Genomic DNA, 71,785 nt, shown 5'->3' with positions numbered 1-71,785 from the left:
CGCGTGGTCCAGTTTGGTGCGCGCGTGGGGTTCAGTTTGGTGCGCGCGCGGGGTTCAGTTTGGTGCGCGCGCGGTCCATTTTGGTGCGCGCGTGGGGTTCAGTTTGGTGCGCGCGAGCGGTCCAGTTTGGTGCGCGCACGTGGGGTCCAGTTTGGTGCGCGCACGTGGTTCAGTTTGGTACGCGCGCGGTCCAGTTTGGTGCGCGCGCGCGGTCCAGTTTGGTGCGCGCGCAGGTTTCAGTTTGGTGCGCGCGTGCGGTCCTGTTTGGTGCGCGCACGTGGGGTCCAGTTTGGTAAATAAATACCAAATGAATAAATATTTGTGCTAAAATGACCAACAACTAAAAAAAAAAAAATCGTGATTATTCATTAAATAAAACCTTGTTTTATCTTTAGTTCTTTATTTATTTTATTGTTTATTTTTCAATATGCCACTTATTCTGCCTATATGAGTTAAAATACAAGTTTTCTCTAAACAAAGGTGGTTTTTCTGCTACATAATGATTCCTGGGATTGCTAGTGTTTCTCAGTAAATGCCTGCATTTGCAAAATACACTGTGTACTATTCAGACATAACAATTATCCCAGCCTATTGTTTTGTACTAGATTACATTTCAATTAGCATAAGATGGCAAAATGATTGGTGATTCAGATAAGAGTTGATATTATACAAAATATTCATAAATATTAACAGAAAAGGAACCAACAATACAATCACAACATATTGTGAAAGGGACTTGATAATAATAAATACTATAACTGTTTTATCCCTAATGCTAATCGATATGTATAAACAATTTAAAAAAAAAAAAAAACATGTAATAACATTAACTGATAACTGACATTTATGAAGCAGACATATTGTTTCAAGTATTACTATTATATGATTATTTTTTTCACATTAGATACATGTAACTGGACATTTATATTCAACACTTTTCAGCTAATTTTAGGGCTATCTGCTAACCTTGATTTTAATATAATCATTACAGATCATGACCACACCCTTAGATATTTTTTATAGTTCTTCACGTGATTGCAGTGACTTTTACAGTCGGCCTATTGAAAATGGAGTATGTAAATACTCATCAAGAGCTAAAGTAACAATCAATCTAAAGGCTTTATATAAATATAAGTGATAAAAATAGTGAAAGATATTCATTAACAGATTTCAGGATGACTCAAACATTTCATAAAACTCCAGAGCTAAATGCTTGCCTTCATACATGTTTTACATCTTGCTTTGATAGTCACATAATTGTGTTATTATCTCATATCTATCAGTAGATTTGTGTTATTGGATGATTTACCTCTGCTTGATGTTCCTTATAAAATCCTCTAGATGGCAGTTTCTACCTTTTTATTGCCTGTCATTTCAAACTACTCTTTCACAAAAAGTCTGCAGAAATAAATCAATGAGTTCCTTTAATGTGGTTTCAGTTGTTTGTAACATTTCTACGAGATTTCAAACAAAAATATTTGTTGCTTCTAAAGTGGTCAAAGTGAGCCAAACGTCAGTCCATAATTAAAAACGTCCCACTGTCTTTTACAGTAGATTAAAATGTATACACTTCATATTTGTACTCACTGTGAAACGTTGAAACAAACTCTCCAAACGAGGACAAATCACACATGGAAGCAAAGATACAGAGTTTCTTTCGTATAAAGTTAGTTCTTTAAAATCGAACATGTTGTTAAACTGAATTTATTTCAACCTTTAATTAATTATTGACCAAGTTTTCTATTTTAAAACCTTTTTCTTTCAACACATAGACAGATTCTAGGATTCCTTTACAATGATATGTACCCAAACATAGCTATGGAAATGGCAAAACATATAAATCTACAACAGGGGTGTCAAACTCATTTTAGTTCAGGGGCCAAAAGGGGACCAGTTCAATCACAAGTGGGCCGCAGCTTTAATTCCAACATTAATGTGCCCAAGTTTGCACTTCCAGTTATAAATTAGACAAAGTGACAGATACTTAAATGTCCAGTGATTTATTTATTTTTTGACGAATTTTTATTTTTTTTTTTTATTTAATTGGGGGAGATTTTGTGGAAGAATTTGAGAAGAATTTAGAGTTCTTTCAATAACAAATTTACAATTGAATTATTTGGTCATTTACACAATGATACATGTTTTCTCTTTCCCATGTGAGCCAAATCAGTTGCTCTGAAGAGCCAGATTTGGCTCCTGGGCCTTGAGTTTGACATGGGAGCGAAAATGTTCTGGTCCAGTTTGGTGCACGCGCGGGGTTCAGTTTGGTGCGCGCGCGGGGTTCAGTTTAGTGCGCGCGCGGTCCAGTTTGGTGCGCGCACGTGGGGTCCAGTTTGGTGCGCGCGGTCCCAGTTTGGTGCGCGCGCGCAGTCAGTTTGGTGAGCGCGCGGGATGCAGTTTGGTGCGCGCGCGCGGTCCAGTTTAGTGCGCGCGCTCAGTCCTGTTTGGTGCGCGCGCGGGGTTCAGTTTGGTGCGCGCGCGCGGTCCAGTTTGGTGCGCGCGCGGGTTTCAGTTTGGTGCGCGCGTGCGGTAATGTTTGGTGCGCGCACGTGGGGTCCAGTTTGGTGCGCGCGCATGCGTGTGTGTGTGTGTGTGGTCCAGTTTGGTGCGCTCGCGTGGTACAGTTTGGTGCGCTTGCGTGGTCCAGTTTGGTAAATAAATACCAAATAAATAAATATTTGTGCTAAAATGACCAACAACTAAAAAAAAAAATTGTGATTATTCATTAAATAAAACCTTGTTTTGTTTTTAGTTCTTTATTTATTTTATTGTTTATTTTTCAATATGCCACTTATTCTGCCTATATGAGTTAAAATACAAGTTTTCTCTAAACAGAGGTGGTTTTTCTGCTACATAATGATTCCTGGGATTGCTAGTGTTTCTCAGTAAATGCCTGCATTTGCAAAATACACTGTGTACTATTCAGACATAACAATTATCCCAGCCTATTGTTTTGTACTAGATTACATTTCAATTAGCATAAGATGGCAAAATGATTGGTGATTCAAATAAGAGTTGATATTATACAAAATATTAATAAATATTAACAGAAAAGGAACCAACAATACAATCACAACATATTGTGAAAGGGACTTGATAATAATAAATACTATAACTGTTTTATCCCTAATGCTAATCGATATGTATAAACAATTTTTTAAAAAATTAAAAAAAAAAAAACATGTAATAACATTAACTGATAACTGACATTTATGAAGCAGACATATTGTTTCAAGTATTACTATTATATGATTATTTTTTTCACATTAGATACATGTAACTGGACATTTATATTCAACACTTTTCAGCTAATTTTAGGGCCATCTGCTAACCTTGATTTTAATATAATCATTACAGATCATGACCACACCCTTAGATATTTTTTATACTTCTTCACGTGATTGCAGTGACTTTTACAGTCGGCCCATTGAAAATGGAGTATGTAAATACTCATCAAGAGCTAAAGTAACAATCAATCTAAAGGCTTTAAATAAATATAAGTGATAAAAATAGTGAAAGATATTCATTAACAGATTTCAGGATGACTCAAACATTTCATAAAACTCCAGTGCTAAATGCTTGCCTTCATACATGTTTTACATCTTGCTTTGATAGTCACATAATTGTGTTATTATCTCATATCTATCATTAGATTTGTGTTATTGGATGATTTACCTCTGCTTGATGTTCCTTATAAAATCCTCTAGATGGCAGTTTCTACCTTTTTATTGCCTGTCATTTCAAACTACTCTTTCACAAAAAGTCTGCAGAAATAAATCAATGAGTTCCTTTAATGTGGTTTCAGTTGTTTGTAACATTTCTACGAGATTTCAAACAAAAATATTTGTTGCTTCTAAAGGGGTCAAAGTGAACCAAACGTCAGTCCATTATTAAAAACGTCCCACTGTCTTTTACAGTAGATTAAAATGTATACACTTCATATTTGTACTCACTATGAAACGTTGAAACAAACTCTCCAAACGAGGACAAATCACACATGGAAGCAAAGATACAGAGTTTCTTTATAATAAAGTTAGTTCTTTAAAATCGAACATGTTGTTAAACTGAATTTATTTCAACCTTTAATTAATTATTGACCAAGTTTTCTATTTTAAAACATTTTTCTTTCAACACATAGACAGATTCTAGGATTCCTTTACAATGATATGTACCCAAACATAGCTATGGAAATGGCAAAACATATAAATCTACAACAGGGGTGTCAAACTCATTTTAGTTCAGGGGCCAAAAGGGGACCAGTTCAATCACAAGTGGGCCGCAGCTTTAATTCCAACATTAATGTGCCCAAGTTTGCACTTCCAGTTATAAATTAGACAAAGTGACAGATATTTAAATGTCCAGTGATTTATTTATTTTTTGACGAATTTTTATTTAATTTTTTTATTTAATTTGGGGAGACTTTGTGGAAGAATTTGAGAACAATTTAGAGTTCTTTCAACAACAAATTTACAATTGAATTATTTGGTCATTTACACAATGATACATGTTTTCTCTTTCCCATGTGAGCCAAATCAGTTGGTCTGAAGAGTCAGATTTGGCTCCTGGGCCTTGAGTTTGACATGAGAGTGAAAATGTTCTGGTCCAGTTTGGTGAGCACGCGGGGTTCAGTTTGGTGCGCGCGCGGTCCAGTTTGGTGTGCACGCGCGGGGTTCAGTTTGGTGCGCTCGCGTGGTCCAGCTTGGTGCGCGCGCGGGTTTCAGCTTGGTGCGCGCGCGCGGGTTTCAGCTTGGTGCGCGCGCGCGGGTTTCAGCTTGGTGCGCGCACATGGGGTCCAGTTTGGCACGCGCGGTCCAGTTTGGTGCACGCGCGGGGTTCAGTTTGGTGCGCGCGCGCGGTCCAGTTCGGTGCACGCGCGCGGCACAGTTTGGTGCGCGCGTGGGGTTCAGTTTGGTGCGCGCGCGGGGTTCAGTTTGGTGCGCGCGCGCGGTCCAGTTTGGTGCGCGTGCGGGGTTCAGTTTGGTGCGCGCACGCGGTCCAGTTTGGTGCGCGCACGTGGGGTCCAGTTTGGTGCGCGCAAGTTTCAGTTCGGTGCGCGTGCGGTCCTGTTTGGTGCGCGCACGTGGGGTTAAGTTTGGTGCGCGCGCGGTCCATTTTGGTGCGCGCGCGGGGTTCAGTTTGGTGCGCGCGCACGTGGGGCCCAGTTTGGTGCGCGCGCGGGGTTCAGTTTGGTGCGCGCACGCGGTCCAGTTTGGTGCTTGCACTTGGGGTCCAGTTTGGTGCTTGCACTTGGGGTCCAGTTTGGTGTGCGCGCGGTCCAGTTTGGTGCGCGCGCGGGGTTCAGTTTGGTGCGCGCGCGCGGTCCAGTTTGGTGCACGCAGGTTTCAGTTTGGTGTGCGCGTGCGGTCCTGTTTGGTGCGCGCTCGTGTGTGTGTGTGGTCCAGTTTGGTGCGCTCGCGTGGTCCAGTTTGGTGCGCTTGCGTGTTCCAGTTTGGTAAATAAATACCAAATAAATAAATATTTGTGCTAAAATGACCAACTAAAAAAAAAAAAAAAATCGTGATTATTCATTAAATAAAACCTTGTTTTATCTTTAGTTCTTTATTTATTTTATTGTTTATTTTTCAATATGCCACTTATTCTGCCTATATGAATTAAAATACAAGTTTTCTCCAAACAAAGGTGGTTTTTCTGCTACATAATGATTCCTGGGATTGCTAGTGTTTCTCAGTAAATTCCTACATTTGCAAAATACACTGTGTACTATTCAGACATAACAATTATCCCAGCCTATTGTTTTGTACTAGATTACATTTCAATTAGCATAAGATGGCAAAATGATTGGTGATTCAGATAAGAGTTGATATTATACAAAATATTCATAAATATTAACAGAAAAGGAACCAACAATACAATCACAGCATATTGTGAAAGGGACTTGATAATAATAAATACTATAACTGTTTTATCCCTAATGCTAATCGATATGTATAAACAATTTTTAAAAAAAAAAAAAAAAAAAAAAAAAATGTAATAACATTACTGATAACTGACATTTATGAAGCAGACATATTGTTTCAAGTATTACTATTATATGATTATTTTTTTCACATTAGATACATGTAACTGGACATTTATATTCAACACTTTTCAGCTAATTTTAGGGCCATCTGCTAACCTTGATTTTAATATAATCATTACAGATCATGACCACACCCTTAGATATTTTGTATACTTCTTCACGTGATTGCAGTGACTTTTACAGTCGGCCTATTGAAAATGGAGTATGTAAATACTCATCAAGAGCTAAAGTAACAATCAATCTAAAGGCTTTATATAAATATAAGTGATAAAAATAGTGAAAGATATTCATTAACAGATTTCAGGATGACTCAAACATTTCATAAAACTCCAGTGCTAAATGCTTGCCTTCATACATGTTTTACATCTTGCTTTGATAGTCACATAATTGTGTTATTATCTCATATCTATCAGTAGATTTGTGTTATTGGATGATTTACCTCTGCTTGATGTTCCTTATAAAATCCTCTAGATGGCAGTTTCTACCTTTTTATTGCCTGTCATTTCAAACTACTCTTTCACAAAAAGTCTGCAGAAATAAATCAATGAGTTCCTTTAATGTGGTTTCAGTTGTTTGTAACATTTCTACGAGATTTCAAATAAAAATATTTGTTGCTTCTAAAGGGGTCAAAGTGAGCCAAACGTTTATTACTGTTTATTAGTTTGTTTATTTCGGTCATTGTGAACATCCAGATCTTAGGTCATTCAAAGATTCCACACATTACACGACAGGAAAAAAAATAAATAAAAATAAAAATAAAAATAAATAAATAAATATGTATACATTAAGAATATCAACCGCTAAATGATGCCTGACCGAAAGGGGTTTAGGCTGAAGTCTAGACTTGTTTTGCCTAACCCCTTATACAACTGTAACACTACTGTATGTCCAAAGATGACATAATTATACAGTTTATCTCATACCAACAATGGTAACATGTAAGCACAAAACATAAACTTCAACGATCAAAATTATATTAAGCATCCTCGATCAACTTCTTTTCTAATGTTTCATTCAAGTGTTCTATACTTCTCTAAAATATTTAACTTGTACATTTTCTTAAACGCATGAATAGTTTTGGAGCCCTTAAGTTGTATAGGTAGACCGTTCCACAGATCAACTCCTTTGACTGATAAACACCTCCTCTTAGTGTTACTCTTCGCCATGGGTTTTTGTAGCAGATCAGTTCCTCTGAGGTTATATCTTGATTCTCTAGTTTGAAACATCTTTTGTAAATAGTGAGGAAGCATGAGATTGTGAGCCTTGTACATCACAACTGCTGTGTAGACATCAACAAGATCATGCAATTTTAAGATATTTAATCTAATAAAAAGTGGATTTGTTGGAGCAAGGTATTCTGAATGGCTGATCACTCTAATTGCTTTCTTTTGTAATAAGAAGATGGGTTGTATATTAGTTTTATAGGTATTCCCCCATATTTCCACACAATAGCTAAGGTATGGAAGGATGAGGGAATTGTACAGTATATATAATGCATTTTGATTCACAGAGGTTTTTATTTTATACAGTATGGCAATAAGTTTGGAAATTTTTGTCTTTAGTGTATTTATGTGTGCTTTCCAATTTAACTTATTATCAATATTGATTCCCAAAAACTTTGTAACATACACCCTTTCAATTTCTACCTCCCCAATTTTGATTCGACATGGTTTGTTTACTTCCTTGTTTCCGAATATAATATATTTAGTTTTTTGCAGTTTTATGGAAAGTTTATTTACATCAAACCAGTTTTTAAGTATCTTAAGTTCAGTTCCTACTGTGTTCAAAAGCAGCTCAAGATCTTTTCCCGAACAATACAAACTGGTATCATCGGCAAATAGAATACATTGTAATTTGTTGAGGACTTTGCTGATTTCATTAATGTACATAATAAATAGTTTAGGTCCCAAAACGGAGCCCTGAGGAACTCCGTGGGTTATTTTTGCCTCCATTGAGTTGATATTATCAATATGTACATACTGATTTCGGTCACTTAGATAACTTTTTAGCCAATCATGTGCTAAGCCCCTGACACCATACCTTTCTAATTTACTTAAAATCAATGAATGGTCTATTGTGTCAAAGGCCTTGCTAAGGTCAATAAAGACTCCAACAGCATACTCTCTGTTCTCAATAGATGTTGATATCTTTTCTACTAGTTCCGTAACTGCCATTGAAGTGGACCTATTGGATCTAAAACCATACTGATGTTCACTTAACAGGTTATGCTTGTCTACAAAGCTATCAAGTCGTTTCACAAATAGCTTTTCCAGTATTTTTGAAAACTGCGAGAGTATTGAGATCGGTCTGTAATTGGTAAACTGTTGCTTTTCTCCACTTTTAAAAATAGGTATTACTTTGGCAGTTTTCATTTTACTCGGAAAGACACCCATTGAGAAAGACTGATTACATATATACATGAAAGGAGTAACAATAAGATCAATGATATCTTTCACGAGGACCATATCTATATCAGATCCATCTGTTGATCTCTTAGTTTTGAAGGAATGTACAATTTCAATGATTTCGCTCTCACTAACACTTTTAATGAAAAGTGAGTTTAGATTATTTTTAATATTCATTTCTTTAAATTCATTGGCATTGCTTGGTAGCACAATTTCATTGGCTAACTTCGGCCCAACACTGACAAAAAAACTGTTAAATGCATTAGCAATTTCCTTTTTTTCACTGATGATTGAATTATTCATTGTGAAGTAATTTGGATATTCTTCCTTTTTTCTTCCATTCCTGATAATGCCATTCAATACCTTCCAGGTACCCTGGATATCACTCTTGTTCTGCTCCAGCAATTTGTGATAGTATGCTTTTTTATTGAATCTTATTATTTGAGTTAACTTATTTTTGTACATTTTATATCTTTCTTCAGTTTGTTTAGTCCTTTGCTCTAAATGTACTCTATAGAGTTGTTGTTTTCTTTTACAAGCCTTAGCTATGCCCTTGGTTATCCATGGTTTATCCTGGCTGCTTTTGTTTTTAGTATAATATTTCTTACACGGACAGTGCTGGTCATACAATTGGATTAGGGTAAGTAGGAAGGCATTGTATGCCTTATCAGGGTCAGGAGTTGCATACACTTCTTCCCAAGTTTGGGCACATAAGTCCCCCTTGAGAGCAGCAATAGCTTCAGGTGTTCGATGTCTTACATATTTGAAATCATTTATTTTGGTTGTAATATTTTGCAATTGTTTAAAAATACTAAAAATAGGAAGATGGTCAGTGATATCATTGATAAGTACTCCAGCTGTAATTTGACTTGCTAATTGATTAGTAAATATATTACTGTATCTATTAACGTTGATGCGTCCGTGGTAATTCTGGTTGGCTCAACAATAAGGGGAAAAAGAGAGTTGCTATACATAGTATTAATGAAGTCTGTTGTTCTTAAATTTTTCTGAGGGTTCAGTAGATTGATATTAAAGTCACCACACACAAAATGGACCTTGTTTAAATTACTAAAAAGGCAGTCCATTTTTTTATTGAAAATGTCTAGACATGATCCAGGTGTTCTGTACACACAACTAACAACAATATTTTTAGACTTTTCTACAATAATTTCACATGTTATACACTCCAGAACATCATCGATGGTGGTTGACTTGCTATCAATCTTTTTAAACCTCAGATCTGTATCTATGTATAGTGCAACGCCCCCACCTCTTTTATTTATCCGATTTGTAGTGAACAATTCATATCCATCTAATTGAACTTCACAGCACCTATCTGCATCCAACCAAGTCTCAGAAACAGCAATGACACTGAATTTATTAAACTGATTAAGATATTGTTTAATTTCGTTATAATTTTTGTTCAAACTCCTACTATTAAAGTGTATAATGCTAAAGGCTCCATTCATATTAATGCGTTTAAATTGCTCGTCAGTATAGTAATCACAATCATTAATTATATTATTAAACAAATGCTTATCCGGATCTATGTCACAGCCAAACTCATTTACTCTATAATTTGTATCATTTGTACCATTTATATATTCTGCGTCATTGTTATCAATATCCACTTTGCTCAATTCATCCTCACTGTCAGAATCAGAATCAGAATCAGAAATGTTTTATTTGCCATGTACAGTTTTAAGGACAGTACAAGGAATTTGACTTGGTGGTTGGTGCACAAAAACAAGCAACAAAAAGAAATAAAAGAAATAAAAACAAAACAACAAAGAACAACGAACAACCCAGCAACAATAATAATAATAATAATGATAAATATAAAGGATGAGGGATAAATAAAGAATAGATAGAGAATAAAGGATAAATAGGATAAATATAAATATATATATATACAGTGCAGCAGATATCAAGCTGGTGGAGGTGGTGATCGGGTGGGGGGGGTTCAGTGGGTGACTTGGGGTGTGTTCATGTGGATGGTGGCAGAGGGAAAGAAGCTGTTTTTGTGTCTGGAGGTTCTGGTCCTGATGGACCGAAACCTCCTACCAGAAGGGAGAGTTTGAAACAGTTTATGACCGGGGTGGGAGGGGTCGGCCACAATCTTTCCTGCACGCCTCAAAATCCTGGAGGCGTACAGGTCCTGGAGGGAGGGCAGATTGCAGCCGATGACCTTCTCTGCAGAGTGGATGATACGCTGCAGTCTGGCCTTGTCCTTGGCCGTAGCTGCAGCGTACCAAATGGTGATGGAGGAGCAGAGGATTTGTTTTTAGTTTTATCATACACACACATTCCCCCCGAAAGCGCATAGCGTTGGACACACCCAACCACAAGACCACTCAAGCTCATGGAGCACATACTCACGCACACGCACGAAGGACACGTACACACACACGCGCACAAACAGCATGCAATCAGACGCACGCAGAAAACTACTGTCTATTTGGAGATGTCCCGTACAGTTCCCAGTACTCCCAAGTCCAAAGTCCGAGTATTCGAAATATTCATATCCACTTGTCGACTCCACTGAGTATTATTAGAACTCACTGTCATTATATCTTTTGAGAAAAAAGTACCAAAACGCAAGCCTTCCATCCAACGCAAGACGAACACACTGTCCATTTGCAGAGTTACAGTATATCCTCAGTCTAACAGAAAAATATCCATCAATCCATCGCCTACTTCGTGTTAAATTATTCCTCCAGGAAACATCCGCTGCGTAACTAAAAATAATAATAAGGCTAGATGTGGCCTGTGAGCATCCATGTCCTCCCATCTGGGCACAATTGTCTTTCCCATAAATACTGTGACTTATCTTCTCACGAGTTGTAAGTATATTCAGAGGAATTTGCAACATTATTTGATTTGGTCAAGGTCTTTCATTTCTCTTACCAGTATGACTTTAGCTTGTTCCGGAGTGTGCCCATTTAGCTGGATGAATATCTTACAATTCCTCGTCCATGTCGCTTTGATCTTCCCATTTTTTTTCAGGATACGCGCTTCTCTGGCAATTCCAGCCGCTTTCTTTGTTAGATGATCATTCAGATACACAGACGTTCCTTTTAACTTCTTTCCTTGACGCATGAGTTCCGTTTTATGTTTGCGATTTGCAAAGCGCAAAATAATAGCTGGATTAGCCTTGTCCTTCCGCGGCAAAGTGTGGCATGCCGAGATGGCGGTCGGATCCAGGTAGATGTCCTTCTCTGCCAGAAAGTTCACAACTTGCTCTTCCAGCGTTTGCAAATCCTCGGCATGTGCATCCTCACTTATATTTCTGCCATCCATAGTTGCTCTGGCGTAAGAGCGCGGCTTGATTGTAAGACCTGTAATTATAACATCTTCCATTCTGGTGTACTGCTCGAGGTTGTCGATTCTTATCTCAAGCTCCTCGATGGTTTTGTCTCTTTCTCTTACGATATTTTTAAGTTGTTTCACTTCTTCAAAAAGTTCCGCCAGCTTAATCAGCTGTTGCGTCACTTTCGTTAGCTCCCCAGACATACGATTTAGAGATTCCCGGATTTCCTCCATATCATTCTCCATCTTTGCCTCTGCTGCTTTCTTCGGTCCCATCGCAAACTTTTCCTGTGCTACTTTTTGTTTCTTACTCACACTTTAGGCAGGAAAAAAACGTATCTTTGATGCTTAAGCCTGCAACACGTCGCAGGGCGCAGCCATAATTAAAAATGTCCCACTGTCTTTTACAGTAGATTCAAATGTATACACTTCATATTTGTACTCACTGTGAAACGTTGAAAGAAACTCTCCAAACGAGGACAAATCACACATGGAAGCAAAGATACAGAGTTTCTTTCGTATAAAGTTAGTTCTTTAAAATCGAACATGTTGTTAAACTGAATTTATTTTAACCTTTAATTAATTATTGACCAAGTTTTCTATTTTAAAACATTTTTCTTTCAACACATAGACAGATTCTAGGATTCCTTTACAATGATATGTACCCAAACATAGCTATGGAAATGGCAAAACATATAAATCTACAACAGGGGTGTCAAACTCATTTTAGTTCAGGGGCCAAAAGGGGACCAGTTCAATCACAAGTGCGCCGCAGCTTTAATTCCAACTTTAATGTGCCCAAGTTTGCACTTCCAGTTATAAATTAGACAAAGTGACAGATACTTAAATGTCCAGTGATTTATTTATTTTTTGACAAATTTTTATTTTATTTTTTTATTTAATTTGGGGAGATTTTGTGGAAAAATTTGAGAAGAATTTAGAGTTCTTTCAACAACAAATTTACAATTGAATTATTTGGTCATTTACACAATGATACATGTTTTCTCTTTCCCATGTGAGCCAAATCAGTTGCTCTGAAGAGCCAGATTTGGCTCCTGGGACTTGAGTTTGACATGGGAGCGAAAATGTTCTGGTCCAGTTTGGTGCGCGCGCGGGGTTCAGTTTGGTGCGCGCGCGGTCCAGTTTGGTGCGCGCGTGGGGTTCAGTTTGGTGCGCGCGCGGGGTTCAGTTTGGTGCGCGCGCGGTCCATTTTGGTGCGCGCGTGGGGTTCAGTTTGGTGCGCGCGAGCGGTCCAGTTTGGTGCGCGCACGTGGGGTCCAGTTTGGTGCGCGCACGTGGTTCAGTTTGGTACGCGCGCGATCCAGTTTGGTGCGCGCACGTGAGGTCCAGTTTGGTGCGCTCGCGTGGTCAAGTTTGGTGTGCACGCGGTCCAGTTTGGTGCGCGCGCGCGGTCCAGTTTGGTGCGCGCGCAGGTTTCAGTTTGGTGCGCGCGTGCGGTCCTGTTTGGTGTGCGCACGTGGGGTCCAGTTTGGTAAATAAATACCAAATGAATAAATATTTGTGCTAAAATGACCAACAACTAAAAAAAAAAAAATCGTGATTATTCATTAAATAAAACCTTGTTTTATCTTTAGTTCTTTATTTATTTTATTGTTTATTTTTCAATATGCCACTTATTCTGCCTATATGAGTTAAAATACAAGTTTTCTCTAAACAAAGGTGGTTTTTCTGCTACATAATGATTCCTGGGATTGCTAGTGTTTCTCAGTAAATGCCTGCATTTGCAAAATACACTGTGTACTATTCAGACATAACAATTATCCCAGCCTATTGTTTTGTACTAGATTACATTTCAATTAGCATAAGATGGCAAAATGATTGGTGATTCAGATAAGAGTTGATATTATACAAAATATTCATAAATATTAACAGAAAAGGAACCAACAATACAATCACAACATATTGTGAAAGGGACTTGATAATAATAAATACTATAACTGTTTTATCCCTAATGCTCATCGATATGTATAAACAATTTTTAAAAAATATAAAAAAAAAACATGTAATAACATTAACTGATAACTGACATTTATGAAGCAGACATATTGTTTCAAGTATTACTATTATATGATTATTTTTTTCACATTAGATACATGTAACTGGACATTTATATTCAACACTTTTCAGCTAATTTTAGGGCCATCTGCTAACCTTGATTTTAATATAATCATTACAGATCATGACCACACCCTTAGATATTTTTTATACTTCTTCACGTGATTGCAGTGACTTTTACAGTCAGCCTATTGAAAATGGAGTATGTAAATACTCATCAAGAGCTAAAGTAACAATCAATCTAAAGGCTTTATATAAATATAAGTGATAAAAATAGTGAAAAATATTCATTAACAGATCTCAGGATGACTCAAACATTTCATAAAACTCCAGTGCTAAATGCTTGCCTTCATACATGTTTTACATCTTGCTTTGATAGTCACATAATTGTGTTATTATCTCATATCTATCAGTAGATTTGTGTTATTGGATGATTTACCTCTGCTTGATGTTCCTTATAAAATCCTCTAGATGGCAGTTTCTACCTTTTTATTGCCTGTCATTTCAAACTTCTCTTTCACAAAAAGTCTGCAGAAATAAATCAATGAGTTCCTTTAATGTGGTTTCAGTTGTTTGTAGCATTTCTACGAGATTTCAAACAAAAATATTTGTTGCTTCTAAAGGGGTCAAAGTGAGCCAAACGTCAGTCCATTATTAAAAACGTCCCACTGTCTTTTACAATAGATTAAAATGTATACACTTCATATTTGTACTCACTGTGAAACGTTGAAACAAACTCTCCAAACGAGGACAAATCACACATGGAAGCAAAGATACAGAGTTTCTTTCGTATAAAGTTAGTTCTTTAAAATCGAACATGTTGTTAAACTGAATTTATTTCAACCTTTAATTAATTATTGACCAAGTTTTCTATTTTAAAACATTTTTCTTTCAACACAAAGACAGATTCTAGGATTCCTTTACAATGATATGTACCCAAACATAGCTATGGAAATGGCAAAACATATAAATCTACAACAGGGGTGTCAAACTCATTTTAGTTCAGGGGCCAAAAGGGGACCAGTTCAATCACAAGTGGGCCGCAGCTTTAATTCCAACATTAATGTGCCCAAGTTTGCACTTCCAGTTATAAATTAGACAAAGTGACAGATACTTAAATGTCCAGTGATTTATTTATTTTTTGACGAATTTTTATTTTATTTTTTTATTTAATTTGGGGAGATTTTGTGGAAGAATTTGAGAAGAATTTAGAGTTCTTTCAACAACAAATTTACAATTGAATTATTTGGTCATTTACACAATGATACATGTTTTCTCTTTCCCATGTGAGCCAAATCAGTTGCTCTGAAGAGCCAGATTTGGCTCCTGGGCCTTGAGTTTGACATGGGAGCGAAAATGTTCTGGTCCAGTTTGGTGCACGCGCGGGGTTCAGTTTGGTGCGCGCGCGGTCCAGTTTGGTGCGCACGCGCGGTCCATTTTGGTGCGCGCGCGCGGTCCAGTTTGGTGCGCGCACGTGGGGTCCAGTTTGGTGCGCGCGGTCCAGTTTGGTACGCGCGCGGGATGCAGTTTGGTGCGCGCGCGCGGTCCAGTTTGGTGCGCGCGCGCGGGGTTCAGTTTGGTGCGCGTGCGCGGTCCAGTTTGGTGCGCGCACGCGGTCCAGTTTGGTGCGCGCGCGGGGTTCAGTTTGGTGCGCGCGCGCGCGGTCCATTTTAGTGCGCGCGCGGGGTTGAGTTTGGTGCGCGCGCGCGGTCCAGTTTGGTGCGCGCACGTGGGGTCCAGTTTGGTGCGCGCGCGGGGTTCAGTTTGGTGCGCGCACGTGGGGTCCAGTTTGGTGCGCTCGCGTGGTCCAGTTTGGTGCGCGCGCGGTCCAGTTTGGTGTGCGCGCGCGGTCTAGTTTGGTGCTCGCGCGGGTTTCAGTTTGGTGCGCGCGTGCGGTCCTGTTTGGTGCGCGCACGTGGGGTCCAGTTTGGTGCGCGCGTGGTCCAGTTTGGTAAATAAATACCAAATAAATAAATATTTGTGCTAAAATGACCAACAACTAAAAAAGAAAAATCGTGATTATTCATTAAATAAAACCTTGTTTTATCTTTAGTTCTTTATTTATTTTATTGTTTATTTTTCAATATGCCACTTATTCTGCCTATATGAGTTAAAATACAAGTTTTCTCTAAACAAAGGTGGTTTTTCTGCTACATAATGATTCCTGGGATTGCTAGTGTTTCTCAGTAAATGCCTGCATTTGCAAAATACACTGTGTACTATTCAGACATAACAATTATCCCAGCCTATTGTTTTGTACTAGATTACATTTCAATTAGCATAAGATGGCAAAATGATTGGTGATTCAGATAAGAGTTGATATTATACAAATATTCATAAATATTAACAAAAAAGAATTATACAGAGTTAAAAAATGTGAAATTCAACAAGCAGACGTATCAGATCACTGTGCAGTTTACCTTGAAGTCCAATTAAAACCGCAGGAGAAAAATACATTATGGAGGTTAAATATTGGAATACTAAATAACAAATTAAGAGTGGAAGAACTAAGAAAAGATATCATAACTTATCAAAAGGAAAACGACAATGGAGAGGTCATACCCACTGTCTTGTGGGACGCCCTAAAAGCAGTTATCAGAGGAAAACTTATTGCAAGGACAGCAGCCATCAAAAAAAGTAGAGAGGAAATTTATAAGAAGGAAAATGACAAACTGCTTGAAATTGAAAAACAACATAAAACTACACAAGATTTTGCACTGCTTCCAGAAATTGAAAAAATCAGAGATAATATAGATAGACTACTAGTTACAGAAATTGAAAAGAAGACACGATTTCTGAAACAATCTTACTATGAAGTGGGGCCGAGGGCAACCAAACTATTGGCAAAAAGACTAAAAAAACAACAAGCAGACAGGACAATTCATAAGATAAGAGATATAAACACAAATCAGATTATCAATGAACCCAAGGACATTGAAACTACATTTATGAACTATTATAGAGACTTGTATAGCCAGCCCCCATCTGCTGATACAGACCAAATGAAAGCTTTTCTTGAGAAACTCGACTTACCAGCAATTGGGAAAAATCAGAATGACCTCTTGACATCACCCATTACAAGAGAAGAAATTCAAAAGGCAGTAAATAAACTAAAATTAGGTAAATCTCCCGGCAGTGATGGCCTACCATCTGAGTGGTACCGAACATTTAGCGAACAACTTATTCCACTACTTGAATTATCATTTAATTATACACTTGAATATGGTGAAATTCCACCATCCTGGAAGGAAGCAATAATAACAATGATCCCCAAGAAAAATTACAGCGAGACTTGTTCAGATTACAGACCTATATCACTACTCAACGTTGACTATAAATTGTATACTTCTATAATTTCAAAAAGATATGACCATTTTATTAGCGACATAATTGAGGAAGACCAGACAGGCTTTATTAAAGGACGCCAAACCCATGACAACATTAGGAGAACTTTGCACATTATTGATCATATCCAGAATCAAAATATCAATGCAGCCTTAGTAAGCCTGGATGCGGAAAAGGCATTTGATTGCGTTAATTGGAATTTTCTTTACCTGACTCTTAAACAATTTGGACTCAATGACAAAGCTGTTAAATGTATTAAAGCACTTTACCAAAGACCGACTGCAAGGATAAGAATAAACGGCAGCCTGACTGAGTGCATAACCTTAGAACGGTCCACCAGGCAGGGCTGTTGCATATCACTGACCTTGTTTGCAATCTTCATAGAGCCATTAGCTCAAGCAATCAGACAGAATACAGGTCTTAAAGGGATAAAGATTGGACGAGAAGTACACACTATTGGACTTTTTGCTGACGATGTGATCTGTTTTTTGGAGGAACCAGACACGTGTATTCCCATATTAATCAACCAGCTTGAAACATTTGGCTTCTGCTCAGGATATAAGTTAAATCTAACTAAAACGCAAATTTTAGCATTCAATTATCACCCCTCTGAACACATACAATTAAAATACAATTTGGATTGGAATGCAACAAAAATGGAATATCTCGGTGTCACTCTAACACGAAGAATCGACGAAATGTACGAAGCAAACTATAACGAAGTGGATAAACAAATTAGAAATGATATAGATAGGTGGGCTGTTCTTCCGTTAGACATTGGTTCACGAATAGAGACCATAAAAATGAATATTCTGCCTCGTTTCCTCTACCTATTTCAGTCGCTACCTATGGAGATACCTGAGAAACAATTCAGACTATGGGACAAAACATTTTCAAGGTATATATGGAATGGTCACAGACCAAGAATAAAATTCAAAACGCTACAGATAGGGAAAGATAAGGGAGGAATGTCGCTGCCAAACCTCAAAGAATATTTTTATGCAGCACAAATTAGACCTGTAATTTGTTGGTGTGATGAAGATTATGTAGCAAAATGGAAAAATTTAGAGAAATTTGTACAAGGAAGAGAAATCGGGGGCCTTATTGGAGACTGGGAAGAAGCACTAAGTATGATTAAACATGTGGACACTATCACCCAATTTACTCTAAAAATGTGGTTTAAGTTAGTTAAAAAATATAGATTGGAGAAAGAGCTGAGATTAATCCAATGGATAGCCTATGATAGGCGTTTCACCCCCAGTTCTCATGACCAGACATTTAAGCAATGGATTTCAAGTGGAATAACAGCCATGTGTATGCTAATTAAAAATGGGAATTTTATGAGTTTTCAGGAGATTAAAGAAAAATATAATTTAAACAATCAGGATCACTATAGGTATCTACAAATAAGGGACTACTTTGACAAAGAAATAAAGCATAATATAAATTTGGATAATAATTGAATAATCAGAACCATAATTGGAATATACAATACAAAGAAATATAGAATAATATCTACATTGTATCAAAATCTATTGGAGACAAGAGGGAATACAACTTCATATGTCAAACGTAAATGGGAGGGAGAGCTGGGGGTGAATATCTCTGAAGATGAATGGCTAGACATTTGGAGAACACAACAGTCAAGCACATCATCACGTACATGGAGGCTATTTTGTTGGAAGAATATAATTAGATTTTTTATCACACCTAAAATCCAACACAAATACCTGTCAGTACCACAACCATGTTGGAGAAAGTGCGGGGCAACAAATGTAGACCATTCTCATGTCTTTTGGCTTTGCCCTAAAATTGTAAAATTTTGGAAGAATGTTCATTTGTTTATTGTCAGAATTCTGAACTATGACATACCCAACTCATGTTTATTACTGTACTTTGGCAGAATGACAGGAAATGTGTTAAAAGAGGACAGATATTTGTTTAAAATTTTGTTAGTAGCTTGTAAAAAAGCAATTACGAGAAAATGGTATAAACCAGACCCACCAACACAAGATGACTGGCTCAAAATGGTGAAAGAGATTCACGTCATGGAGCTTTTGACCCATAAGTTAAGAACTCAAGAAGAAAAATGTCTGGAAAAATGGGAGAAATGGACTGTACACACATCGACAGGATAAAGACTATCACACTGACACCAACATCAGATCAAACTGTAGAGACATGGCAATGCAAGATGTTCTTTTTCTGTTTTTGTTTGTTTTTGCTTTTTTTGTGTCTTTTACTTTTGTATGTAAAAAAGGAAATAAAAAATAAAGTATAAAAAAAAAAAATATTAACAGAAAAGGAACCAACAATACAATCACAACATATTGTGAAAGGGACTTGATAATAATAAATACTATAACTATTTTATCCCTAATGCTAATCGATATGTATAAACAATTTTTAAAAAATTAAAAAAAAAAACATGTAATAACATTAACTGATAACTGACATTTATGAAGCAGACATTTTGTTTCAAGTATTACTATTATATGATTATTTTTTTACATTAGATACATGTAACTGGACATTTATGTTCAACACTTTTCAGCTAATTTTAGGGCCATCTGCTAACCTTGATTTTAATATAATCATTACAGATCATGACCACACCCTTAGATATTTTTTATACTTCTTCACGTGATTGCAGTGACTTTTACAGTCGGCCTATTGAAAATGGAGTATGTAAATACTCATCAAGAGCTAAAGTAACAAAAAATCTAAAGGCTTTATATAAATATAAGTGATAAAAATAGTGAAAGATATTCATTAACAGATTTCAGGATGACTCAAACATTTCATAAAACTCCAGTGCTAAATGCTTGTATAACCCATGTGAACTAGAGGCCAACTTCCTGCCATGGTTTTATTGTGACGAGCCCGCCCTACACCTTTAAAGTCCCTGGCTCCTCCCCCTTCACTCTTGTTTGCTCCACTGAATGCTGTGATGGCTGCTCTCACTGTGGCGTCTGCATGGTCGGCTTACTGATGGAAAATCACCACTGAAACACAGCCTTCATAAGAAATACCTGGATGAACATCTTCTCCTATAAACTAGATATCTCTCCACTCACCGGTGAGTCGTTTCACATTGTACTTCAATGTGTTTTATTAAGTATTAGGCGGATTTGTGGGGTACCAGACTCCATTGAAATTCCTGCAAAATTAAGCCACCATTAGCTGCGGAACACACAGGGTCAGTCTGACCATTTGCACTTTTATTTAAGTAATCCTTTTATTTTCTAATTTATAATCAAAGCCGAATTGTTAAATAAATAGTATTATAATAAATTAATACTTTGCTTTTTTTAGTTTTGATTGATTTTGACCATTTCTGTTACTTTTTGAAAGAAATGCCCATTCGGCTATGTGGTCTTGAATAGGCTTTGATCTACTGAATGAGATGATTTATTTGAAGAATCTATTTAAAACATGCATATTTAATTTATGATATGACTTAGCTATACAGCTAATGATGATTTAAAAGTGCACTTTATTCCTTTTGATCTCTGAAAATATAGAATGAAGCTTCAATTTGATTTACCTTGATATGGATTTTTCTGCTATGATTTATAGCATTTATTGATAACTGTTTATTTAATTAACAATGACAAATTGTTTAAATGTGCTAAGGTGAATGTATTTTCTGTTTTAAAAAAATACTTAAGTTAATTCCTGTTTGACTGATTGTTGTTGACCTTGTTTTATAGGTCAGGTTTTTATGTTAGTCCTGGATCACCTACCACTCTCGACCACTAGATGGCGAGCCACCACCCAACCACCACTGCATCGCGGTAGGAATATTTGATCTTTTTGTTTCCTCGGACACTCGGACCTAATACTTGGAATATACCCTGGGGACCTTTTCTGTTTTGTATTTTTTTCCCCCCAATGCGAAAGAACTTTGCGAAACCCTTCGCTTTTGAACTTGGCGAAATCAAACAAACTGAACTGAACTCACCAAAGGAAATGAACCTTGAACTGAACTTTGACTACAAGTTTTGAAAGAAGAAAATATTGTCTTTGTTTTGTAATTGTATTTTGGTTGTTTGTTTATTGCCTATACCTGATTATTAATAACTAAATAATATATATATATCAATATAAATTGACTCCAAATATCTTTAATATATATAATAGCTTTAATATACATGTACTAAAACGAAATCCTTGTGTCTGTGTCCAATTATTCACACACCTTGGCTCTACAGCGGAACCTATTTCTGTTGACCTTTTTCGCAGTCAGTTCCTGAGCCCTCGTGTGTTATTGATTTGTTACACCTGTCATTTCAAACTACTCTTTCACAAAAAGTCTGCAGAAATAAATCAATGAGTTCCTTTAATGTGGTTTTAGTTGTTTGTAACATTTCTACGAGATTTCAAACAAAAATATTTGTTGCTTCTAAAGGGGTCAAAGTGAGCCAAACGTCAGTCCATAATTAAAAACGTCCCACTGTCTTTTACAGTAGATTAAAATGTATACACTTCATATTTGTACTCACTGTGAAACGTTGAAACAAACTCTCCAAACGAGGACAAATCACACATGGAAGCAAAGATACAGAGTTTCTTTCTTATAAAGTTAGTTCTTTAAAATCGAACATGTTGTTGAACTGAATTTATTTCAACCTTTAATTATTGACCAAGTTTTCTATTTTAAAACATTTTTCTTTCAACACATAGACAGATTCTAGGATTCCTTTACAATGATATGTACCCAAACATAGCTATGGAAATGGCAAAACATATAAATCTACAACAGGGGTGTCAAACTCATTTTAGTTCAGGGGCCAAAAGGGGACCAGTTCAATCACAAGTGGGCCGCAGCTTTAATTCCATCATTAATGTGCCCAAGTTTGCACTTCAAGTTATAAATTAGACAAAGTGACAGATACTTAAATGTCCAGTGATTTATTTATCTTTTGACGAATTTTTATTTTATTTTTTTATTTAATTTGGGGAGATTTTGTGGAAGAATTTGAGAAGAATTTAGAGTTCTTTCAACAACAAATTTACAATTGAATTATTTGGTCATTTACACAATGATACATGTTTTCTCTTTCCCATGTGAGCCAAATCAGTTGCTCTGAAGAGTCAGATTTGGCTCCTGGGCCTTGAGTTTGACAAGCGAGTGAAAATGTTCTGGTCCAGTTTGGTGCGCGCGCGGGGTTCAGTTTGGTGCGCGCGCGCGGTCCAGTTCGCTGCGCGCACGTGGGGTCCAGTTTGGTGCGCGCGGTCCAGTTTGGTGCGAGCGCGCGGTTAAGTTTGGTGCGCACGCGCGGTCCAGTTTGGTGCGCGCGCGGTCCAGTTTGGTGCGCGCGCGCGGTCCAGTTTGGTGCGCACGTGGGGTCCAGTTTGGTGCGCTCGCGTGGTCAAGTTTGGTGTGCGCACGGTCCAGTTTGGTGCGCGCGCGTGGGGTCCAGTTTGGTGCGCTCGCGCGGTCCAGTTTGGTGCGCGCGCGCGGTCCAGTTTGGTGCGCGCGCGGAAAGCAGTTTGGTGCGCGCGCGGGAAGCAGTTTGGTGCGCGCGCGGGAAGCAGTTTGGTGCGCGCGCGCGGTCCAGTTTGGTGCGCGCGCGCGGTCCAGTTTGGTGCGCGCGCGGGGTTCAGTTTGGTGCGCGCGCGGGGTTCAGTTTGGTGCGCGCGCACGCGGTCCAGTTTGGTGCGCGCGCACGCGGTCCAGTTTGGTGCTCTCGCGGGTTTCAGTTTGGTGCTCTCGCGGGTTTCAGTTTGGTGCGCGCGCGGGTTTCAGTTTGGTGCGCGCGCGGTCCAGTTCGGTGCGCGCACGTGGGGTCCAGTTTGGTGCGTGCGCGGGGTTCAGTTTGGTGCGCGCATGCGGGGTCCAGTTTGGTGCGCTCGCGTGGTCAAGTTTGGTGCGCTCGCGTGGTCAAGTTTGGTGTGCGCGCGCGCGGTCCTGTTTGGTGCGCGCGCGGTCCAGTTTGGTGCGCGCACGTGGGGTCCAGTTTGCTGCGCGCGCGCGGTCCAGTTTGGTGCGCGCGCGGGTTTCAGTTTGGTGCGCGCGTGCCGTCCAGTGTGGTGCGCGCGCGTGCGTGTGTGTGTGGTCCAGTTTGGTGCGCTCGTGTGGTCCAGTTTGGTGCGCTTGCGTGGTCCAGTTTGGTAAATAAATACCAAATAAATAAATATTTGTGCTAAAATGACCAACAACTAAAAAAAAAAATCGTGATTATTCATTAAATAAAACCTTGTTTTATCTTTAGTTCTTTATTTATTTTATTGTTTATTTTTCAATATGCCACTTATTCTGCCTATATGAGTTAAAATACAAGATTTCTCTAAACAAAGGTGGTTTTTCTGCTACATAATGATTCCTGGGATTGCTAGTGTTTCTCAGTAAATGCCTGCATTTGCAAAATACACTGTGTACTATTCAGACATAACAATTATCCCAGCCTATTGTTTTGTACTAGATTACATTTCAATTAGCATAAGATGGCAAAATGATTGGTGATTCAGATAAGAGTTGATATTATACAAAATATTCATAAATATTAACAGAAAAGGAACCAACAATACAATCACAACATATTGTGAAAGGGACTTGATAATAATAAATACTATAACTGTTTTATCCCTAATGCTAATCGATATGTATAAACAATTTTTAAAAAATTTAAAAAAAAAAAACTTGTAATAACATTAACTGATAACTGACATTTATGAAGCAGACATATTGTTTCAAGTATTACTATTATATGATTATTTTTTTCACATTAGATACATGTAACTGGACATTTATATTCAACACTTTTCAGCTAATTTTAGGGCCATCTGCTAACCTTGATTTTAATATAATCATACAGATCATGACCACACCCTTAGATATTTTTTATACTTCTTCACGTGATTGCAGTGACTTTTACAGTCGGCCTATTGAAAATGGAGTATGTAAATACTCATCAAGAGCTAAAGTAACAATCAATCTAAAGGCTTTATATAAATATAAGTGATAAAAATAGTGAAAGATATTCATTAACAGATTTCAGGATGACTCAAACATTTCATAAAACTCCAGTGCTAAATGCTTGCCTTCATACATGTTTTACATCTTGCTTTGATAGTCACATAATTGTGTTATTATCTCATATCTATCAGTAGATTTGTGTTATTGGATGATTTACCTCTGCTTGATGTTCCTTATAAAATCCTCTAGATGGCAGTTTCTACCTTTTTATTGCCTGTCATTTCAAACTACTCTTTCACAAAAAGTCTGCAGAAATAAATCAATGAGTTCCTTTAATGTGGTTTCAGTTGTTTGTAACATTTCTACGAGATTTCAAACAAAAATATTTGTTGCTTCTAAAGGGGTCAAAGTGAGCCAAACGTCAGTCCATTATTAAAAACGTCCCACTGTCTTTTACAGTAGATTAAAATGTATACACTTCATATTTGTACTCACTGTGAAACGTTGAAACAAACTCTCCAAACGAGGACAAATCACACATGGAAGCAAAGATACAGAGTTTCTTTCGTATAAAGTTAGTTTTTTAAAATCGAACATGTTGTTAAACTGAATTTATTTCAACCTTTAATTAATTATTGACCAAGTTTTCTATTTTAAAACATTTTTCTTTCAACACATAGACAGATTCTAGGATTCCTTTACAATGATATGTACCCAAACATAGCTATGGAAATGGCAAAACATATAAAACAGGGGTGTCAAACTCATTTTAGTTCAGGGGCCAAAAGGGGACCAGTTCAATCACAAGTGGGCCGCAGCTTTAATTCCATCATTAATGTGCCCAAGTTTGCACTTCCAGTTATAAATTAGACAAAGTGACAGATACTTAAATGTCCAGTGATTTATTTATTTATTGACGAATTTTTATTTCATTTTTTTGTTTAATTTGGGGAGTGTAGGAGCCATAATTTATTTGTCAAAATACCTGTTTAATATGTTTTAGCATTTTACCTGACCTGTAGATGGGTGGAGCATGCAGGCTATTTAGGTTGCCCTGATGATCACACACGTGTGGTCAATCAGGGGAGCAAACAGTTTTGAACGGTATGCAAGATTAAAGAGTCAAACACCAACGGACTATGTTTTCGTATTCTTTGCCGGGAAGTACCTGTTGGAACAACCATCCCTGCACCACCAGAAGTGAATCCAGGTAAAAGGGACTTGGGCGCTTCATTTAAGTTCAAAACTCGCTTCGGTTGGAGGGAGGATTAAAGCGTGCACTGGTGAGAAAGCGCTGGAATAGGCCGGCGCTAAGCATTCTTGGTCAGCAACCCTGTCTCGGCCGGGCTATTGGAGCCACTCAAACGGCAAAGTGGGCTATTGGAGCTCACAGCAGGGAAGCGGCTGGGAGACGTAATCTCGCCGCAGCAATCGGGCTCACACACAGCGGCTGCAGAGGGGCGGTGCCTCGCTGTGAGGAGCGAGGCCAGCGCATCGAGGTTGCAGCGACGCGCATCGGGTGTGGAGCGGCGCCGGTGCCAGCTGAAGCTACTGCTGCATCGGGCTTCGGCTATTGGAGCCACGGAAGCGGCTGGCTGGAGCCACAGCTCCAGAAAAGGACTCTGAAGGCAGAGCATCAAAGCCCAGCCAACGCACCATTGTGGTATGTGGTTTGGATTGGAGGTACGTCAATGAAAATGTGTGTCAACTCACAGCAGTAAAGAAGTTCAATGTACTGATGGGAGATAGGCACCTGCTTTAGGAAACTGCGCGTCAAGACGTGCGCTCATTAACATTGGCGTAAAATATAAACTATTGTAAATAAAGCATCGACTAAGAGCCGACACGGCTGAAGATGAACAGTGTGTGGATGAGATGCTGCAAGTTGAGAAAAGGAACAAGCGCGAAGTGAAATTAACACCCAAAGCTTTACTAGAAAAAATAAGCAATTTAGAAAAAGAAAGAAAGGCTAAAATAAATAAACTCTCCAAAGAGAAACAAGCTAATAATGTACTAATGGGCGACAAAGACAATATAAATGAGGTAAAAAGTGAATTTAACAAATGTGGGTTTGTTTGAAGAAATAAGTAAAGTTCATAACATTTTGTTGGGTTTGCTGCCTCAAGAGGAAGCAGAAAAGCATTACATTTGGTTCCAAGCTAAAATGTTGAATGTCAATAATTTTATTGCTGTTACAACAAAGTGGATCAATGAAGTGCAAAGTTGCCCAGCTGTTGTGTTAAGTTATGTTGTGCAGAATATAAATGAACAAAATACAGCAAAGGTGGCTCAACTAGAAGAGATCAACATTGAACCACATGATAGCATTTCAAATGTTGCTTCAAAATCCTCGAGGAAGGATTCATGCTGTAAGGGTTCCGCAAGGACCTGTTCATCCTACACCAGTATTCGCTCAACAGCTCATGAACATTTAAGAGCAGAGGCAGAAAGGGCTGCACTCTTAGCACGTGCCGCTGCTTTAAAGAGTATGCATGCCTTAGAAGAGCAGGAACAGATTTTAAAAAGAAAAAGGGAGCAGCTTGAGTTGGACACAGAAATAGCAGCCGCTAGTGCTAAGTTAGCAGTACTGAACCCAACAGTAAGCTGTAAAGGAAGTGTGGCTTCAAAACACTCTGATGGGATGGAGTCATATTTTCTTAAAGAATCAAAGACTAAGCCCACTTCTTTAAAGCCACTCGCTTCTCAATACGTGCCTCATCTTTCACTGCAAAAGAATTCGGAACCTTTGTCAAATAAGGAGGTTGCGATCAATTTAAATGCAGATCACTACAGTCAGCAGTTGGAGCCCACATCCAGTCAAGTTCATACCAACCTAACCCCTACAGTGTCTCAAAGCAATCAATCATCGACAGTTCAGAATCAATCAACAGGAGATCTGTACAGTGTACTACAACAACAAAATGAGATTACAACTCTTCTTGTCAAAATGCAAAATTCCCATTTGTTGCCACACCGAGAGATTCCAACTTACAATGGAGATCCTTTACAGTTCAATTCATTTATAAAAGCTTTTGAGCACTGTGTAGAGAAAAAGACTACACTGTAAACCCGGATAAGTTGAGTTTACTTAAAAATTTTTAGGAAACTGGTTGCCCTAAAAAAATTAAGTAATGTTTGATGAAAACTTGAGTGAATTTAACTTAAAAAGATGAGTGGATGGCATCTTTATTTTGAGTTCAATACACTTAACACCAAGTTTGTTAAACTTAAAATCATTAGTAATATTAATTACTTTGCCCCTTTATTCCACTGAAAACTTTAAGTTAAGTGCACTAACCTCCAAGATGATTAAACTTAAAAACATTACTAATATCAATTGCTTTACATATTTATTCCACTTATAACTTTAAGCTGAATACACTAACCTCCAAGTTGATTTACCTTAAAAATTCCTTTGCCCAATTACTCCACTATCTGAAGAGTAAAATAAAATCTGTTTAATAAAAGAAACCCATACAGATTAAATTAATTAAGAAAATAAAAAGCAAAACCACAAAAGTACATTCTTGTCTACATGTTTTATTAAACTTGTCTTTATCATGTTATCAAACAAAATAGGTTTGCAATCAAAAAATCAAATAGGACTCTTGTGAATCAGGATGGCATTAAACTACAAAATCAATGTCAATGCTATACAACATAGGTAGCAATAGGAATTAAACTATATCAGCGCTAATAACACAAGTTATACACCAATCAGCATTGAATAAAATGGCAAAATCAGTGGCAATGCATAAAAAACTTGCATATCAAACAGTGCCAACAGTAAACATGGTATTTTTAAAGTGCAACATTACAAATAACCAAGCACTGAGTTCCAGAGCAGTGGTATACGTATTCAGAACCCTGTTTTATACAGATAGCTGATTCTTCAAAGATTGAATTTTGAGTTTCAGCTCAACTCTGCCCAGGTTTAGCATGACCTGTTGAATAAAGTGACAGGTACTTTTCATGCACTCTTGTGAATCAGGATGGTATTAAACTACAAAATCAATGCCAATGCAATAGGAATGAAACTAGATCAATGCTAATAACACGAATCATACACCAATCAGCATGGACTTAAACTACAAAATCAGTGCCAATGCCATAAAACATACTGTAGCTAGAAACAGTAATAAAACCAAACTGCTAGATCAGTGCTAATAACATGACTCATACACCAATCAGGATGGAATCAAACAGCAAAATCAGTGGCAATGCATAAAAAACTTGCATATCAAACAGTGCCAACAGTAAACATGGTATTTTTAAAGTGCAACATTACAAATAACCAAGCACTCAGATCCAGAGCAGTGGTATACGTATTCAGAACCCTGTTTTAAACAGATAGCTGATTCTTCAAAGATTGAATTTTGGGTTTCAGCTCAACTCTGCCCAGGTTTAGCATGACCTGTTGAATAAAGTGGAAGGTGCTTTTCATGCACTTGGGGTAGTCCAAGTGCAAGGCATAAATCAGTCCAAAAAGGACACAGAAAGCCTGTGGCAGGTTGGCCAGCTCCTCCATTACCACACTCCCTTCCAAGACGATGCTCACTCTGGATGGGTTGAGTTGAGGATGTTCGTCAATGCAGAGGATTCCCACTGAAGTTTCACTGTACAAGTCCTTGTCAGTTGCATCCTAACAGAAAAAGAAACGGACAAAGAGGCGACATTGTAATGTCAATAATGCTGTGTTGACCACAAAAATCGAGAGAGGACAACACCAATTTTAAATCGCCATAATTTGAACTGTGCATTACAAGAGCTGTTTGAAAACCTGTGTGCTGAAATGGTTTTGTAGCTCAGCAGAGATGGAGCTTTTTCAGTCCCAGTCAAGCTGAAAAGTTGTGTAAAAACAATTTCCAGTACAGATGCAATGGGTTCTATGCACAGATCCACTACTTCCTGAACTTAATGCTGCTCCTTTTTTTCCTGTCTTACATTATTGGACAAACTGATTAATCCAGGTGTCTGACCATTGTGACTACTCAGACACACCTGGATTATTATCAGTTTGTCCAATAATGTAAAGACAGGAAACAAAGGAGCAGCATTAAGTTCAGAAAGTAGTGGAGCTATGGATAGAGCCCATTGTTGCAGTTACAAATTTAAGACCAGTTTTGTCCTTTAATCTCAAAAAGTAAGAATTTATGTAAGGGTTTTTTATAGTCCTCAGCAAAATAAACAGAGGGGTCCCTCCCTGTGGCCCCATCTCACACTAGCTGATGGCAATTTCACAGAAAGACAAAGGTGAAAGTTCAAATTTTTGTACAATGTTAATTTGTTTGTAATTTAGAGTAAGTAGTAGTAATTTATTTTTTACAGTAAATTCATATCAGATGGTCATGTTGTGAATCAATAATGCAGATATTCAAAACAAATTCAGTTACTTACCGAGCAGGTTTTGAAGAACGCAGAGGGGTCATCCCCCAAGACGACTGGCAGTCCCCGAAGACAAAGGCACCTGATGTCTGTTGGCTCAGTGGTCTGGAAGATAGTGGACATAACTAAGTACACTCATACTGTATATGCTTAAATAGATTCCAGAAAGTCGCCACAATTTAATTACTTCATTACAAACTTCCTGGACAGAAAGTAGAGAGGAGTGGGTAGAAGAACAGAAGAGGAGAGATAAAAACAAGAAAAGAGCAAAGTATATAGAGTAGGATAAAAGAGGAGGAAATGGAAACGGGAGAGTAGGGCTGGGCGATATGGCCTTTTATAAATACCGCGATATTTTTAGGCCATGTCACGATACACGATATATATCTCGATATTTTGCATTACCCTTGAATTAACACTTTGATGCACAAAATCACACCAGTATGATGATTCTATATGTCTACATTAAAACATTCTTGGTCATACTGCATTAATATATGCCAATTTTAAACTTTCATGGAAAAAAGGGGATATCACAACTAAGTCAAAGTTGACATAACTGTATTTATTAAACAGTGAGTGGCTCAAACATAAAATTGTCAACAGAAAGTGCACGTTCTGTGCAAAATTGTCACAGAGACATTTCAAAACAAGACATTAGTGCAGGATGCAACTCACATGGCATTTCAAAACACAAAATTAAAGTGCACTTTTTGTACATAATGCCACTACAATATTTTAAAACAAATAGTGCCCTTTTGTGCATGTTGTCATTAAGATGACATTTCAAAACAACACTAAATTTAAGTGCACCTTTTGTGCATAATGCCACTAAGATATTAAAAAAAAAAAAAAAAAAGTCCGCGAGTTTAACGGTATGGTCATTTTCAACACCGCACAGACTACAAGCTGCGATATATCGAGTATATTCGATATATCGCCCAGCTCTAGCCTGGTCACATGAATACAGTTAGCATTTTACAGATGATTTACTAACAATTAATGGCAGTTATCTAGAGTGAAAAAGTACACAAAAAATATCCAGTTACCGTGGCAAGAGCAAAAATCCCAATGCTGAAAAACAGGAGCTTCAAATGTCTGTTTAAGCAACCTTTTCAACCGGCCACAACACTGAAGGTTAGGGTTCAAGAGCAGATTCAAAATGTAGGTTTGAGCGGGAGCTGCTCACAAACAGCTACTAAAGCTATGTGTGTCCGTTAAAATGCTAACAGTGCTAGCCAAATGTGTCTTAACATTAGCACGTCAGTTTAGCTAATGATAACGTTTTTTTCACTGCTCTAACAGTCATTGGAGCTAGTGCTAACTTAAAATCAAAAGCCACCACAGAGTGGTGGTCGGTCACTCACCAGATTCAGTCTCCTGTCGCCCTCTTTCTTCGTCTCTACTCCACTCGAGGCACACGTCCTCCGGCAGGGCAGCGCGGCGCCAACGGCTTATTTACTGACAAAATTAGCTACAGGGTCCGCGGTAGTGGAACTGCTGTTTCCACTGCTTACAAACTACTCCTCGCTGTAAAAAGAACTAACAAGTTGTAAAATGTCTCTCGGACACAACAGCAGCGAACCGTTGAAAATACACGCAGGAGAAGTGACGTGCTGCAACATGCCTTCAGGTTGCTGCATTCAAGTGGTGTCAGAATAATCGGGTAAATTAATTTCCGACTGACAAAAATCACACGAACACTGATAGGCAGTAAATCTCTGCCCATGTAGAGTAAAATAGATTAGTGAGTTATTTATTTGCATAAATCCTGATATCAAGTCAATATTTTTGTGATTTTAGGTATTGTAGAGTCTACTAGTAGAATACAGCAACAAGTCTGGGATAAAATCACTGATATAAAGCTTAAAAGTGTTTCTGCATAGTTGATAACGACGTGAATTATCACCGGAAAAAGATAACCATGTCTTTTTAAATGTTTTGAGTATTAAAACATAAAACTTCTTCTTTGTAGCATCCACAAAGTTGAAAAATGACCTCGGGAAAACCGAACCTTCCTACACTACTTGAATGCAGAGGGAATTTTAGAGGCGTGGTCATGACCAAAACTTAAAAATTCCGTGCCACTTAACTTAAAGTTAGTCATTCATGACATTACTTTCAAATGTAAGTATATTCTACTTCGAATTAGTAGACTGCACTTAAATTTGATAGTTCTACAATCAAACTTAAATTATCTATGTATGTTGAAATTGCTTGTTTGAGTAGAAATGAAATCCGGGCTAACAGTGTAGCTGTAAAGGAGACTGTTTGTACTACCTGGAGCAGTACACCACTGGACAACCAAGAGACATTGTACGCAGCTGTCTTCACATGAATCCTGAAAGAGGTTATGATGTTGCCAAAGAACTACTAAAAGTTCACTTTGGAAATGAGTTACATGTAACAGCAGCTTATATAGAAAAGATAATCAGCAGGCCAAGTATTAAGTCTGAGGACACAAAAGCACTGACAGCCTTTGGGCTCTTCCTACGTGAATGTTGCAATGCAATGGAAGAGTTACGCTATTTAGATGAGTTGAGCATGTCTGCTAATATGAAACTTTTGATTCAAAAATTACCCTATAAACTTAAAGACAAATGGAGAACTAAGGCAAATGAAATTTTTGAAAGAACTGGTGATAGGGCACAATTCAGAGATATTGTTAACTTCATTGAGTTGCAAAATAGAATCACTTCAGATCCAGTTTTTGGTGACATACAGGACACACATCCTGTGCAAAGGACATTAAGATCAAATACATCCCAAATGAAATTTCAATTACAAAGAAATAGCTTTGCAACTCATGTTTTAGTTAAAGATAATTACAAGGTGATTGATAATAAACAGCAGGACACTTGGAAAAATGATGTTTCCGCTGCTGAGACGAGCTTTTCTTGTTTGTATTGTGCACATGATGGACATTCATTGGAGCAATGTCACGAACTGTGTAAAATTTCACATCGAGAAAGGTTAGAGTTTTTGAAGGAGAAGGGTCTATGTTTTGGCTGTCTAAAAACAGGGCATTTAAGTAAAAGCTGCGACAGGCGAAGCATTTGCATGCACTGTAAGAAATTGCATCCCACTATTTTGCACATAAGACAAGCAGAGGTTGATCAAAATAAGGAACCTGTGTATCCTCCAGTATATGCCAACAGAACTGTAGTTGACAGAATAGAGGAGCTGTTGACGAGTCAATACAATTATGACTTCATTGAAAAGTCAGGCACACAACAAGAAGATGATTGTTACTTTAGCTCTTGATGAGTATTTACATACTCCATTTTCAATAGGCCGACTGTAAAAGTCACTGCAATCACGTGAAGAAGTATAAAAAATATCTAAGGGTGTGGTCATGATCTGTAATGATTATATTAAAATCAAGGTTAGCAGATGGCCCTAAAATTAGCTGAAAAGTGTTGAATATAAATGTCCAGTTACATGTATCTAATGTGAAAAAAATAATCATATAATGGTAATACTTGAAACAATATGTCTGCTTCATAAATGTCAGTTATCAGTTAATGTTATTACATGTTTTTTTTTTATATTTTTTAAAAATTGTTTATACATATCGATGAGCATTAGGGATAAAACAGTTATAGTATTTATTATTATCAAGTCCCTTTCACAATATGTTGTGATTGTATTGTTGGTTCCTTTTCTGTTAATATTTATGAATATTTTGTATAATATCAACTCTTATCTGAATCACCAATCATTTTGCCATCTTATGCTAATTGAAATGTAATCTAGTACAAAACAATAGGCTGGGATAATTGTTATGTCTGAATAGTACACAGTGTATTTTGCAAATGCAGGCATTTACTGAGAAACACTAGCAATCCCAGGAATCATTATGTAGCACAAAAACCACCTTTGTTTAGAGAAAACTTGTATTTTAACTCATATAGGCAGAAAAAGTGGCATATTGAAAAATAAACAATAAAATAAATAAAGAACTAAAGATAAAACAAGGTTTTATTTAATGAATAATCACGATTTTTTTTTTTAGTTGTTGGTCATTTTAGCACAAATATTTATTTATTTGGTATTTATTTACCAAACTGGACCACGCAAGCGCACCAAACTGGACCACACGTGCGCGCACCAAACTGGACCGCACGCGCGCACCAAACTGAAACCCGCGCGCACCAAACTGAAACCCGCGCGCGCACCAAACTGGACCCCACGTGCGCGCACCAAACTGGACCCCACGTGCGCGCACCAAACTGGACCCCACGTGCGCGCACCAAACTGGACCGCACGCGCGCACCAAACTGAAACCCGCGCGCACCAAACTGAAACCCGCGCGCGCACCAAACTGGACCGCGCACGCACCAAACTGGACCACGCGAGCGCACCAAACTGGACCCCACGTGCGCGCACCAAACTGGACCCCACGTGCGCGCACCAAACTGAACCACGCGAGCGCACCAAACTGGACCCCACGCGAGCGCACCAAACTGGACCCCACGTGCGCGCACCAAACTGAACCCCGCGCGCGCGCACCAAACTGAACCCCGCGCGCACCAAACTGGACCAGAACATTTTCGCTCCCATGTCAAACTCAAGGCCCAGGAGCCAAATCTGGCTCTTCAGAGCAACTGATTTGGCTCACATGGGAAAGAGAAAACATGTATCATTGTGTAAATGACCAAATAATTCAATTGTAAATTTGTTGTTGAAAGAACTCTAAATTCTTCTCAAATTCTTCCACAAAATCTCACCAAATTAAATAAAAAAATAAAATAAAAATTCGTCAAAAAATAAATAAATCACTGGCCATTTAAGTATCTGTCACTTTGTCTAATTTATAACTGGAAGTGCAAACTTGGGCACATTAATGTTGGAATTAAAGCTGCGGCCCACTTGTGATTGAACTGGTCCCCTTTTGGCCCCTGAACTAAAATGAGTTTGACACCCCTGTTGTAGATTTATATGTTTTGCCATTTCCATAGCTATGTTTGGGTACATATCATTGTAAAGGAATCCTAGAATCTGTCTATGTGTTGAAAGAAAAATGTTTTAAAATAGAAAACTTGGTCAATAATTGATTGGGTGTGGCACTGTGGGAGTAGTTTCTATTAGTACGTGCGCTCACTTGGGGGTGTTTTTTGTATGGCTTGACGGGTGAGTGAGCTTGGGAGAGCTACTTTCTGTTGACTGCATCATCCTGTGATCCATCAAAAATCTGCACTGTCATGAGATATCTGTAAGGCAACCAATGCATGCTACTACAGTAAGTGCCTGTCTCCAACGCGATCTGGAACAATAAACCTCTCAACTCTGTGCAATTGTTTGGCGTGCGTTTCATCACTGTTATATCCCTCCTTGCTTAGCCTACCGTGGCGTGGAAAAACTGGCTTTTGGTCCATATGCCACAACAGTACTTCATATAATATAGGAGGAGGAATAAAAACAAGACAACACTAACTACAGATGAGAATACACAAAAAAGGACTGTTCAGAACAACTCAAGAATGTTTGACCAGAGAGACATGTAAACCCATGTAAATTTGCGATGGTAAAACGGGACGGGACCCAGATAAGCAAACTGCTTCTCTCGTCTCCTTTTTCGGCATGTACAAAAAAAAAAAAAAAATGTAAAAAAAAAAGTGAATGTAACCATGTCGGAAATAAACTGAATAAATAAATAAAAATAAATAAAACAATATTGTCATTATGAAAATAATTGTAGAAAAAGATTACAGAAAGATTTTGTTTAATTGTAATAAAGGAAGCTTTAAAACATACATCTGATAATTTTATTTTTATCATGCTATATTCTACACTAACTTGTTGACTCCCTTTTTTTTTATCAACAGATCTGCAAGAAACTCGCTGGCGAGGGAAAGGGCACTGCGGACTGGTGCACCAACGTGGCCAATGAACTCGGTCAGATCCTCATGTCGGTCCTCACTTGCGAAGGGTCTCTGGACAAAATCAGGCCGATGGCTGACGGTCTCATGGCCAGGTACAAGCGAGCAGGGGAGGCACCTCCTGAGTTGATGTATGTGGACCGCGGCTGTTGTCGTGTGCATGGTGTATCGTCCCTGGAGCAGCTCTTCAGAGAGTGGGCCGAGTGTGGAATGATGGTCCGGCTGGACATCTTCCACTGGATCAAAAGGTTTGATGCTGCAATACGGACGGATCACCATGCAAAGTATGCACTCTTTAAGTCTGCCCTCTCTGCTGCGGTGTTCTCATTAATCAAAGATGACATGGCATTGCTCATCCAAGCAAGGAAGAGGCTTCCTTGATGTGTCTGTAGTTGACGTGTCCGTAGTTGACGTGTCCGTAGTTGACGTGTCTGTAGTTGTGTCTGTCATTGACATGTTTGTCATTGACATGTCTGTCATTGACGTGTCTGTCGTTGACGTGTCTGTCGTTGACGTGTCTGTAGTTGACATGTCTGTAGTTGACGTGTCTGTAGTTGACGTGTGTGTTGCTCTCTCCTCAGCCTCCGAAGTATCAGCTGAAAAAATCTCATGAGTACTTCACGCAGGTGCAGGCCCAGATGGCTCTCACAGGTATTCATGAGGTGGACTTTGTGGTTTACACGCTGAAGGACATGGCCATCACCAATGTGAAGTTTGACTCCGAGCATTGGGACGAAACTGTGGCCAAACTGCAGATGTTCATTGAGATATACACTTTCAAACGCAGCGAGGAAGAGTTTTAAAACCCCAGGATCTGTTAACTTCAACCAGGTTAACTTTAACCAGATCAACATCAACAGGATGAATTCAGGAGAATTTTGTTCAGTCAGTTTAAGTTGAATAAGTTATTAATGGGGTGTTTCCTAACCTGGTCTGATCCATGTTTATCTAAGATCTGCATATGTGATGAGTAGAATAGTGAAACTAGTGATTTCTAAATCTTGGAGCCTGTGAGACTAAGTAGTGTTTTAACAAGTCACTCAGTATGTAATTGATTATTTATATCTGATCATTTTAATCACTTCATGAATTTGTAGGAGAAGATTTGATCTTATTTAAATTGTTTGCTGCTTGTTATTTATTTCTAATGAAGTTCATTAAAACAAAGTAAGTCTGACGTATTTGGTTGTTTATTTATGTTTATGTGCATCATTAATGTTTCAGAGTCACTGTTAGTGAAGCTTGATTAAAGCATCATTTGGTTGGTCATTGACTTCACTTTATAATGATAATGTTCTACTACGTTTTGCTTTAATCTTTATTATAAATTACATATTAATTACCATCATATTTTAGTCATTTTCCTCCTCAATATTTTTAGTCACATTTAGTTGACAAAATCTAAATTTGATTTGTCCTAAAGTCACAATTTCATGAGCCTAAAACTTGGTAGCCGAACACGCAACACACAGAGGATGAGAAATAAAATATATCACAAGAACCACAAAATATCTGCAAATAAATCCATGTAAATATGTCTGATACATGCAAATGAATCCTCAAAGTGCTGAGACAGCTGTTGGGATAAAGGTCATTCCAAACCTTTTTCGTACAGTCCTATAGTAGCCCTTCTTCAGCCCTCGTAGTAACCCTGTTATAGGATCCAATAGTAGCTTTATAGCAGTTCTATAGCAGCCCTGTAGTAGCTCTATAGGATCTATATAGTAGTCCTATACTAGTCGTATAGTAGCCACTTTTCTACTGATGCTACTTTAGGGGCTCTTATTTTGAAATGTAATGACAGAGTGAACAGCTCCACCTTGTGGTCAAATCCTGTAATGACAAGATTTAGAAAAGGATGAAATGACTCACCTGGGTTGTATTACAATTTAAAATGTAAATAATCCATCTTAGAAAATGTAAGAATTCATATTCATCAATAATTATTCACTATTAATCAATTGGAAACAGAAAAACAGTTAATATGTAAATGTATTATCAGAGATATCAGCACACACACAAAGAGAGAGTATTATGGGATGTTATGTGATGATGGACATCTCGTCTCTCTCTCTGCTCTCTGTCACTACTTTCACAACCTTCTGTAAATATGTGTAGAAATGCTGCCTCACGGCCTCAGGGTTCTCCTCCAGGTTAGACTGGATCACCATCAGACTGCTCAGAGGAGACGCTACACACACAAACACAAAGTCAGTATGAGTTCACCTACAGAAACACCACCATTACCAAACTAACATGAAAGAAATTTTTAATTTTAACGTAGCCCCGCCCCTTCCCCTTTGACTCTGCTCAGCCAGTGTTGCTATATGCTAAGCTAACCAAACATGTAGTGTTATGTTCAAGACCACACTATCCGAGACCAAGACTTGCCCGAGACCAAGACAAAACCAAGACTTCTGGGAGCCGAGACCAAGACCATAAACATTTTTTTTTTAATTTAAAAAACATATATAAATTAAATTATGACAAGGTTCGACAGTTAAATAACATTCTCTCTTTAGTTTTAGTTTCTTTTAAATACATTTGACAGACAAAAATGGTAATATCTAAAATATTAAAACTACTACTGCTACTGATAAATTCATAATTATTCTACATATTTGAAAACAAGACTTTTATGTCAGCTGAATGTACAGTAAGTGTTTAAAAGTATTTCTGCCAAGAAATAACATGGCTGGTCACCTACACACCACAGAGTGTTTCCTCTTTGCTGTGCTTTTACAAATGTTTTCTTTGTGGTTCGTGAAACCAAATTTCACAACCAACAAGTTAGCGGACATGTTTAGCTCCGCCTCTCTCTCCTGCTTGTGTGTGTGATTGTGTCACACATGTCACTCAGTCACATTAAGGAAGATTGAGGTCATTATACAGGGTGGATTAAAGAATGAATAAAGGATTGTTTTATCCCGTTCTTCTCCTTGTTATTATCACATTATAAAAAAGTTTAAAAATAGCAGGAATTAGTGCTGGTCTTGAGGGAAAGTCCGGGCAGCCCGAGTCTGAGACAAGACCGAGTCAAAATGCTTCCGAGTCTGAGACCTTTAAAATTTGGTCTCAAGACCAAGACCAGTCTTGACTACTACAACACTACAAACATGGTATGGAGAAACAGCCAGTACACATACTGAGAAAAAACGCATAACGACCACAAAAAACGTGCACTATGAGACAGCAATAACACACAAAACTACTTAAATAAGACGACAAAGATACAAAGACAATTGTAGAAACACTAGAAATACACAAAACGACTGCAGGAATAAAAACACACAAACAAACTACAACAAAAATATTCCACAACACCAGAAGGACACAAAATAACAGTAAAACTAACAACTTAAGAAAAACAACCAGAGGGTATTCCAGAAAGGAGGTTCAACTCTAAGTCTATCCATAAACTCTGAGTTAATAAACTCTGAATATCTGGTTCTATTACAGCTGGTATCAAGTGGATGAATTAACTCTGAGTATGTAAACCTTGAGTTACTCACGTGCACGCGCACCATAGAAAGCCATCATAAATGGAGCAAAGATAACACGAGCTATCATGGCAACCAGCCGGATGAGAGTAATTTATTTCACCCTGATGGAGTTAGAAGTTCTCCTGGTGTTTATAGAAGAATGTGTCTGTGCTAAAGGAATATGAGCCTGTTCTAAAGTTGGGTTCACACAGAACACCACTTCAGTAACTATAGTCGCTTAAATTGCTTGTGATGAGTCGCCTGAACATTCTCGCACTTTTTGGTCGCTTAGTGGGGAATAATTTGAATATTGTGATGAATAGTGGAAATAGTATGATTGGTATGTGTGTGCAGCACTGAGAAGGCTGACCACTTCTTCTACAGTTGTACATTTAGAGCACTTATCATAGACAGCTCCACTTGTACTTACAGTTTAAATGCTCACTTTACAGAGTGACTAAAGGATGAGTTACTCTAAATATACATAGAATTTACAAGGCTTATTCAAGGAGTAATCCACTTTCATTTGGCCCCATAAGTAGAGGAAGTGTACAGCCCATTCAGTGCAGCCTCAGCTCTACAGACAATGACGACCACTTGACGCTGTGTCATTTACATTGATTCTGAATATAATCTAGTCTCCAGAGTGTCTGAAGTGATGTTGGGTGTGAAGCACCCTCAGAGGAAAAGGAAACACCGTCACAGCCTAAAGCACTTAAAAATGTTCAATTAGGTTCAATACGACATGAGAAAAGACCACTTAGCAGCAGCTAAAAATGAAATATAAAAACATCATTCAGAACATTGAGGCATATTTAGCTCAACATCTTACCACATTTAGGTTTTAATTTGACTTTTTAAATGGTCGTATCATATTGAAGGTATAAATGTGGATTCCTTTACATGAGCCACATGTTTGTATCCAGAGAACTTTAATACAGACGTCAGCAGGTGTTTTAATGCAGATCAACCTTTCTGATACTAATGTGTGTCAGAGAAGAGTGTCAAGATTAATTAAAGTGTTCCTTGAGAAGCTGTGTTCAGGTGGGCGGAGCCAGGTGGAAACCCAGTGTTTCTGAGACAAAACCTGCCATTGAGCAGGTTCCATTCATGGAAAATGTTACCATGGTGACAGACTCAGAGTTTTTTTCTGGAATACCCCCCTGATGAAGACACAAAGAGAGGAGTGTGTACCTAGGTCAGAGTGTGTGTCTGCGTGTGTGTGTGTGTCGCCTGGCTGACGATGAGCGACCAGCACACACTGGGTGTCCTGTAGACCCTGAGAGGACACAAACATGGAGAACCAGCTCTCTATCTCTCTGAGCTGACTGGGAACAGTGGGATTATAGACCAGGACCACCCCACAGGAGTCAGTGGTCAGAGCAGGCCAGCACGACTCAAACCTGGAGGAGAAAGTAGAACCCACGTTTACTCTGCTACAGCTCTCCCTAGTGGACACTAAAGAGTTAGAAACACTTCACTAACAACACATTATGAACATTGAAGAACAGTCATGTGGAGACAGGTCCATCTATGAGGGGGAATAAAGGGGAGAGATTTTTGGGGTCCATCCATAAAGTCAGCAAAATGATGGTCCATTGTTCTATGAATCTGTGATAACCTAATTTATTTATTTACCTGAATAATGTCCACTGTTATCTAGGGAGTTTACTATTATTTAGCCCATAGTATAAAGTGATCTTAAAGATGGAAATCCTTGTTTTAATCTGAAATAAAATGGGTTAAAAGTGACTAAAAATGGTGGAAAAGGTGGTGAAATGAGATTTTAAAAACCACAAAAATTGGTTAAAAATTGCAAATTGTGGGTAATGGAATTTAAAAATGTAGAGGATAAAAGTGACAATAATGGGTCACCATATGTGACATTAGGTGGAAAAGTGGTGAAAGGGGTTTATAAGTGCTCAAAATGTGTTATAAATGGGAAAAAACTGTGCAAAAAACTCATTGAAATGTGATGGAAAAGTGTCAGAAATTGGAGTAATGTAGCAAAAACACATTAAAAGCAGCAAAAATATGGCAAGAAAAAGTGATGAAAATAGGTTAAATAATGGCAAGTTTGGAGTAGATGCAGAAAAAGGGTAAAAATAAGCAAAAATGGCTCAAATTGTTCAGAAAATATTCTTAGTTTCTTAAAGAACCCCTGAGTAAAAGGCCTTAATCACATTCCACAGTGATGGAGTAGGATTAGAACCAGTGACCTTCTGATTGTGGACTATGTGGATCATGTGACTGAGGGCAGATCTGAATTATTATTATTTAGTGTGATTAATTATTTTAACACACACACACACACACACACAGTGTGCATGTGTACATCATGTGTTCATGTCCAGCTGCTGTAAAGTGGTTCTTACTTGAAGTTTCCTGAACAGTCCCACAGTGTGACCTCACAGGGCTGATGGTCTGAGCTGCTCTCCAGATCACACTCAAACGACACCATCCTTCAAACACACACACATGATGATGAAGATGATGTCACACAGTAGTAAACACTCTGTGGTCACTACCTCACTCCCTGTGTGGGCCTGTATTCTCCTCCCAGCCTTTCTGTAGTGTCTGATAGGAAGTTAGCAAGAACCGTTTTCCCGCTCTGAAACAAAGACAGACAGAACATTTTATGGACAATTTAAGCCAATGTTTGCTTTATTCTACCCTTTTTCTGCAGCGACACCAAACTTTCCATATCTGTTCTTATTTTCATCACTTTTCCCTGCCCTATTTTTGCTCCTTTTAATGCATATTTGCTACATTACTTCCATTTCTGCCACTTTTCCATCAAATTTCAATGCCTTTGCTGCACATTTTTTACACTTTCAAGATATTTTCAGCACTTATAAACCTTTTACACCTAATTTCACATAGGGTGACCCATAATAATAATAAAAATTATAATGATAAAAAAATTTATTTAAAAGTGCTTTTCAAGAAACTCAAAGACACCATACAGGTTAAAACAACAATAGCAAATACAGTGATGAAAACAAAGAAATATAAATCAGAAAAAAGGAAAAAAAAACATCAGAATTTTTTTTTAAAAAAAAAAACAGGCAGGAAACAGGCATGAATGAATGGATGTTAAATGTTAAAAGTGTGAGACAGAGTGAAACAGGTGAGTTTTGAGGAGTGATTTGAAAGATGGAGGTCGGTGCAGTTATTTATGTGAGTTGGGATAAAGTTATTGTTTTTAACTTTTAACCTCTTTTCACCATATTTCATGATTATTTTTGCCAATTTAACCACTTTCACCATTTGTCATGGCAAATATTTACCAGTTTAAACTAATTGTTTCAATATTGAAACATTTTTACCACTTTTTCTGCCCATTTTTGACTGCTGTCATTTGCAACCAATTTCTGTGTTTTTTTAAATCCCATTTCACCACCTTTTCCCACCATTTTTGGTCACTTTGAACCCATTTTATTTGTGATTAAAACAAGAATTTCCATCTTTAAAATGACTATATACAATGGCGCAAATAATAGTAAACTTCCTGGATAACAGTGGATATTATTCAGATGAATAAATAAATGTGGTTATCACAGATTCATAGAACAACGGACCATCATTTTTCTCACTTTATGGGAAGAATAGGTCAATAGTTTTTACCAATGATCAGTGAAAAACTGAGGTTTAAAAATTACATGTTAGCATTAACACCGATTGTTAGCATGAGAGAGAAATTCAATATGATGTAAAAAAAAAAATTCTGATATTTTCCCAAACATCAGCTACAATGACTCCAGAATTTTGTAAAAATGTTTTAATGAACACTGCAAATGTATTTATTAAGAATTAATAAGTATATGTTTACGTCAGCATTTACAGTCAAACATGTTGATGCACTGTAGGATCAATCATGATTGATCAATCAAGAATGTGTGTAGGACAGTCTGTAGATGGTCATTAAAGTAAACATAGATACATTTAATAGGTTTTACATTTATTGATAAAAACACAGTGATTTACAATAAGTTTAAATGTACAACAGTTTCTTCAGTATTGGGGAGACATTTTGGTGAAAGTTACAAATCTGTAGAACATTTGGTTTATTTGTCGTAATTATTTTTTATTTTTCCTGATACTTGGTGTAGTTAATGTTTATTCATCGGAAGTCGATCACCAGTTTCTCTAGATACCAGATGAACCATAACACTGACAGCCTCAAGGATATAAATATCACCCCGTTAAATTTCACGCAAACATTCACATCAAGCATAAAAAAAAACACGTAATTAAAGCAAAGTCAAACTTACCTGACAGGGACCAACAATGAGTATCTTTAGTTTGACCATGTGTGCTAACTGAGTTAGCTGCTCAGGCTAACTCACAGAGCCTGTGACGGACGGCTGTTTTAAACTAGACTTTAGTGAACTCTGGAGTGTTTGTTCTCCTACAAACTCATCCCCGGATGTTCATTATTCACGAAAACGCACTAAAACGTGTCTAATGATGGCTAATGATGATGATTTTTAAACATAGCTGCCCTGCGACTCTTGGTTTCCATGGTAACAACAGCTCCTGCGCTTTGCTCTCATTGGATGAAGTGAACCTAAGGTTTAGCTCACAGCGCCACCCCCGGTCATCCACCGTAACTACAGGCACGAGGTTTACAGCGCAGCAACCAGAAACCCGATTCAAATTTGGATTAAAGGTCGGATTAAATGATGACGAATTTAAATGAAGAGTTGCTCGTTCTCTCAGGGAGTGAAAATAATCCACGTGGATCATAAAGTAAATGAACAGTTGAAGTGAGGGAGGTTATTTTTCCTCTGACGTCATCAAAGCTGCTCAAACCAGGAAGTCGGTGTGTTCCTGTTTTAGTGAAACAAGCTTTAAAGTGAGCTTTTATTTTAAAAGTCAGTGAAACAGGCGTTAAAGTTAGTTTTTATTTTAGAAGTTAGTGAAACAGGCGTTAAAGTGAGTTTTTATTTTAAAAAGTCAGTGAAACAGGATTTAAAGTGAGTTTTTATCCGAGTTTATTATAGGATGGATTCTCCCACACTGACGGAGGAGGAAATGATTGAAATAAAGAAAGACGTGAGTATTTATTTAGTTTCAATATTACTCATTACATTTACATGACATTATTACTCATTATATATCATATGTCTGTGGATGCAGGTTCACACAGGTCACTTGTTAATTATTGACTACGTACGTATAGAAAGCTGTAAAATGAACAAAAACAAAAATATCCTTTAAAATATGAACAAACCTACATGAGGTGTGTGTGTGTGTGTGTGTGTGTGTGTGTGTGTGTGTGTGTGTGTGTGTGTGTGTGTGTGTGTGTGTGTGTGTGCGCGTGTGTGTGTGTGTGCGTGTGTGTGTGAAAGAAGCCTTTATAACAGATAGAAATGTCAAAAATAAAAATCTCCACGGAAGAGTTGGAAGACCTGAAAGAAGACATTTCAAACTGTTCAAATATCTGATAAAATATGAATATTCACAACAAAAGCTATGAAACTGTGACAGAAACCATTAGAACTATTGAATCAATGAACGTGAACTGGAAAACAGACAAAACTGAGTGAAATCCACAGAGCAGAAGTATCCACAACCATGAGTAACAGTGGGTTCACTTCCTCAACTTTTCATCAACCTTTGGTCTGAAGATGAAGTCCATCAGAACTGTTTCATACACACACTGTGATTTTACTCTGAAAAACACATTAAAATGTTTTATTATTATTATTATTATTGTTAATAACAACAACAATAACAACAACAATAATAATAATAATAATAATGATGATATGACTGGTTAATGACTAGTTAATGGCTGGTTTGGGTGTAGGTTATGACCCAAATGCGTCACTACCTGTGTAAGTCGATCCGGGCCGACCGCCATCTGGACTTCCTGCGCTCTCGGAGGATCCTTACGAAGGAGGATGCTGAGGACATCAGCTGCAGGAGCACTCAGGGGAAGAGGACAGGCGTCATGCTGGACATCCTCAGTGAGAACCCTCAGGGCCTGGACGCTCTCCTGGACTCCATTAGGGAGAACAAGTCCCAGGACTTCATCATCGTCAAGATCACAGACGAGGTGCAGAAAGCCAAGAACGACAAGATAGAGTCGCTGAGAGGTGAAAGCGCTGACACAAGTCTACATACACGTTTGAAACGCTTTACACCACTAATCCTCCTCACAATAATGCGCACTGTGCACACACTCACACTTTTGCACACATTCTGTGTTCCTGTGTTTTTCCTCTATATTTCATGTGTATGTCCTGTCTGTTTCCTTTATATTTCTCATCTGTTTCCTTTGTATTTCCTGTTTGTTTCCTGTCTTTTTCCTGTGTATTTCCTGTCTGTTTCCTGTGTATTCCCTGTATATTTCCTGTCTGTTTCCTGTATATTCCCTGTATATTCCCTGTATATTTCCTGTATATTTCCTGTCTGTTTTCTGTGTATTCCCTGTATATTTCCTTTATATTTCCCATCTGTTTCCTTTGTATTTCCTGTTTGTTTCCTGTGTATTTTCTGTGTGTTTCCTGTGTATTCCCTGTATATTTCCTGCCTGTTTCCTGTGTATTCCCTGTATGTGTCCTGTCTGTTTCCTGTGTATTCCCTGTATATTTCCTGTCTGTTTTCTGTGTATTCCCTGTATATTTCATGTCTGTTTCCTGTATATTTCCTGGGTGTTTCCTGTGTCTTTCCTGTCTGTTTCCTGTGTATTTTCTGAGTGTTTCTTGTGTATTTCCTGTCTGTTTCCTGTGTATTTCCTGTCTGTTTCCTGTGTATTCCCTGTATATTTCCTATATGTTTCCTGTGTATTATTTGCATATTTCCTGTCTGTTTTCTGTGTATTCCCTGTATATTTCATGTCTGTTTCCTGTATATTTCCTGGATGTTTCCTGTCTGTTTTCTGTGTATTTCTTATTTGTTTCCTGTGTATTTTCTGAGTGTTTCCTGTGTATTTCCTGTATAATGGTCTTTCTTCTTACCGTTTGCAGCAGGCATGGTGGTGTGTTCATCAGACTTCTATGGCTCCGCCCACTCAGTGAGTGACGTTTCCTATTCGTTGAGGACAGACTCCACGCTGCTCTTCCATCCAGACGGGGAGCAAAGCTCCGCCTCCTCCCCCGTGCTCTGTGCTCCGTCTCTAATGACGGGGGAGGGACTGCCGTCGTCCAGCCTTCCTCGGCCCGGAGAGCCTGGAGCTCCGCCCGTTCCCGAGCCGCAGGAGGAGGGGGTGCCGTGCACCAGCAGTGGGGACTCCAACATCCAGCCTCTGAGGTCACGCTCACTCCTCTCACACCACAACGTCTGCTGAGGAGAAGAAACCACGCCCACATCCATCTGAGAAACACTGTGAAGCTCCACCCTCTGACCCCTCCTATTAGTTAGCTATCAGTCTGTGTGTTTGACTCCTCCCACATCACAGAGAAGAGAAGAAAGGAGGAGCAGACTGGGACCATTCACTGCTACACTCAGTGATCAATCACATGATCAGGATCAATAACTCCATCATATTTAGGATTCACCACAAAGAAAACACTACACTGTGTGTGTGTGTGTGTGTGTGTGTGTGTGTGTGTGTGTGTGTGTGTGTGTGTGTGTGTGTGTGTGTGTGTGTGTGTGTGTGTGTGTGTGTGTTTGTTACCTGTGACATCACTCAGTCACACCCTCTAATAGATCAACCAATCAGAGTATGTCTTTCTATCACTAGTAAACATTATTAATCAGTGATTGATAACGAAATGTGACAGTACCGTGTTCAGCACTAAAAAGAACAGCAGCGTTTTTATTTCATAAAACAGAGAAGAAAAAAAAACATATGATGTGTTAAAAATGTTTTTTTATATAATTATTACTTATTGTTTGTATTGTTAAAACATCAGGAATTAAAGAATAATCAAATATTTCCAAGCAACTGAATGTTTTATTTAAGGTCAAAACTGAAATATAATCATAATCAGATTTTTTTTTTTTTTTGTAAATTATATTCAAACTTATCCCCTTTCAGTGCAACAACATACAATATATGCAAGAATATATTATTGCAATTTCAGAATAAAAATGAATGATAAAAGTACAATTAAATAACTGCTCCATCTTTACGTATTTACAAATATTAAATGATATATATATTTTTTTTAAATAAATGCATTTAAGCTTCTATTGGGTTGGTGTGTGTTAGTAGATGTTACTCAGGTTAGTTAGTCATGTGATGTAAACCCCTCTGACTGTAATCAATAATAAATATCGATCCTGTATTAACCCAGTGTGCTGGTGCCTTCCTGTTCCTGTCCGCTGGGTGTCGCTGTGCGTGATTACTTCACACCTGAAGCTCTTTACGTGCTAATCCAGATCGGTAGGTGTGGTCCAATCAGGAGTCAGGGCAGGTTAGTTAAGGGCGTGGCTAAAGTGGAAACAATACGCAGAGTTTCTCACAGAAAAGTAAGTTAATCTGATCTATCAACCATCTGGAGCTTACACATAACACAACACACGAAGAAGAGCATGGAACAGGTGAGTGTGACGTCACTAGTTAGTTTAAGAAACAATAGTTCAGTCAAATGTATTTGACCGTTAGTATGAATACATATTGGTTATTGATCAGTGAAGGTTTATTAGTCAGATCACAGTGATCTTTAGATGTTGATTAAAGGCTTTAATCTCAGTTCTAACGATGAGCAAAACATTTAGTGTGTGCGTGTGTGTGCGTGTGTGTGTGTGTCATTTCCAACTCTAAACTAGACTTATTTTAAACTTGACCCACACGCTATAGTGTCCTGATCCCTGATTGGTTCACCCTGTGGATCAATCAAAACTTTATTTATAAAGTTATTTCTTACAAACACAACACGAAGTGATTTACACAAAACATATGTTGTGAATTAAATGTGTGTGGTGTGAATAAAGTTAATACACACTAGTAAACACTTTTATCAACACTAAGGCCTGTCCTAAGAAGCTAGATAATTATATCCTGGATTGATCTCCGTTAGCTTCACCTATCCAAGCATTCTCTGTCACAGAGAAGCTGTACTATGAAGCAGGATATAAACATGTTAACTAACCCAGGTGATTTCAGCCTGGCAATGTGCAAGCTCCTGTGACAGGGGGTGGAGTTAGCAGCATCAGACCAATCACAATCACAGAGACACTGTGGAGAGCAAATTACGTCGCTACTGAGGAATAATTTAAATAATAAATAAATAATAAAAATATGAAGAATAAAAATCCATAATTCAGACCAAAACAGCAGAAAAAGCTGGAAGAAAAGAACACAGACAGGAAGCTGCTGATGATAAACGGACAGCGCTCTGATCACTTTCACTTTATTACAGCACACACGTGTTTCTATGCAGGTAGTCCTCTTTAATTTATCTCACACACACACACACACACACTGGGATAAGAGCACATTTGTTCTCTGTAGTATGTTCCTGCTGATGCTGTCAATGAATGAATAAATGAATGAGTTGATGGAGTCTCTCCACAGGCTTCATCAGCTGACTGTAGAACATTCCATCACATGTAAATCTATATCTTTCCTAAAGGTTGTCATCACTAAATGAAAGGATTAATTCATCCATTAATAATTTTTTTTTTTTTCTGAACTCAGCTGAGTTTAGACACACCTAACCTGGTCTGGACCAGTAGACTGAAGGTACTACATCACCTAACCTGGTCTGGACCAGTAGACTGAACAGTAGACTGAAGGTACTACATCACCTAACCTGGTCTGGACCAGGTTAGGTGTTCAGCCTAAGTTACCATGGTGATTTGGCCCAAGTTACCATGGTGATTTATCCAGCGTCGTAGTACAGCACACACCGATTAATTCCAGGAAGTTGGAGATGGAGTAAATCTAGCTTCAGAGGACAGGACACATTTGTTTTTACAAATACACACAATTCAGGTGTGTGTCTTTTCTAATAGTGTGTGTGTGACGTTCCTCCTGCTGGGACTCAGAATAGAAATGACCCAGTTTGGTTGAAGATGACCTCCTTTGTATATGTATGTGTGTGTGTGTCCCAGCAGCAGGAGGGCATGTTTCCTGAGTCCAGGACGTTCTGCTGTGAGGAGAACGTTCCTCAGTGTGTGTCCTACATCACTCAGGTGAGGACATGTCACTGGTTCTTCTCATTGTTCTCCATGTTGGATCTTTTTCCATCTCTTCCTGTTTTTCTTTTTCTAGGAGCTGGCCTCTCTGGACCTCTCCCCCTGGCTGGGGGCTCTGTCAGGGGTCTCTGGGTCGGGGGTCTCTCTGGACGTGGTCTCAGCTCTGAACGTAATGATGGAGCTGCTGCAGGTCCAGAGGAGAACCATGAAGAGGGTGAAGGAGCTACAGGAGGAACATTTAAAGACCAGCAACACACTGGAGCATCTACAGATACACAACAGTAGACTGAAGGTACTACATCACATGGTCCAGAGCGGGATTCGAACCCCCAACCCTTCGATTGTTGGACGACCCACTCTACCACTGAGCCAATGCCTTTTCTGCACATTTTCAGCTCTTCTAAACCCTTTCCACCACTTTTCCACCTAATGTCACATATTGTTTTCTTGTATTTCATGTATTCTTTTCACCATATTTCATGATTCTTTTTTACCTTTAGTTCCTCTAACACTGATGGATCACTGTTAAACAGGAACTAAAGCACAAAACTACTCTCTGCTGTAATCAGATTGATTGGGTTATTAAGTCGTGGTATTGATCCATTCTGGTCGAAATATTCATGTTCATGAAAAGGTTTTTTATTTAGTTGTAAAATGTCAGAGTGACTGATCTCTATGTTTGAAACCAGGATTTTATAATCCAATGTTTCTATTGGCTGAGAATGTCAGTTTGTGATGTTTTGGTCAGAGCCGTTTAGAGAGAGAGTTAAGACATCTTCTTTCACGCCAATACGACCTTTTTTTTTTACAGCAATGGTGATTTATAGTGCGTCACAATAGTTCCCTGAAGTGAGCAGTGTACTATTGTAGATTGAATAATATTATTATTATCAGCATATCTAAACCAATTAACGTGTGCATTAAAGCATGTTAGTGGATTATTATTACATTATTAACATATATTGTATATACACACATATGACAGTGTACTGTATAAATATTGTTAATCAATGCAGTAATTGACAACAAATTACCAAAAATCCCAGGTATGTCATTCTAAATCAATAGATTTGAATTGCCCGCCAATAACTTCCGGTAACTATTTGAGTCTACATGAACCACGTGACGGTCAAGCATGTCGAACTTTCGTTGTGGCAAATCTCTCTAAACGGCTCTGGTTTAGGTGTCATGTTACATCACTGTTGGCTCCGCCCCCTCCTATAAATACCTGTGGTCTTTGCTGGACTGAGATAATAGTGAACAAAGAGCTTTAGTGACTATTGAGTAGCTAGTACGGATAGCATGGATTGTTTTTTGTAAAGTTGATAATATTGTGGGCGTGGCTTAACTCCTTCAGAAGCATTATTATTTTTAAGTGTGCGTGTGTGTGTGTGTGTAGGACCAGCTGGAGCTGTCTCTGAGGGAGAAGGCTGGTCTCCATGAGATGGAACGTCAGCTTCACCTGAAGATCAGGACCCTGCAGAACTGTCTAAAGACTGAGAAGGAGGAGGTGGGTCACCACTGCTTTTATATTGGAGGGGGTGGGTCACTACTGCTTTTATATTGAAGGAGGGGGTGGGTCACCACTGCTTTTATATTGAAGGAGGAGGTGGGTCACCACTGCTTTCATATTGAAGGAGGGGGTGGGTCACTACTGCTTTTATATTGAAGGAGGGGGTGGGTCACTACTGCTTTTATATTGAAGGAGGAGGTGGGTCACCACTGCTTTTATATTGGAGGGGGTGGGTCACTACTGCTTTTATATTGAAGGAGGGGGTGGGTCACCACTGCTTTTATATTGAAGGAGGAGGTGGGTCACCACTGCTTTCATATTGAAGGAGGGGGTGGGTCACTACTGCTTTTATATTGAAGGAGGGGGTGGGTCACTACTGCTTTTATATTGAAGGAGGAGGTGGGTCACCACTGCTTTTATATTGAAGGAGGGGGTGGGTCACTACTGCTTTTATTTTGAAGGAGGATGTGGGTAGCCACTGCTTTTATATTGAAGGAGGGGGTGGGTCACTACTGCTTTTATATTGAAGGAGGGGGTGGGTCACTACTGCTTTTATATTGAAGGAGGGGGTGGGTCACTACTGCTTTTATATTGAAGGAGGGGGTGGGTCACTACTGCTTTTATGTTGAAGGAGGGGGTGGGTCACTACTGCTTTTATGTTGAAGGAGGGGGTGGGTCACTACTGCTTTTATGTTGAAGGAGGGGGTGGGTCACTACTGCTTTTATATTGAAGGAGGGGGTGGGTCATCTTTGCTTTTATATTGAAGGAGGAGGTGGGTCATCTTTGCTTTATATTGAAAGAGGGGGTGGGTCACCATTGCTTTTATTTTGAAGGAGGATGTGGGTAGCCACTGCTTTTATTTTGAAGGACGAGGTGGGTCGCCGCTGCTTTTATTTTGAAGGACGAGGTGGGTGACCACTGCTTTTATTTTAAAAGAGGGGGTGGGTCACCACTGCTCTCCTTTTATTTTGATGGCCCCGGCAGGTGGAAGGAAGCACTGCAGCCTTTGTTGTGTCTTTATGTTGCTCTAAAATTCACTGATTGTTTTACTGGTTTGTTTGTGTTTTTTTTTTGCACTGCTGTCTGTTTAGTTATTTTTTATTATCAATGCATCAGTTTTTAAGGAAGAGCAGCCGACGTTAGTGTGACAGTTTAAGTGTTTGTTAGAGCAGGGGTCTTCAACCTTGGGAGGGGGTCCCCAGATGCCTTCAAGAAACTAACAATTTGGACCCATTTTGCTTATTTTTACCTGTTTTCTGCAACTACACCAAACTTTCCATATTTTAACCTATTTTTTATATTTTTACTCCTTTTAATGCGTTTTTGCTACATTTCTCCTATTTCTGACACTTTATCACATTCCAAAGCCTTTTCTGCACTTTTTTTCACTTTCAAGAAAATTTCAGCCCTTATAAACCCTTTCCACCACTTTTCCACCTAATGCCACATATGTTGACTGATTATTGTCACTTAACTTCTTTTCACCATATTTCATGATTATTTTTTGCCAATTTAACCACATTCACCATTTGTCATGCCCATTAAACCCTGTTTTAAATTATATTATTGTCCCTCATTTCTGCCACTTTTAGCCACTATTGACACGTTGAACTGTTTTTGCCCACTCTAATTTGCCTCTTTTAACCAATTTCTTTGGTTTTTAAAATCCCATTTCACCACCTTTTCCACCATTGTGGTCACTTTGAACTCATTTTATTTGTAATTAAAACAAGGATTTCTATCTTTAAGATGACTACTGGTATATACTATTCCTGGATAACAGTGGATATTATTCAGATGAATAAATGAATGTGATTATTACAGATTCAATAAGGTTAAGAACCACTGGTTTAGATAAAGAAACGCTCCATGATGTCCAGAAGATAACCAGATGAACACGTTCTCCTCACTGTGAACAGGTTCTAAAGCTGAAGAACGTAGTTTTCAGTCATGAGTCCAAGAGGAAGGAGAGAGAACTAGTGAAACTGAAGGAACGTCTGAGCTCGATGCTGATGGACCGGAAGGAACGACCTGCCTGTGAGTAAACCTCACGCTTTAAACCATAACACAGCAGCTGTGATAACACACCTTTTTTTTTTTTTTTTTTAAAGGATTTTTTTGGCTCTAGTGGCCTTTATATGACAGTTGCTTGACAGTAAGTAGGTGAGAGAGAGCAGGGAATGACACGCAGGAAGGGATCCCAGGCCGGGAATCGAGCCTGGACCCGCTGCAGGTGAGGAACTACATCCTCCGTACATGGGGCGGGCGCTCAACCCACTGAGCTACACACCGCCCCGTGATAACACACCTTAACATGTTCATTAAAGTAAGAACTGATGAGTCGGCACTTCAAACCAACCAATAGCAACGTTCAAACCGTCACACAACACTTGGATGCTTTGGGTCAGAGTGTTAAATGTGTGGTCCGTGGGCCAGAACGGTCCCTCCAGCTAAGTTAGCCAAATATAGAATGATCTGCAGAGTCTTTATATGACCACCAGGGGGCGCACAGTGATGGGGTACATCACTGGTTAGAAGAAGCAGATCAATCAGTGAATTAATATACAAGCTTAATATTAGTAAATAACAGTTGGTAAATGTAAGTTTTTCTTATAAAAGCCGTGTTTAATAAATCCTAATGATTAAATACGACTAAAGACTTCAGGTCTGGGGCTGCGTCCGAATAGTCCTTCCTATCTCCTTTACTATCCACTGTTCCTTCACCCCCGGAAGTGTTTAAGTGATAAAGAACGTCCAAGTTCTCTTTAAGCTGAGGAAAAGAGGCTCAATGCTTCCTTTATTACCTCCTTTAGCCTAGGAAACACTGATGCATCCTTTACCAAAGGAGACGAGATAATGCTGACCCACAATTCCTTGCTGCAACAACATTTAAAGGGAAATGCACACCCGAGCGCTGACGAGTAATGGAGATAATATGCCTTGAACAACTTTAAATAAATAATCTAAAACCCATATTGTATTATATGTAAGACATATTATAACTGACATAAAACAGAACCTCTGTGGTTCAAGAAAAAGGGATCAGAGACACTTTTAGCCACATTATGTTTCATTCAACATAATTCACATTTGTGAGTGGAAGGTGATGTTACGGCTGAATTTACGGTTGACCTCATTTGGAGACATGATTTATTGCTCTGGTTGAATGATGGAGTCCAGGAGAAGCATTGATGGTTTTATAAAAAAAGGTTTATTCTAAAACTAAGAAAAAAGGTACAAGATGGAACAAAGTGAAACAAAATTAGCGTCCGTCCAGGCGGACGTCCGAAGGAAGTGCCGCGCCCTCTAACAGTTTCAGCTTAAGGTTTTATACAGATAAGAAAAGGTCCCAACAGTGAGAGACAAAAGGGAGGGAGTCAGATGCCCATAGTGGAAATGTTGGAGGATGATGAAGATGTTATGAGAAGGTTCGGCTCCAGTCTTTATCTGTCTTGATAAGTGTGTGCGTCAGTGTATGTCTGCATGTGAGCAGAGATTCTGGCTTGGCAGAGACTGTGCTGCACTGAGAATAATACGATCTGTACTGTTTAATCATGATTCAGCTGTTCAAAAGTGTAAAGAGTAATGGAGTCGTCATGTATTAAAACATGACAAATTGTACACATGAACATACATTTGACGATATGATGATGAATATAAAAATGACCATAACATTCCCCACTTTTGGTCGCCTCAACGACCAAATCAAGAAACAAAATTATTATATTCCACCTTTGCTGTCTGTCAGGGTTAACCATTAGCATCGTTATTGTCATACATTGGATATATTCTTCTTTTGTGAGGCACAGATATAGCAAGAAAAATGTGGAAATAAACCTTAACAAAAACTTCATCATTATTATCAATGGCATGAATCATCAAAAATCATCCTTTATTACATCTAGATAAGCAAAAATCATCATTTGCATCAAGGACATCACTCGTCTTCATCGGCTGAGTTCAGTGGTAACTGGGGTAACCAATAGCCATGGTTAGAATCACCGCACTTGATTGGCGGTATCATGAGTGAAGAACCTTGAGTATTTTCCTCAATCGTAGCAGAAGGGTTTATGACTGTATTCCTGCAGCTAGGTGTGAGGTTGTCCACCCTCAACCTAGCTATGAGCATTTGGTGTGGCTTATAAACAAAGCTAGGCCCTTGTTCTAGAGCGTTTTCTTGTGTGTGTGTCTCAGTGGCCTTGTCGGTTCCCCCTTCATTGTTCGGTCAGCCTCCGTCTCAGCATCATCTTGGATCCATGTCGCCCGCTCTGCGACCTTCACTGCCGTGTGGGTCATTTCGGTCGGCGTTGTAGATGATTGGTTGTTGTCTGAGGAAGGGTAGTCTCCACACACCTGGCAACCTCTCTTGGGATCGGAAGGTACCTGAACAGAAGAGGGGGAAAAACACCAAAACAAAACTCTTGGGATTGGCTGGTACCTGAACACAGGCGCGATCCCACTACTGAGGCTTTAGCTGGTACCTGGTACCTGGTAGGCAAAACAGAACAGAACAGAACAGAAGTTTAGTTAACTAACTAAATGAATAGTTAGTATGGCCAGGAAGGCAGAGACAGGTCAGAGGTCAGGATCTGAGAGCTTTTCAGATCCTAAAAGGTGCTGCTGCACAATCACACAATGGTTAGGTGTGGGTTAGTGAGCTTTTAGCCATGCTAGCTCTGTAGCCCATTCGCACGCGAGTGGGAAAATATGAGGCTGAAAGAAAAGCAGGAAGTATTAATTCGATTTTCTTTTCCTGGAGTAAGAAGAAGCACAGCTGGAGTTTCAGTGATTATCTGTGGTACGTCTACTTACCTGGTGAGAAGCAACAATTTGAGAACCACTGTTTACAAGGACATGCAAGTCGGACGGAGAAGGACATGCAAGTCGGACGGAGAAGGACATGCAAGTCGGACGAGTGTGGAGTGTGGTTACATGTCTTCTCAAGATGAATACATACAATTGGGAGACATGGAGATGTGAGAAAGCTAAATAAGTTTAACCAAATAAATAAATGATGTTATTTATTTATTTAAATTGTTTGTTTCATTTTTCTTTGCAATCTCTTATTTGTGAAGGAGAAATCTTATTCTATCCTTTATTTATTCTGAATAATGTTAACACTCCACACCTAATTACATAGCCTAATTCTTTTATAGAGCTGAATTTGTCAGTTCATTTATTTCATTATTTTCCCTCATAATTATTATTTGAGATGTAATTTACTTAATTTTGAAGGTCAATTGGTGGCAAAAGTGTCTCCTATTCTGTGTCTGAACCAGAGTTTAGCAAGATTATTGGCCCTTTAAGGTTAGACAGAATTAAAGTTAAGTTGAGTCGAACAATCATATTGTCTTTTGCTCTCTGTGTTTATCCCATTCGTAGGGGTGACGAGCCCCAGCACGGTTTGGAGAGCTTCCTTAAATACTTGGAAGTTACTTAACTTTAAACTATCTCTTATATCAATCAATTATCAAGAATTTCAGGAGGACCCTTTTTAAATCTCAGGCGACCCAGATTGGGCCACCAACCCAATGTTGAGAACAGTTAATTTTTCCCTTAAACGTGTCTAAACCCAGTGAAGGTGTTTTATGGTCTTGCACACTAAGTGCTGTTGGAACAAGAAGAAAATGGTTGGAGGGTTTGAGGTATATTTTCCTATGATAAAATATAAATCAAAAAAATCAGAGGGACGTTGGTCCCTCCCTTCCCTTTTTTTACATAAGAATACATTTGGATTCTTAAAACCATATGATAAATATCATTGGAAAATCACTTATCTGATCATTTTGGATGTGTCTCCGTTTTCCTCTCTCTTGTGTCTGCCTGCCTTTGTGCCCTCCAGCCTCCTCGACCTCCTCCTCCTCAGCCTTAAAAGGTCAAAGCCAGGGTCAACTGTACGCTCCCTTTGGAAATTTGAAGATCTGTCCCCACTTTTGCAGTTGGATTGGAAGTCTCTGTAGTCTCTGGAATAGATATTATGTTAGAACATCCACAATATGTCATATTGTCACGTGTCTATTTCAATCTATTTCCCCTTTGCTTCCCAGTTACAGTTATGGACAATACTTCCCTTTAATTCTCATCCTTCATCATAAGAGCAGTGACCAGGCATGGCGGCTGGGGGAGGCAGGATCGGAGTCGAGAAGGCGGTGGCATTGTCTGTTAGGAAACACTCAGAAACAGAAAGAGAGGAAAACATTAAGACTTAAATGAATAATTTAAAATATCTCTTTTCTTTAGTTGGATCTGATTCGTCTCCTTTGAGTATACAGCCAGCGACCTGTATTTTGGAAAAAGCTACACAATAGCAACAACTAAGACGAAGACATAGACAAGTGCACACAACAACGAGTATACACATATAACAACAAAAAACATGGACACTGAACATGAACAGTAAGGTCAGTCAAGGTCAAAGCCAGTCAGTCCACTGAAAGTGGTATCATATATAAAAAAAAAAAACGTCGTTTGGTGTTTTTAAACACCCAGAAAAAAACCTTTAAAACCTGGTAAACTTTTTAGAAGGCCCAAGGCCTAAAACCATAATTTTTTAACAAGCAGCAGTGTTTTCTGAACACCCCACTACATAATTGGCAAAAACAGGGAGAAGATCTAGTGCATCAAAACCCAGGAGGAAAGGAAGGTGAAACAGAGGAACATGTGTAGTCAAACAGCCATTCATCGGTCAATCACTCAATGACACGTCCACGGCACATTCGCACTCACAACGCGGTTCTCTCAGGCATACGTAACGTGTCATCATTCAGTCATTCATACACCGCACACGTTCATGCCTCAATTTTCACGTCCATGCATTCACAAGGTTTTGCTGCATAGTGTCTAAGTAGAATATAGGTCTCATCTAACCCACCAGCGGCAATAGCCAGTCCACCTCCTCTCTCGGGGTCAATGAGCTCTTATTGCCCCCCCATGCTTGGCAACCTTTTAGTGTTAATTAATTGCTTTTTACTGGTATCATCTGATTACTAAGAGGTACGCTCCTTTTTGCTTCCGCCTTTGCGGAGTCTACACTTAGATTATTGCCCGTGTGGTACCGACAGTCTGCTCATCTGCTGATCAGGCAGGAATCGCACAGCCGTGTCTAACTCAACAAACTCAACAACTCTCGACCTCCGGCTTTGTAAAAGATAAAGCTGGGGAGAACTCTCAACCTCCGGCTAAAGCTCAACACCTAAAGCTGGGGAGAACTATGGGGGGGGGGATCTCTCAACCTCCGGCTAAAGCTCAACAACGACCTCCGGCTAAAGCTGGGGAGAACTATGGACACAACAACAACTCTCGACCTCCGGCTACAGCTGGGGAGAACTATGAACACACGCTCAACCTCCGGCTCCCGCTGGGGAGAACTATGAACACACTCTCAACCTCCGGCTACCGCTGGGGAGAACTATAAACACCAACGCAGACTGTCAGGACTTTATTGGGCACCTCTAAGATTGAACGGAGCACGCAACCTCTAATAACCCTCACTCTAAGGGAACGTAGAAATTTGTTCAGAACGGTATTCGGTTACCAAGCATGTATCAAATCAGGTGGACCACTATCCCCCGAAGAGTGCTTTCCCTAGCAAGGTGTATCCTTTTTTCTGCACATTAAACCAGGACTTCTTGTTTGAAAAGTAATTGCCTATGTACTCATAGCAACTAATGGGACATTTTTTCTCAGGAAAAAATTTGGTACCCCCCCTGCTGTCGAGTGGCTTTGGGCCGGCCAGACAGTCCGACGCGGTAAGGGGGAGGCGCGCAAAATGAAAACAATGAATGTTGAACTAGGCTGTCTGTCGCAAGCAGCTTCAAAAAGGGTAAGGTACAGATTGTTTACGAGGGTATCGGTCAAAAAATGTCAAAATGTAAACTTGGTTGAGGCTGCAGTCCTCAATCTCTGTCTCAATTTTCCTGAAATTGAGTAAAAACAAAAGAGAAAAAGAAGAATCGTTCAGGAATAACAAAGGAGAAAAATGTGTGAGCTCAAAAAAAATCATGGCCAATAAAATAATAAAAAATTAAAACTTTAGCTCCAAAAGCTGAGGCAACAGAGGGCTCTTTCTTCAGCGGATGTAACCATATCTTGCATTGTGGGGGGCCTCCCCTCAATCAAGAAAATAAATGAAAGAAAAGCAAACAAAAACAACCTTATCAGTAACACTATTTTCCTCCCTTTTGTTTGTTCTTTTCTCATAAAGGCAAAAGCAGTGTAAATAAATGAGCAACATAATGAATAAAAGCAAAGATAAATGATGGGCACACATGGTCTTATGTGGCAAACAGAAGGGTTCTGTTTGAAGTTCATAGTTATGAATGTGGGTGTGTGATTGTATGTCTGGTCTGTCTGCGTGTGAGAGAATAAATGAAAACAAAATAATCTAGTGCACAGTCAGAAGATAGAGGGGTTAGTATTGTCGAAGGAGAAGCTTGTTGGCTATTTGCTAGTTGTCCCCCTCCATGCCAAAGTTCAAGGCTAAAGTGATTTAGCACTACCACCAAAGGCTGTGGTGGACTTCTTGTGGCTTGGTATCCTTGTGGCTTTTGAAACAGTGTCTTTTTTTGGTGAAGATTTCCAGCAGACGTGTGGCCAGTCTGCAATTGCTGCCCATCATTCAGGCAGTAGTCGTGGCGTTTAACTCGCAACTCATTGGTGGGGGAGTGTCCACTCCGACGCCCACAGGTTCTCAGTCTTTGATGATGGGGCAGGATGTGTTAATCCCAGCATTGGCATGCGGCCCATTCCATAGACGATGAAGAGTTGACTTGGGACTGAGCGAGTTATTTCAGCATTGCTTTGCTGAATGGGAGTTGAGTCCTGAAAGGTCACAGACCTTTGATTGTCCATTTCCTTCTGATGCTTGGTCCTTTGAATGATGTTGACATTTCATTAGCATAAGAGTTGAAGGTGATTTCATTCTTTCATTGAAGATGTCGTTTCTTCAGGGGGGCAACCACAAAGCCAACAATAGAATAATAATAAAAAAATGATAATGATGATAACAGTAATAAAAAAAAATAAATAAAATGAAATACTGTATTCATCTGTGTGTGTGTTTGAGTGTGTGTTGCTCATATTCATTTTAGAGTGAACCCATCAAACATGAAATCAAAATAAAATTTAAAATAAAAATAGTGTCTGTGTGTAATGGCACTATTCTGTAGGCAGGGGGAGAAGTGAGAAATCACAATGTTGTGCCACAAGTGTGTAGTGCACTAAACTGGCCAGTGAGGGGCGCCACCTCTCTCTCATGTGTGTGTGTGTCTTCTCGTAGGTGTGGCTCTCTCTCTCTCTTTGCGTGCGCGTGGGTGTGGCTGTGCGTGTGCGCCCGTGCGCGTGCTTCCCTCTCTCTTTCATTTGAGTGTGTGTGTGTCCTCGTTCTGAGAGGAAAAAAAAAAAAAAAACCAGAAACACAGCAGCCCGTGTGTGTGTGTTTGGCTCTCTGTGCGTGCGCGTGCCTGTGCGTGTGCGTGTGTGCGCTTCCCTCTCTCTCTCTGTGCGTGGGTGCGTGCGTGCGTGTTTGGCTCTCTGTGTGTGTGTGTGTGTGTGTGTGTGTGTGTGTGTGTGTGTGTGTGTGTGTTCACTGTTCTGAGAGAAAAAAAAACAGAAATACAGCAGCCGACGTGTGTGTGTGTGTGTGTTTCTCACTGCGAGAGAAAAACGAAACAAAAAAAAAACCCAAAGCCGGCTCTCTCCAAAATGAGAGCCTTAAAGCCAAACAACTACAAAAAAAAAAGTAAAACTCACCGAAAGCATGATCTGAGTTCACATCATACCAAGATTGTATATGCGTATGCATATATTATTTGTTTATTGGATTCTTCATCTGTTTGATTCACAGAAACACAATTTAGGTTAGGTTCGGGGTTTTAATCTATTTTGCTTTCGGTACAGAGGTGAACTCAGATCATGGCACCGCTGGGATGTTTTGGAAACTTTGGTTGCTGTCTATCTATGGTCAGGACCTCACAGGCTGTGGGTGTCCGAACAAAACCAAAGTAAATAATGACCAGCCGTATTTTATGCCTAAACAAAATATCCGAGCCCGAAGAAAACCAAAGAGAACCTACAGCATTAAAAAGTAACCATTTGAGCCTTTCTCATGGCACAGTTCACTGCATCAAAACACAGAACAGCTGAGGATCAAAATCAAAGCTCAAAGCTGAAAATCAATACAATGCTTGACTGGTTCCAAAAAAATCAACACAGAGCGAATATATATGTAAATGAAAATTTAGATATATATGTTTATAAAGGCAGCTTTACCTTAGTCCGAATTGGTGTTTGAGGTTCAACCGATGGTTCGTGCTCCAGTCTCTGTCCGAGGGCGGACCACCGCGGGCCAGCCCCGGGGCTTCAAGTGTGTCGACCCAGTGCTGGTCCACGGTCGACGCCCCACAGAGCAGAAGATGGATTCAGTTCGTCGACGCCAATTGTTACGGCTGAATTTACGGTTGACCTCATTTGGAGACATGATTTATTGCTCTGGTTGAATGATGGAGTCCAGGAGAAGCATTGATGATTTTATAAAAAAAGGTTTATTCTAAAGCTAAGAAAAAAGGTACAAGATGGAACAAAGTGAAACAAAATTAGCGTCCGTCCAGGCGGACGTCTGAAGGAAGTGCCGCGCCCTCTAACAGTTTCAGCTTAAGGTTTTATACAGATAAGAAAAGGTCCCAACAGTGAGAGACAAAAGGGAGGGAGTCAGATGCCCATAGTGGAAATGTTGGAGGATGATGAAGATGTTATGAGAAGGTTTGGTGCCAGTCTTTTATCTGTCTTGATAAGTGTGTGCGTCAGTGTATGTCTGCATGTGAGCAGAGATTCTGGCTTGGCAGAGACTGTGCTGCACTGAGAATAATACGATCTGTACTGTTTAATCATGATTCAGCTGTTCAAAAGTGTAAAGAGTAATGGAGTCGTCATGTATTAAAACATGACAAATTGTACACATGAACATACATTTGACGATATGATGATGATATAAAAATGACCATAACAGTGAGTATGAGCAACCATTGCCTCTTTGTCTTTGATTTACATCCAAACTGTGATTTTTGGGAATAAATCAGCAGAAAGTGTTATAAATGTACTTTTAGTTCATTAGTTGTGTGATTCTTATACAGGTAAAAATAATCAACCTCAAAATAAATAAATTGTCCCATATAAATCATTTTATATGTAACATAATTCTATAGGCATACAAAACGGATATGGATTAGGGTTAGAGTAAGTCGGAACGCGATTGGTTTATTGAAAGTTGAGCGCCGCCCCAAACTGCAGGCTGCAGTCAGGGGCTTTTTGTTTCCTGTGAACAGTTCAGTGATCAATAACCTGTTTTCCTCTCAGCCATTGAGGTTCTGAACTGTCTGAGACGTTCTGATGGAAAGGGAAGTCATTCGAGAACGCTGGAGACCTCTAACAGGTGTGTGTAAGACAGCTGGCCCTAGCTCCGCCCCTTGTCCTAACTCCGCCCCTCCCTGTGTAGTCATGAGGCAGAGATGTACAGAAAAATTCTGGGACAGTACGAGGAACGTCAACGTTCTCTGATGGAAACCAACACAGACCTGAAGAACGTTCTACAGCAAATGAAGGGGGAGATGATGCTTCTCCTCACGCCCACAGCAGGGGAGGAGCCTAGAGCAGGGGAGGAGCCAAGCAGGGAGGTGAGCTACCATATCACTCACTACACCCCATTAGATAGTGACTGTGTCCTAATAGTCCCTCCTATCTCCTTTCCAATCTACTTTTCTTACACCCTGGAAGTGTTTTAGTGGCGGCCATGATAAGCTAAGGAAAGAAGGCGTAAAGCTTCCTTTATAACCTCCTTTAGCATAGGAAACACTGATGCATCCTTTACCAAAGGAGACCACGTAATGCTGACTCACAATTAATTGCGGTGACAACATTTAACCTAGGAATGCTTTATGTGGTTGTACATGTGTATGTCTACAACGTTATGTTGACCTATATCTGGCATAAATGTAACAATTTCATAAAATCCTACTTATTTTGGATTAATGTTGATGTGAGTGTGAGCAACCATTCTCAATGGCCACGGTTACGTGATGTTCTTTAATTCGGAATTAGTTATTCAGAATTAAAGTGTTCTGCTTCGTGTTTACATGGAAATAGTAATTCCGAATGGAGGTTTACATGGAAAACAGGTTTATTTGGCTTTATTCAATTCCGCTTTAAGTCTGGGGGTTGGAAGAGTTCTGATTGGACAGGGGGAGAACGAGATCTATCATGTCTATCAGGAAAAAAACACAACACAGCTTTTCTTTTCTGCTACAACGTAGAAGACCACCTGAGAACTGTTTTCATCTTTGTGTTGATTGTAGTTTTAAAGCACCAGCTTGACAATAATACACGTTCTCTTCAGAGCAGAAGAGAGATAGAGCAGCGGAGAAAGGAAGGTAGAAGTCCATACTTTGGTCAATCAAAGCCAGCTGTTCTACCTCCTCCACTAAACAGGATGTTTGAATGAAAAAAGAACTTTAGAATGATCCCTGCTTCATGCCCCGATGAAGCCTGTTCAATTTGCCGAGGTCTGCGTGTGTAATAAATCCATGTATCCGTGTGAATGTCCGCATGTTTATCCTTCCGTCCATCCACTCTTTTCAATATATTCATGTCTTTTTAGGTTCTTATTAAATAAATAGTCCAGGCGGCCATCTTGAATTATGTCGTCACCATCGTGGCATGATGCGCAGAACGACTGGAATTAACTTAAAGAGGAATCAAATGTTAGGGTATTTGAGATTATATCAGTGGTTAGAGGCACAGGGGAAAGTGTTATAGTAAATGTGCTTTTAGTCCATTTTAGGAAATGTCTAGTTTTTTCACCACGGCAGATGTCGCTAACAATATTATTATTATTATTACATCACCTAGTGGAAGAGCGTCTGATCGTCTAAACAACATGATGACCTTTACCTAACTGCTTTAGGAAGTCTCCTAATATCTTTTTTTAACCCTGTGACCTCATCCACGGGGTTAAGGAAAAGTGGATATAAGGAGATAGGAGGGGCTACTAGCATACAGCCTGGGACAAACAGATTCTTCATGTGACCTTATTATGTTCTGGGGGGGTGTGAGGGGGAGGACGGGTCATGTGACCCAGCGTTGGACGGGTCGTGTGACCAAGCTCGTGAGCAGCTGACCCACAGCATCAGGCTGCAGTGGAGAAAGATCAGAGACCACGTGGAGAAGATGGACTGTGAAGGTTTGTCTGATGCTCCTCCTCCTCCTGAGGTCACTGAGAGGTCACATGGGTGAAAGCCTCATTGATCATTTATTTTATTTATTTATGTTGCACAATTACAGAATAATCCACATTATCACATAAGAGATGGAGAAACACTACAGTTGAAGCTTAGAGCTTATTTATAGCCTTTACCTAAATAGTAATCAGTAAAGAACAGACAAAAACAAAAGAAATTTAAAAAAAAACAAACATAAATATAAAAAACAAAAGAAAACCTAAGATAAATGGTTAAAATTACAATATACAATAAGATGAAAATATCATCAAACACAAGTGATTGTAAAGGTTTTGTGAAATAGCTCAATGTAAAATGATTCACCAAAATAATCATCCAACAATAAAAGCTTAAATAAAATAAAAATGTACCACAGTTGGTTACATGCAACCAAAAACATAATAGTTCTATCCTACAGTTTTTTGCAAGGTGTGAATAATTGTTCTATAGTTTAGTGTCTCTATATTCTATATTTCTTAGACATTTAGGAGAAAGAAGATGGAGAATAAAAATTAATCTGAGTTTATTTTAAAGAGATTTCTAATGCTCTGAAAATTTATTTTTAGATAATATGGAATACATGAGAATGCATTTTTGAGAAATGTTTGTTCTGAATGTTCAGAATTTGTAGTTTTTTTAAATAAAGGAGCAGAAGAGGTGTGTGTTACCATACTGACAAACCATGTGTAAAAGCAGAATGTTCAGTAGTGCTAAAGGAACCATAGTGGCCCAAAGTAAACTACATTAAAAAAAGATGAGGATATTTCAGGCTGTAATAAAGAGAGATTTAGTGTTTACAAGGTAAACAATATCAGAATCAGAATCAGAATCAACTTTATTGGCCAGGGGTGAATGAATACACACGAGGAATTTCTTTTGGTGACCTGTGCTCTCTCAGGTAGTATAACATTAAATAATAACAATCAACTAGAATAAAGAAAAATAAATAAAATAGAGAAAAATAAAAAGAAAAAAGAAGTATAAACATAAATATAAGAGTAGTTAGACTAATATGTGCAAACTAAATAAAAAATAACAAGATAATAATAATAGTAATAATAATAATAATAATAATAATAATGAAATAAAATAAGAATACAATAATAATCAGAATCAGAATCAGAATCATCTTTATTGGCCAAGTGTATGTTGTACACACGAGGAATTTGACTCGGTCAACTGTGCTCTCTCCAATAGTGAAACATTCAATAATAAACATCAATAATAAACTGAAGAGATGATAATAAGTATAAACATAAGTATAAATATAAACAGTAGTTAGACTAGAATGTGCAAATAACAAGATGATGATAATAATAATAATAGTAATAATAATAATAATAGTATAAAAAAAATAAACAAATACAAAATAAAAATTAAAAAAAAATAAGATAAAAGAAGGAAAAAAAAATAATAGAAAAGAAAGATAATAATAAAATATAATAATAATAAAGGAAAATAGTGCAGTAGAGCATTGATAAGTAGTGCAGGAGAACATTTAAATTAAAGGTATGTACATGAACATTCTCAGTGTCAGATTGATCCAGGGTTGTTATGTTTGGTTCCAGGGTTTTTCCACAGAAACAGGACTGACACTCTTTGATAATAATAAGATAATAGTGCAGTAGTGCATTGATGAGTAGTGCAAATAGGTGAACATTTAAATGAAAAAGTTATGTCCATGAACATTCACAGTGACAGGTTGTTCCAGGGTTGATATGTTTAGTTCCAGGTTATTTCACAGTAACAGAAACAGGACTGACACTCTTTGACTGTTTAGTGTTGATCAGAGTGACAGCCTGAGGGAAGAAACTGTTTTTATGGCGGGAAGTTTTGGCGTACAGTGATCTGTAGCGTCTGCCGGAGGGGAGGAGTTTAAATAGATTGTGTGCAGGGTGTGAGGGGTCTGCAATATATTTAATTATACCCAGAGATTAGTTCAAATTTAACTAACCTCAGTTTAACTAACTTTGTTGACGATACTTGGGGTGTTTTAACAAAATTGATTATTGTATTTGTTATCTCTAATGGGTGACATCATAATCATCATCATCAGGATGGACCTTAGGAGGAGATGCAGCTTTCATGTGTCTGATATTCTGCTGTGTGTGTGCGTGTGCAGCGTGTGTGCAGAGCGAACAGATGATCCCACGTCGGGCTCACGAGGAGCAGATGGAGAATATGCGACGTGAAATCTATCAGTGCAGAGACTTAATTCACACTCAGCAGCTCCTCCTGCAGGTCACATGACTCAGTGTCTGTCTCTGACCAATCGGGAGCACCGCTCTGTGAACAGGTGTGTGTGTGTGTGTGTGTGTGTGTGTGTGTGTGTGTGTGTGTGTGTGTGTGCGTGTGTGTGTGTGTGTGTGTGTGTGTGTGTGTGTGTGTGTGTGTGTGTGTGTGTGTGTGTAGCAGGGCTGTGTGTGTGATGGCCCCATGGCGGCCCTGCTGGGCGACGCCTACTCTCTGGAGGAGAAGGAGCGTCTGAGGGAGGAGTGGACCATGTTTGAACAGCAGAAGAAGAACTTTGATGGAGAGAGGCGGAGCTTCACTGAGGCCGCCATCCGTCTGGGCAGAGAGGTACACACACACTGACATTAACTCTGTGTGAACCTATGTTGACTGTTGACAGAAAGTACACGCACACACACAGAGGTATACACACACACACTGTAACATTAACCCTGTGTGAACCTATGTTGACAGGAGGCAATGTGGGAGGCAGAGCGATCATCCTGGATGAAGAGTCACTTCCTGAGTCTGAACCCGTTCACAGACGTGAGGCGGCGCTCGTCTGAGGGTCAAAGTTTACCGTCTGTCCGTACGTGTGTGTGTGTCCACCCTCAGCTGGTCACTGACAGTGAATGACTTCACTCAAACAGTCTGTCCTCTGCCTACAGACACTGATCCTCAGTCCAGGAGGTCGTCGGTCTGTTGCACGCCGTCTTCTCTCTACCTCCTGTCCTTCTCTGAGTGCAGCTCTGAGCGACCGCTACCCCCTGGACACCAGGGACCCCTACCCCAGCCTCCGCCTGATGCCTGATGGCCAGAGGTGAACACGTGCACGCACCAGAACTTCCCGTGCATGTTACTGAGTGCTCTTTCTCCCCACAGGTGAAGAAGAGAAGATCCAGGAACACTGACACCAATATTTTAAAGTTTATTAATAAAGACAAGTATCTATCAATGACTGATCACTGGTCAATAACTGCTGTGTGTGTGCATGCGCGTGTGTGTTCAAGGAAGCTGATGGTGTGGATGAAGGTGTGTGTAGATGATGAACAGGTAGTGAACCTGGGATGCCTTAAAGGTCAGAGAGGAGATAGGACCCAATCACTCCTACACTCAGTGATCAATCACATGTTCAGGATCAATAAATATGATTAACTATGTCATATATAGGATCAATAACTCCATATTTAGGATTATTAACTCCATGTTACATGTGTGTGTAATGGTTCTAACGTGTATTTTTTGTTCTAAACTCTCATCCAACAAATCCACATTCCTACAAATGTAGAGGAATAAACAAACTTTCACTTTATTTTGTTCCTGATAAACTGATTTAATGTTTTAAATGTTTCTACATGTTTAGACTGAGCTAAGATGGCGGCGACGTGTGGCCGTTCTCGTGCTGCGGTCACGTGTCAAAGAATTTTGATATCAGATCCTTGTCACGTGAACTCGCGCGATAGCTGAGAGCCGCGCACTGGTTTGACTCGTGCCCGGTACCGCGGGCGTGCACGTAGTTGCAGCTCCTGCAAAGAGGATGAATACCGGGACGTTGTTGCTATGGAAACGACGGTAAATACTCCGTTTGTCCGCTGCATGTTACCGGGAACACAGGCTCCTCAGGCCCGTGCACGTTAGTAGATCCGCACGCGGACCACGGCTGATGCAACGCCGGCCACCGGTGCACTGGTCTAACTGGTGTCCGTTTCAGGTGGTGACGCATTTCCGGCCGCGTCCCCGGGTCGCCTAGCAACAGCGGACCGTTGGAAACCGGAACATCTATCAAAGTTTACTGTTTATCCACCGACACACACACACACAAGTTTAACAGTTAAAACGAGTTATTTAAGCAACCACCAGTTACAAACTAGTTTACAGTCACCAGTTTAAACGGTCTGTAGTTCAGTCACCAGTTAGCTCTGTCACCAGCTGAAGTACAACACCTGAGAGAGATAAAAGGCTGGTTGGATTTAATGTGGGCTGACTCCTGAGGACTGCTTCCTGGTTCTGGAGGTTCCTGAAGACTAGTTCTTGTGGAGGTTGTGAAGGTTCCCTAGGACCAGCTGGTGGGTGGGTCTTGAGGATGCTGCCGACCTCCACTCAGCTCCTGTGCCTCACAGCCAGCAGTGGAGTTCCTCTGTTCTCACGGGGGCCAGCCCGTCCATCCTTCCCGGTCCTGGGCTCTCTGACGGGGGTGCACATGTTCGGAGCGGGTCAGGGGGCGGAGCTGCTGTCCTGCGTGGGTCTGGGGGGTGGCCGGGTGGTGTGGAGGGTGTTCGTGGACAGCGTAATGCTGATCGCTGTAGGCAACAGGGAGGAAGAGGAGCTCCAGCGGCTCCTGGACAACGTGTGGGGCGCCATGGTTCTGGTCCTGGGTCTGGACCAGCTGACCCACGTCAGGAACGTGGAGCGGCTGAAGAAGGAGCTGCGGTGCTGCTTCTTCCTCATCGACCACCTACTGGAGGAGGACCAGGGTGAGTTCCTGGGGGCTCTGACTCACTACCCAGACTGTGTGGTTCCTGCAGACCGCACGGTGCTGCAGACAGCCGTGGACGCCTCCTCCCGGACCTTGGACTCAGAGTTCTGCTGCCTGTTGGTGGGCGGTCGTCTGGCGGTGGCCACGGAGCGCTGGTGGTCTCTGTCAGCCCTGGAGCTGGTTCTGCTGAGCACCCTGACCCGGATTTCCTCTGGGTCCGGCTCGGACCGGCCGGTGTTTCTGCCCCACAGCAGCCCGTCGGTGCCGCTGCGCCTCCTGAGCTTCACGTTGCTGACGGGCGCCATGGTGTGTGCGCTTTGCGGGCCTGGCCCGGCGCTACAGGAGGCCCGTGGCGGGCTGACGCTCTGCTGGGCCCCAGTCTTTCAGAATCTCAGAGAAGGCGTGTCCCAGCAGAGTGCGCTGGGCCCAGTGAGCGTGAGGTCCGAGCTGCTGGCTCTGGTGCTGATCAGCAGGGCGACGACCCGCTCCGTGTCCTGGGTCACCCCCCACCCTCAGACCCTGACCCGGCGCCACTGCTGGGAGCTGCTCCGCTACTTCTACGCTTACTGCTGGACCCGGGTCTTCAGCCTGGACCTGGACCGACCACTGCAGACCTACATGACCACAGACGAGTGCAAGAGCTACGCCGTGCACACGCACACACACACGCTGTGTGTTATAGCTCCGCCTACAGTGCCCACGCCCACCCTGAGGGCTGCAGCCACACACACACTCACAAACATCAGCACGGCCTTAGGACTGTAACACACACACATTCAGGGAGAACATGTAAACTGCATGTGTAAAGTCGTGTAGTAACTTCCTGTTTGAAGCGTCTGTGTGAGAGAGGAAGTAAAACCTGTGGTTTTCCTGATATATATATATATATATATATATATATATATATAATCTGATATGTGTGGTATTAATAGTCAGGCTGTAGATGCTGCAGTGCATCATGGTCTCTGTAGTTTATTAGAGTCCATCTCTGTTTACTCAGTGTTTATAAACTGATTAAGCTGTGATGTCATCAATGTGCACTGACCTAATGATGATGATGTGTTCCCAGTACAGCCTCAGGTTAGCATTTAGCTAAACTTTATTTTAAACTAGGTTAGCCGCAGGTGAGTATTAAGTGGAACTTTATGTAAACCAGTTTAGCCTCAGGTTAGCATTTAGCTAAACTTTATTTTAAACTAGGTTAGCCGCAGGTGAGCATTAAGTGGAACTTTATTTAAACCAGTTTAGCCTCAGGTTAGCATTTAGCTGAATTTTCAGGTTAGCATTTAGCTAAACTTTATCTTAAACCAGGTTAGCATTTAGCATGACAGGCTCACAGCAAACCAACAGATCCATGTTCAAATAGTGAGATCAAAGTAACGAGTCAGACAGGAACTCTGAGCCTCAAGTTAGACACGTTTGTTTACACACTTTTAACCCTTTACATTAACTATGAATGACGGGGTTAACAGGATTAGATTAGTTTAAAATTGTAGTATGGTCTGTAAAAGTTATGAGTGTATGAATTAAACTTTAATGCTCGTCATCACCAGCTAATGTTAACACTTGAATGACCTGGTGATTAATAAACATGTTAATAAACACTGTTTTTATTCAGTATTTTATTCATTAGCTGCCCTCAGGCTACAGTTAGCCTGACTAATTATTCGGACTTTGCTCTGAGTTACGTTAGTCTGACTTTAATTAGTGTGACTTTGGTTTGAGTTTAGTTAGTCTGACTTTAGTTAATTTAACTTTAGTCAGAGTTTAGTTAGTTTGACTTAAGTTAGCCTGACTTTGGTCTGAGTTTAGTTAGTCTGACTTTAGTTAGTTTAACTTTAGTCAGAGTTTAGTTAGTTTGACTTAAGTTAGCCTGACTTTGGTCTGAGTTTAGTTGGTTTGACCTTCGTTAGTCTGACTTTGGTCTTAGTTTAGTCAGTCTGACTTTAATTATTCTGACTTTGGTCTGAGTTTATTTAGTCTGACTTTAGTCAAGAGTTTAGTTAGTTTTACTTAAGTTAACCTGACTTTGGTCTGAGTTTATTTGGTTTGACCTTCGTTAGTCTGACTTTGGTCTGAGTTTAGTTAGTCTGACTTTGGTCTGAGTTCAGTTAATCTGACTTTAATTATTCTGACTTTGGTCTGAGTTTAGTTAGTTTGACTTAAGTTAGCCTGACTTTGGTCTGAGTTTAGTTGGTTTGACCTTCGTTAGTCTGACTTTGGTCTGAGTTTAGTTAGTCTGACTTTAGTTTGTCGAACATTAGTCAGAGTTTAGTTTGACTTAAGTTAGCCTGACTTTGGTTTGAGTTTAGTTGGTTTGACCTTCATTAGTCTGACTTTGGTTAGAGTTTAGTTAGTTTGACTTAAATTAACCTGACTTTGGTTTAATTTGTACATTGCATTTCCGGAAACAAGAACCCGACGTGTCGTGTATGAACGTACAGTGTGAGCAGTCAGATCGTATCAGAGTGTCGGTCCGTACAGTGTGAGAACATGCATTGTGAGCTGCGCACATTCGGGCTCTGAGTTTGAGCTGGAGCTGAGGGCAATGATTGAAAAAAATTGCACAGTGTATCCCAGCCTTAATACTTTAATTATTCTGACTTTGGTCAGAGTTTAATTAGTCTGACTTTTGTCTGATTTTAGTTAGTGTGACTTTAATTAGCCTGACTTTAGTTCGTCTAACTTTAGTTATTTTGAATTTGATTAGTCTGACTTTAGTTAGTCTGACTTATTTTTCATCACTTTAATGAGATCTGAGTGATGCATGTTCTACTTTCTGCGTGATGCTGGTGTTAAATGACGGTGTCGGTGTGTGAGTAGATAAGCTGCAGATTACTGTTACCATGTGAGCGCGCACTTGTTCCGCGCACACACGCTGAGTCGGTAGGAGAGTTACTATAAAACTACACACACTCAATCTCTCACACACTCAAACTCCACACACAGAGAAACGCGCGCGCACACACTGAAAACATCAGATCAACCACGCACTCCGTGTTCCGGTGGTTCGCGGACCGACCATGTCCTCCTCTCGCAGCCCGCCGCTGAGACTGTTTCTCCGGACACTGACTCCCGTGTGTCCGCTATCCTCCTCCAGAGCTTGGTCCAGCCTGAGCGCGTCCCGCCGCGGGCTGCCCCGGGAGAAGCTGCCTGAGGCCGGGGAACAGGTGCCGGGGTCGGGGCCCCGGGCCAAGGTTCTAACCCTGGACACCATGAACCCCACCGTGAAGAAGGTCCAGTACGCAGTAAGGGGGCCCATCGTTCAGAGGGCTGTGGAGCTGGAGAGGGAGCTGTCTGAGGTCAGCCACTTTATTAGACACACATTAACACAGCAGTGACACACACACACAC

The 71,785-nt window shown here is 39.6% G+C and overlaps 5 protein-coding genes and 1 long non-coding RNA gene across 6 annotated transcripts in view; 4 read left to right on the top strand and 2 right to left on the bottom strand.

Moving 5' to 3' along the window:
* Positions 1 to 28,607: 28,607 nt before the first annotated feature.
* LOC114479717 (uncharacterized) lies at positions 28,608 to 31,152 on the bottom strand. The gene is made up of 3 exons (XR_003676012.1): positions 30,850 to 31,152; positions 29,495 to 29,587; positions 28,608 to 28,739 (listed from the first exon to the last, which is right to left on the bottom strand). It is a non-coding gene; the product is annotated as an uncharacterized LOC114479717 (long non-coding RNA).
* A 6,254-nt stretch (positions 31,153 to 37,406) lies between these two features.
* Positions 37,407 to 43,300, bottom strand: LOC114479540 (intraflagellar transport protein 22 homolog). Its single transcript, XM_028473274.1, has 5 exons — positions 43,121 to 43,300; positions 41,375 to 41,457; positions 41,222 to 41,308; positions 40,041 to 40,249; positions 37,407 to 37,555 (listed from the first exon to the last, which is right to left on the bottom strand). Exons 1-5 carry the CDS (start codon positions 43,157 to 43,159, stop codon positions 37,407 to 37,409), a joined length of 567 nt encoding a protein of 188 aa, XP_028329075.1. The 5' UTR covers positions 43,160 to 43,300.
* Positions 43,301 to 43,756: 456 nt separating this feature from the next.
* On the top strand, positions 43,757 to 46,143 carry bcl10 (BCL10 immune signaling adaptor). The gene is made up of 3 exons (XM_028473302.1): positions 43,757 to 43,904; positions 44,662 to 44,950; positions 45,824 to 46,143. The coding sequence occupies exons 1-3, from the start codon at positions 43,854 to 43,856 to the stop codon at positions 46,141 to 46,143; spliced, it is 660 nt and encodes a 219-aa protein (XP_028329103.1). The 5' UTR covers positions 43,757 to 43,853.
* Positions 46,144 to 47,333: 1,190 nt separating this feature from the next.
* On the top strand, positions 47,334 to 66,766 carry LOC114479560 (afadin- and alpha-actinin-binding protein-like). Its single transcript, XM_028473301.1, has 12 exons — positions 47,334 to 47,342; positions 48,858 to 48,938; positions 49,018 to 49,233; positions 50,341 to 50,451; positions 52,375 to 52,492; positions 61,808 to 61,883; positions 61,947 to 62,124; positions 63,560 to 63,686; positions 65,846 to 65,964; positions 66,136 to 66,303; positions 66,430 to 66,544; positions 66,606 to 66,766. Exons 1-12 carry the CDS (start codon positions 47,334 to 47,336, stop codon positions 66,764 to 66,766), a joined length of 1,479 nt encoding a protein of 492 aa, XP_028329102.1.
* A 1,272-nt stretch (positions 66,767 to 68,038) lies between these two features.
* On the top strand, positions 68,039 to 69,196 carry LOC114479559 (protein fuzzy homolog). Its single transcript, XM_028473300.1, has one exon. It carries the CDS (start codon positions 68,039 to 68,041, stop codon positions 69,194 to 69,196), a length of 1,158 nt encoding a protein of 385 aa, XP_028329101.1.
* A 2,160-nt stretch (positions 69,197 to 71,356) lies between these two features.
* LOC114479746 (alanine aminotransferase 2-like) overlaps positions 71,357 to 71,785 on the top strand; it is an 8,566-nt gene continuing 8,137 nt past the window's right edge. Inside the window, exon 1 of the mRNA XM_028473586.1 lies at positions 71,357 to 71,733. Within this exon, the coding sequence (XP_028329387.1) occupies positions 71,455 to 71,733 (279 nt within the window). The 5' untranslated portion in view covers positions 71,357 to 71,454. The remainder of the gene's footprint in view (positions 71,734 to 71,785) is intronic.

Source organism: Gouania willdenowi, chromosome 17, assembly GCF_900634775.1.
Source record: "Gouania willdenowi chromosome 17, fGouWil2.1, whole genome shotgun sequence".
Lineage (NCBI taxonomy): Eukaryota > Metazoa > Chordata > Actinopteri > Blenniiformes > Gobiesocidae > Gouania > Gouania willdenowi.
This window is presented reverse-complemented; position numbering and strand designations above follow the sequence as displayed.

What these genes read in the sequence shown, in the direction of transcription:
- LOC114479540 (XM_028473274.1), bottom strand. Translation starts at nt 43,159, where the DNA reads ATGGTCAAACTAAAGATACTCATTGTTGGTCCCTGTCAG. An exon ending in GACTGTTCAGGAAACTTCAA is followed by an intron (nt 40,250 to 41,221) that starts GTAAGAACCACT and finishes TTTCTCCTCCAG; the next exon opens with GTTTGAGTCGTGCTGGCCTG. An exon ending in AGACACACACTCTGACCTAG is followed by an intron (nt 37,556 to 40,040) that starts GTACACACTCCT and finishes TTGTGTGTGTAG; the next exon opens with CGTCTCCTCTGAGCAGTCTG.
- bcl10 (XM_028473302.1), top strand. Translation starts at nt 43,854, where the DNA reads ATGGATTCTCCCACACTGACGGAGGAGGAAATGATTGAAATAAAGAAA. An exon ending in TGATTGAAATAAAGAAAGAC is followed by an intron (nt 43,905 to 44,661) that starts GTGAGTATTTAT and finishes GTTTGGGTGTAG; the next exon opens with GTTATGACCCAAATGCGTCA. An exon ending in CAAGATAGAGTCGCTGAGAG is followed by an intron (nt 44,951 to 45,823) that starts GTGAAAGCGCTG and finishes TACCGTTTGCAG; the next exon opens with CAGGCATGGTGGTGTGTTCA.
- LOC114479560 (XM_028473301.1), top strand. An exon ending in TAAAGACTGAGAAGGAGGAG is followed by an intron (nt 50,452 to 52,374) that starts GTGGGTCACCAC and finishes CACTGTGAACAG; the next exon opens with GTTCTAAAGCTGAAGAACGT. An exon ending in ACGCTGGAGACCTCTAACAG is followed by an intron (nt 61,884 to 61,946) that starts GTGTGTGTAAGA and finishes CTCCCTGTGTAG; the next exon opens with TCATGAGGCAGAGATGTACA.
- LOC114479559 (XM_028473300.1), top strand. Translation starts at nt 68,039, where the DNA reads ATGCTGCCGACCTCCACTCAGCTCCTGTGCCTCACAGCCAGCAGTGGA.